General features: G+C 39.2%; 1 protein-coding gene and 1 long non-coding RNA gene across 3 annotated transcripts; both read right to left on the reverse strand.

The window, feature by feature from the left end:
- Positions 1-33,983: 33,983 nt before the first annotated feature.
- On the reverse strand, positions 33,984-39,977 carry LOC114276568 (uncharacterized). Of its 2 annotated transcripts, XM_082887734.1 has the most exons (6): positions 39,752-39,977; positions 37,240-37,377; positions 35,735-35,813; positions 35,574-35,620; positions 35,404-35,451; positions 33,984-34,266 (listed from the first exon to the last, which is right to left on the reverse strand). In XM_082887734.1, exons 2-6 carry the CDS (start codon positions 37,240-37,242, stop codon positions 34,201-34,203), a joined length of 243 nt encoding a protein of 80 aa, XP_082743860.1. In that variant the 5' UTR covers positions 37,243-37,377; positions 39,752-39,977; the 3' UTR covers positions 33,984-34,200. The 2 variants fall into 2 exon arrangements, with proteins under 2 accessions (XP_082743860.1, XP_082743861.1); XM_082887735.1 differs by lacking the exon at positions 39,752-39,977 and having other exon boundaries at positions 37,240-37,725.
- Positions 39,978-40,048: 71 nt separating this feature from the next.
- On the reverse strand, positions 40,049-43,147 carry LOC114321107 (uncharacterized). The gene is made up of 7 exons (XR_014341212.1): positions 42,889-43,147; positions 42,524-42,560; positions 42,182-42,419; positions 41,069-41,136; positions 40,906-40,985; positions 40,641-40,720; positions 40,049-40,549 (listed from the first exon to the last, which is right to left on the reverse strand). It is a non-coding gene; the product is annotated as an uncharacterized LOC114321107 (long non-coding RNA).
- Positions 43,148-72,089: the final 28,942 nt, after the last annotated feature.

The following is a 72,089-nucleotide window of genomic DNA, read 5'->3' on the forward strand; positions in this document are numbered from 1 at the left end:
AACTAAAAGAAATTTAGTCGCCAAATATCTAGTATAATTTTATTTTTAATCTTTGGTGACTACCTCATTTGGTCGGCAAATATACATTTTTGGTGACTAAAACACATTTAGTCAGCAATAAAACTCAATGTTTTGTTTGGGAACACATACTGCCCAATTTGAATTCATGTTTAATTTTATTATTATCATTATTATTTATTATTATAATTTTATTTTTTATTTCTTTTCATTTTGGAGGGATTTTTAAATTAATTTGGTGAGGAACTCTGGAGGGATTTCAAATACACTAAAATGAGTTAGGGCTTAAACACGTTTCTCTCTCTCTCTCTCTCTCTCTCTCTCTCTCTCTCGCATCTGCCCTCTTCCGATTCTCTCATGCCTCTGTCTCTCTCATTTCATTACTCTCTCTCTTTCTCTCTCTCACTCTCTCTCTCACGCCGATTGCCCTCCTCTTGATATTGAATCTATGTCGCTTTGTTTCCATCGCCGTCGGGTAAGGAGCATCACTTCCATCGAGCACCACCGTCGATCTACTATTGGAGCATTACCCCAGTATGTCCTCTCCATTTTGCCTTCTCTCTATCTCTCTCTCTCTGTCTCTCTTCTCCTAATATCTATCTCTCTCACTCTGTGACTCTCTCTGTCTTTGTTTTCTCTTTGACTAAAGTAATTTTGTTTTACAATGTCTCACCCACCAGGGCCTTCACCATCCCCATTTTCTAGAGCATCTTCAACTCTTCCTAAAAACAATTTGAGGTATAAATATCTCTCTCTTTCTATAAAATAATTCAAGGAACATGTAATTTCTTGTTTTTCTTTTTTTGGGTTGTGAAAGCCTGAAATTCGTCACACTTTAGGATGATTGGGGATCATTGGTTAGGTATGGCTAAGAAGAAGGGTTTGCCGAGAGGTTGATCTCCTCTTCGAGGGGTTTCCTCATCCTCGGAGAGGTCACCTCCTCGGATAAGGTGGTTAGAGAGAATATTCCCTATGTGCCTTGTACATGGGCTCCATCCTACATCATGAGATGCTTATAAATAACACCCACCCATAGCTTTACAAGGGATGAATTTTGGAGAGATAACTCTTGGGAAAGAACTAATTTCATTTCTCCATTATCAACCTTGAAGGTGAAAGTGGAAGATCCATGGGAGAGCCTTGTTATTATTCTCTCTCTAGCTACTTTGCCTTCTTCTTCACCCAATCTCTTATCTCCACTATCCTTTATTTTTGTGTTCTTAGTTAAGACTATTGAAGAATCTAAGTCTCTCATCATCTTCTAGAGAATTCAAATTTTTCTTCAAGAATCTTCGAAGATTTTTGAATTTTCCAACGATGTTCTTGAACCCTCTTATACAACCATATTAAATAATTACAGGAGTACTTTTTTTTTTAAAACTATAATTTATATAATATTTATATTTATCAATTTTTAGAAAGAAATTTGAACAAGTTTTTAGTAAAATAGGGGAAAAACCTCTCTCTCTCTCTCTCTCTCTCTCTCTCTCTCTCTCTCTCCCTCTCCATTTTCCCTCATTTTTCAAAACATAGTCTAAAAGGGAGTCGAACCATTTCGAAGTGAAAATTTTCTGTTTCCCTCTTCTTTCATCTTCTTCATCCCTCAAAAATCAAAACACAAAGCTTTAATTTTCAAATTTCTTCTCTTTTCCCTCCGCCCACATTCCCAAACACAAAAAACTTCCCAAAATCGAACCTTCAAAACCCTAATTTCGTTTTCCTTTCCCTAACTCCACATTCCCAAACTTTCCCCCCTCTTTCTCTGCATTTCAATGGATACCCATCTCATAGAAACACTCCAATTTGAATACCCACCTCCCAATTCTGTTGATTCGAAGCAAACCTTAGATGGGTCTTCACACAATTCACCTCCGCCGCAAACCCTAGACTGTTTGCTCAACTCGTCAGCAGCTCGGCCCGACTCGAATCCCGATGATCACTCTGATTCGGCTTTGTTTGGTGGTGTTGATTCTCAAAAGAATGAAGAAAATGATGCATTCAATTCTTCGCATTGGTCGTCCATGGGGTGGGACTCCCAGGGAGGCACCAAGACCTCGGCCTCGGCCTTGAGTTGGTCCGATTGGCCGTTGGTAGAAGACACCAAGCCCTCTAGCTTGGATTGATCTGATTCACTGCTTTTGTAGGAAGAAACTGTTGCCAAGGTTTCTGATTCAGTCTCTCCAGATTGGTCAAGTGAAGCTAAGCCGGCTATGGTGGTGTGTTGTTATGCTAAATCTTCATGCCACACTCAATTTTTAGTTTACTTCTACTTATTTTTGTTTTTAGGAATTTGGGTATTTGAATTTTCTTTATTTTGTGAATTTGTAGGGTGCAAGGCTTGCAAATCTAGGCAACACTTGTTTTCTTAATGCAATCTTACAATGTTTTACGCACATAGTGCCACTAGTTCATGGTCTTAGGTCATACAATCACCCGAGGCCTTGTGACTGTAAGATTCTATACCTCGATTATGCGTACTTCGTCTCATTTCGCTTTACTTTACATTATTGATTTGTTCATATATTTCATTTGTTATATTTATGTGTTGAGTTTTGATTTGGAATTGGATTTTGCAGGTGATAATGAAGGGTTTTGTGTAATTTGCACTCTTCATGACCACATTGAATACTCCATAGCTTCGATGGACAGGGTTGTCTCCCCTTGGAAGCTTGTTGACAATTTGAATTGTATCCTCTTCTATAGTGATATTTATTGATACGACACTATGATTTTAATAAAATCGGGTTTAATTGATTGGTGTTGATTTATCTACATTTTTTTAGGATGTATTAATAATATAGTTTTTGTCACTACATCAAAGAAAATTGAACTAATCAGCATTTCTGATTGATTTATTTATGTGTTTGTGGTCTCGTGTTATCTCGTTTAGCTAACTATTGCTTCTTCAAATATTAGCTTCTTAGAAGTTTATGTCATTGTGATTCTTGACCTAGGAAATTCCAGATATTTCATCAAACTTTCGGAGATTCCAGCAGGAAGCTGCACATGAGTTCTTGCAATGCTTGTTGGATAGACTTGACAGCTGTTGTATTTATTCATAGACAAAGGATACTTCCTTGCCTTCAGCTGATGAGAGCTTGGTCAAGCAAGTTTTTGGTGGCCGTCTGATTAGCAGAGTATGAATTTTAAATTTATTTCTGATTCACCTTTTATATTGATTATTTTGATAACAAGGTTAGCTATTATTTATTAGAAAAAAGTTTGCTATTAAAGCTAACATCATACACACACAGACATACATATATGGATATGATTTAGGATTTGGGATTGTTTCTTAATTGTTGAATGCTTTTGTGTTTGAATTCCAACTTCAATGCTGCAATTGTGGTCACTCTTCTGACACCTATGAGCCCTTGATTGACCGGAGTTTGGAGATTGAGAATGTGGGTACTCTTCCTAGTGCATTAGAATCTTTCACCAAGATGGAAAAGATTGAAGATCCAGAGACAAAGTTCACTTGTGAACAATGTAAAGAAAAAGTGTCAGTAGAAAAGAAGCTTATATTGAACCAGGCTCCTTCTGTTGCTGCGTTCGACTTGAAAAGATTCAAGAATGATGGCTCATATGTTGAGAATAATGACAAGCACGTGGAGTTCCCACTAGAGCTAGACTTGCTGCCATACACTAGTGTCGATGTGTCGATCAGAATAATGATGTGAGTATATGGGCTCCAGTTTTGCTAGAGAATTTCTATCAACAAATAATCAAATAGTAAGTTTGTTATTGATGTCAGAGCCGTTGGTTGAAAGATCTGTTAGGAAAATGAACTTCATAAATAGAAGTCCTAACACAACTGTCTCATGATCTAATCTGAAAAATTATGATGGTTGAGTAATTTTCATTTTCTGTTGGGTGCTGATGGTGAATGGCTTTAGAAAACTTAGCTGGTTCAAATATTTTTACTAATTGAGTGATCATACCTTTGCATGAGTTTTTAGTAAATTTTCTTTTGGTAATCCAGTGGTAAAGATACTTTTCGGGTGGGATTAGTGGGGTTTAAGTATTACTTTAAACTTGAAAAGAAAATTCATATTTCAATTATCTTTGTTTGGGTTTTTGTTATATGGACAGGTACTAAACTCTGTTTTGTTATACCATATAGGTGGAATTGAAGTACAATCTGTATGCAGTTGTTGTGCATATCAGATTCTCATCCACTTCGGGTCATTACTATTACTTCATTAGTTCTGCCCCAGATGCATGGTACAAGTTGGATGACTCAAAGGTAATACTTGTTATAGTTACATTTATTTTTTGGATTAGTAATATTAGTATTTTATGGACATCATATGTTGGCAATTGAGATTCACCTTCTTACAATTAGGTTTTGTTTGGATGATAGGAGGAATCAAAGAGTGAGAATGAGAATCTTTTTACCAGTGATTCCATTACTAGTAATAATATATTTCTATGTCAATGTAATTTAAGTGTTTGGTTTGGTTAGGAATCCACTATAAATCCTCTAAAGGAATATGATTTAATTTTAAATTTTATGGGACCATCAATTTATTTGAAATGAGTTATGTACCTCCAGGAATGTGAGATTTCGATGGGGAATGTGGGAATGGGATTCTTACTAGTGTGGTAATTTCATTTTTCTTTGGGTACTATTGTAAGAATCACATTCTTATTCTTAGATGCATCCAAACAAAGGAATGAAAGAGACATGGAATGAGATTCTCATTTTCCTTGCCACTCCTACCAGCCAAACATGGCCTTCAGGTTGCATTATGTTTGTTGGATATGACCTACTTTCCTAGTTTTGGCATTTGCAAAATATGATGATGGACAACAATTTGATTATTCTAGATCATAGTTAAGTAGTGATAGTTAAGCCACAAAGTGCAATGGCTGAATTTTTTGAGAATGTCCATAGCGTTGCTGAAGTAAAATAAATTAAATTTTCTCTACATACTGAACCTGTAGGTTATTATCCGAATGGGACTGAATAGGTGTACTTGTTGCAGTCCATCATTGATTTTTTTCAACTTGTGACATTGATATTTAAAGATGAGCCCTGTTATGGTGCAGCCAATTGATTTGGTTTTGTTTTAGTATGGAGATGCTCCAGAATATTGTATTGTTTCAATGTGTAAACTAATTATAAGATACATGGTCTTGTCATTCTGTTTGTGATTTAACAACATAAGAAACAGTAGCATCATAATTTTTTCTTCCTTTACCAAATTGACATGAGCATAAATAGAATAATGCTATCTACACAGAACACACACATACATTAGTCTCGTATGGAATTGTAAACTTCTTAACTACATAAGTTTTGAATAATGTGCACTTCAGTGTGTGACTAATGAAAAAACCTTTTACTGAGGGAATTGATTTTCAAATTCTACATCTGCATATTAAAGCATAAGTTTTATTATATGCCCTCTTTCCAAGCTACAAAGGCATGTTTGCACCCTTTCATGCAGTAGCCCAAAGTGAAAACAGTAGTTATAAAGATGGCTAGAGACAAAAACATATAGACTATTCAAAAGTATCTTCCACTACGCTCTCACAAAAACACATACATTAGTCTGGTAACATATAGACAAAAACATATAGACTATTCAGATGAAAACACATACATTAGTCTGGTAATATGCTTCTGATAGAGAGATGGGTTTGTTGTTTTGTTGGAGCTTGTGTTGATAATCCCAACCTCGTATCTTCCACTCCACTCTCACACTTGCCCTCCTCTAAGTAAAAGTTCAACCAAAGCATATAGACTATTCAGAAGCAGAAAAACTATTTTAACTTAGTTTTTATTGTTGAAACATAGGTCACTATTGGCATATTATGGAACAATAGTTGGAATAGATATATACATATGAATGATGTTTTATTTACAAAATGGTATTGATAGTTAAGAGGGTAATTTATGTAGAAATTGGGCTGAGCTAGGTGATGGGCCGTTCTATGGGCTACAGTGAGAAGGACTGAGTAAAAGGGCCTGACAGTTAGCCCGGTCCCAGAGAGCCTTGCAGTTAGCCCGGTCCCAGAGAACCTTGCAGTTAGCTCGGTCACCACGGTCGGCACGTTGACAGTTAGCTCAGTCAAACCATCTTGAGCCGAGGTATTGTTGGCTTCTGCTTAGGACCTTGCTGTTAGATAGCTCCATCCAAGCTCATTGTGGATAGCACGGTTTCAGACAACCCAGTTGGAATATGTCAACCGCGTTACACGCGCAGTGAAAGGAAGAACCGTGCTAATTGGAGCTCGGTCTAGTCTGCGGCTTTAGCATGGCCATGTTATCTCGGTCGTATTGACATCCAACCGTGGTAGAACCATCTCACTTGGTTTACGCAGTGAGGGGGGTGTTGAAGGATAGGCATTATCTTTCAGGAGTGTGATTCCTAGGAGGACTCTGCAAGGAGGAATAAGAGTCCTACTAGGATTGTGTCACACGAAACCTATAAAAACTCATGCCATCACTTATAGAGAGGTAACACAACTTTGATTCCCGAATACATAGAGCTTTTGTCTATTTGTCTATTTTGTTGACTTAGGCATCGGAGAGGTATCCAGCACACACCCGCCAGCTAGCTCACGTTTGTGTTTTCAGGGAGTAAAGTGACGACGTTTGGAGGAGCGCAAACTTGATCAACAGGATTATACGAGAAGATTATTTCTTGCTCGTACAATTGGCGCCGTCTGTGGGAATCACAGAAAGAACAAAACCTCTTGATCAAAGTGTTCCTCGCTAGATTAGACGCAATGGCACACAATGAAGATTTACCGCAGTCTGCCATTGACGGGCAAACCCCAGAGGGAGGTGGGAGGCGCGAAGGTTTGCCTTCCATCCCTCCCATGGAAGATCTAGAGCCCTAGCGACAGAATCCAAGGAGGGATGCAAGGGGAAGATGGGGTAACAGCCCCCGTCACTCATCAAGTCTTGATAGACAGAGACGGAGGATCGATCCTCAAGTTTTGGAGGATCGAGTAAAGGAGCAGGACGAGTTAATCAGGAAGATGGCAGCGAACATGGAATTGATGAAGCGCCAGATAAAAGGGAAAGCGGTGGCGATAGGAGAGGGGCGCAAGAACGATACGCCTCCTCCCCACTCAGAAGATCGTGGTAGGCATACCACGATATCGCAAGCAGAGAGTAGGAGCCTCAGAACAGGCGACACTCAATCAAGGACTTCCAGAACTCGTTACTCCAGGTCTGAGAGAATGAGATCATTGAGGTCTTATACAGAGGGAAGCGCCTATCGGCCCTCACATACACACCAGACATCATCCAGGAAAACGGAGTTGCCTAGATCGTCCGACTTACGGACTGTGCTTGAAGAAAGGGCACGACAAAAGGAAGATGCCAGAGCACGCGACCCACACAGAGTTTCAGCGCTTTAGCGGTTGGCTCCTTAGACGCATGGAAGCGTCGAGGTTGGAATGCCAATACTGCACCTTGCCTACGAGCCAACAGATAAAGCATTGGCAAGGCTACATAGCTCACTGTTCGTTCCGGCGATTGAGAACACATCCTTACCTTTAGGCTTCATCCAGCCTAAATTTACGACTTACGAGGGAAAGATAGACCCTTACATGCACCTAAGCCACTTTCACCAGGTCATGGCAGTATACTGGAGAAACGAGGCTTTGATGTGCATCCTATTCCCATCCAGCCTTGGCGACCTAGGTTTAACCTGGTTCAAAAGGCTACCAGAAGGCAGCATAGCCTCCTGGGTGCAATTAGCGGAGGCGTTCGTGACAAGGTTCAGAACGAACACCAAGACACCAGTAGAGATCGATTAGCTACTCTCCATTGACATGGGCGACAAGGATATGTTGAGATCCTACAACAGCTGTTACTGGGAGACCTTCAACCAGATAGGAGATTGCCCCACAAATCTCGCCATCGTGCAATACAAAAGAGGTCTTCCAGTCGGAAACAAGCAGAGGGACTTAATTACCATGACACCTTCCCTCACCATGGAAGCCTTAATGGAGAGGGTACACCAGCACATTCGGGTGGAGGAGGATGGTGCCCGAGCTAAAACAAAGTCTGGAACAGCCGTAATACCAGATAAAAAGACTTCGGCAAAAGTCAAAGCGGTAGAACGTCCAAGCAAGAACGGGTGAGGCAAGCGAGACAACGGAGAAGACCAAGATAAAAGATAGTTGAGAGTCCGCACTGCCATTACCACGGTATTCAAGAAACCAATCTACCGAATTCTCAGTGAGATATGCGATGAACCTTTCGTTAAATGACCAGCTAAATTGGGAGACGCACAGAAGGACTACGACGAAAGATCTCGGTGTACCTTCCATAAGGAAAAAGGGCACCGCATTGAAAATTGCACGCCGTTGAGACAACATCTAGAGGAGTTAGTGGCAGCTGGTCACCTGGGCCGGTTCATAGAAGGAGGGACGCAGCCAGCCCCCCAAAACCACGATCATCCAGACAGAACACCAATTGACACCCCACTGTAGACACCCCATTTTTGACCGTCCTCAAGACTTGGACGTCACCGTTTGAACACTCGGTGATCATCCATGTTTGTGTTCGTTTGGAGTTCCCGGAGGTCTCGGCTACGTGCCTTGCCTCAGGATCTCCAAACTCGACCGTTTAGTGTCCGGTTTTGCACCAAACACTTGCATTTTGCTTTGGAGGGGCAGGGAATGCCCTGTGAGGCATCCCCACACACCACCGGCTATGGCCAGAGGCCACCGGCTGGTTTTTGCTTCCACCGGCAATGTATATTGCCGGTCGGCACTCCCTTCTGCCAAAATGGCATCTTTGGCCGGCCGACTACTGTGCATCTACTTTTGCAGATATTTTATCACAGCTGTCTTGCATTTGGCTCCCCTCTATACACGTGTATGGAGGGATCTCCCTCTTTAGAAGCTTGTCTTGTAAGCTTTACAAGACAAGAAGCTCTATAAGAGGAGCCCTTCTCTCCCTTGCTTAGGGTTAGAAATTTTAGACATTTTAGAGATAGAAAACACAGAGGAAAGCTCTGGTTTTAGGGTTAGGGTTTGATACATATCCTATCTCTATTTCCCTCTCTTGAGTGTTCTAGGTGTTTTAGTCCATACTATTGCACACAAACACCTAGTGTTTCACCTTCCTTTGGCTACTAAGGTTCTAAGGGGTTGGTTTTGGTGTTTTGGAGTTGGATTCAAGCCAAGGAGGGCTGTTGGAGCACCATTGTTGAAGGGGTCTTCAAGGGTAAGAAGCTAGTCCCTTTATTCCCCATTTTTGCATTGTATTTTTACCCACCTTTGAACTGTTTTTGTGCTTAGTGTATAACATAAAAAAGTTCTGTTTTTTAGCCCTCTTGATTGTTTATTAAGAGTGTTTTGTGGTTTGAGGTTGTTTGACCCCTCTTAAGCCTTGTAAGGCCTCATTTTGGGCTATTTTGAGTGAGTTTCGAGACTTTGGTGTTTGGGCCTCTCCACCACTGAAATCTTGAGGGATTTCAGTGGCGGAGATGGTGCCTTGAAGTCTCCAAAAGGGAGGGCCACCCCCTCCCCTTGTTGTCCTCGAAAAGGACCCTTTTTGGACTCATGAGGGAGCATCATGTTAGAGTGTGTATTGGTCATGTCTTGGCTGTTTTCCATGCTTATTATGCCATGATATAACCTTGTTGTGTGTTGGTTTTGGTACACCATGCATGCTTAGCATATCTACCATGTAATGCCTTGTTATTGCCTTTATATGCCTTAGGTTGTTAGCCTTTGTTCTAGCATGTTTTAGGCTTAGTCTTGTGAAGCTTTTGTGCGTATTTTGCCATGTTTAAGGTCTGTCCTAGGTTGTTTGGGTCGGATTTGGCATGCTTAACATAGCCCCTTTGCATTCCGGCTTGTTGGCCTTAAGTATGTGAATGTATAGCATGACATTTTTGCATTGATTTGGTGATTTGGAACCATCCATCATGTCATTTCAGTCCCCTTTGCATGCCTATATGTTTGCCTTGGATGCCTCTTTAATGCTTTGAAAGCTTGTGTAGTATGCTCCATGTTTTGGCATTTGTGCATGCCTTTGAATTTGAGCCACTTAGATGCCATCTAAGAGTCCCCTTTGCATGGTCTAGGTCTGTCTTGAACCTATTTTAAGTCCTCTTAGCCTTGTGAGGCTTGGTCGGCTTAGCCATGGTTCAAGTCCCTTTGACTTGCTTCAAGTACTTGAGCCATTCATTGCATGCTTGGTCTATTTTGTTTGCTTGGTTTGACACCATCCTAACATGATTTTCAATGCTTACCTTGCACGCCATATGTCCATGATTGCCTTATTCAAATGTGCTTGAGAGTTGCCTCATTTGTGCCTAAGCATTTAGGCCTTAACATGTGCATGTGTGTATGTGTATTTGGTCCTTTATTTTGGTCACTTTGGCTACTGTTTTGGGCCTATTTAGAGTTGCCTAAATCATGTATAAGTCCATCTTTTCATCCGTTTGCATTGCCTCATGTTTGCTTGTATGCTTGCATAAGTACCTTGCCATGCCATGTTGCATCCTTAGCTTGCATGCCTAGGTTGCATTGCATCTTGCATGCATGCCTTGTTCCTTGACTTGGTGATAGGAATTGGGCCTTGGTTCGTTTGTTTGGTTTGCATCTCATTTGACATGAAAGTTGCACACTTGATTCTTTGGGCCATCATGCATGGAAATGCGTGATTGGTGGTCCGAGAATCGAGACACATGCCCTTTTGAGTCACAAACATGATAGGGGACATGATTGGTGCATACATTGCTTGAATTGTATTGCCATCCAAGTTCTGTCCTCTTCTGCTGTGAGTTGCAGGTTCTGCAGGCATTCTTTGCCGACCGGCAGTAAATCACCAGCCGATGGCTTCATTTTGTGCCGGTGACCACAATTCACTGGCGGTGGTGATTCTACTCAGCCGGTGGTGATTCCCAGTATCCAGAGAGGCATCCTTGAGACTTTGACAGTCTTCAGAGAGGCAGAGTAGGGAAAACAGAGGCAGACTATGCATGGCGGTGCACTTCCGAGCAGGACCCGAACATGCGCTGCATCTAGCTCTCCTCCCGAGGCGGTTTACTGCTTTTCCTAGTTTAAATTAGTTTGTTAACTGATTAGGAAATTTGTAATATTTAATTAGCTTGCGTAGTTAATTAATTTGTATTATTTATTTGGTCCCTTCGAGTGAGGGCAAATCTGTAATAAGTGTGCGTGAGTGGTGTGTATGTCTTCCAATCCCCACTTCTTTCTTCCCTTTTATTTACCAGCTTTGATGGTTAGTATTAGGGCACGTTTAAAATTAGCATACCTTATGCTATGCATGCGTGCATCCATACATTTGTATTACACGCATCAGGCTCAGTACATCACGCTAACTGCATTTGTACTTCAATTCCAAATTGAATACGTGTATCAATTGATTGACTGCATTTCACACGTCATGCTTAGGTTAGCCGAGCCTACTCTGATTGCATTTTTGCATGCGATGCATTAGCCATTTTTAACATGAACTAGGGCATGCATGTTTGCTAACTAGTTTTATTGTCTTGGCACGGAGTACTATGTAAGTATTTTCCTGCTTTAGCATCTCGCATGAGTGTGAATGCTATCATGACAGCATGCTTACCATGTGGCTAGATACTTATGTGAGATAAACTGTTTGAAATGCCTGTGGGTGAAGGTTGGATTGTTTGAGTTGGGAAAACTCGTTGAAATCCGTATTTAGCCTACTTGCGAGTAGCAAATTCCAAAGCGCTTTTCAAAACAAACGGATGTGCAATGCTTGTTTCCAAATTAGGCAATCTAGTCTATACTTGTTTGTTGTGGGCATAACATAGTAATTCTAGGCTAATAATCGGAATAAGAACACATAACATTTTCAAAATCAAATATCACGGTTAGTAGAGGCCAGTCTTCGGACCGGGCGAAAGGGGGTGCTCATAGCTGACCTTCCTCGATCGTACCCAAGCTCCCGAGACGAGAGAACTCCGGTGATGACGGACATGTGGCCTTCGGCACCGAGTCAGGGTTTCCTAAATTTCCCCATTTTAAAAAATATTTAGGTGGCGACTCTGTATCTGGAAAAGTAGTTCATGTTTGGCACTTCTTTTCAAAAAATCTGTTTCTCAAAATGATTTGCCGGATTTGGACTCTGTGGTTCAGATTAAGAACCGTGAAACAAAATCGAGAGTCCGAACTGTAGCAAGGTCCCCGCGGGCGTGTTACACCCACCTCAAGGCGTGATAAACGTAATACATGGGGTATTCGAGCCTGAGCGAGTATGTGAACTCAGGGGAATGATAAAGAAGGTTGAGCACTTAAGGGAAGTATTAAGTGCGCAGCCCACCATCAAAAAGAAGAAAACAGAGGCCACGAATGTCATGTCTTCTTCAGACAAAGACTTGGCAAGGATATATTGCCCTCACAATGATGCACTGGTCGTCACTCTCCGCGTCAAGGATTACGACGTCAAGTGATTTTTGATCGACCAAGGGAGCTCATGTGAGATAATGTACTATGAAACTTTCAAACAGTTGAAACTGGAGGACAAAGACTTGGCACCTGCTGTATCTCCCCTGATCGGATTTAACTCAATGCCAGAGTGGCCAGTTGGCAAGATTATCCTCCCAGTCAGAGCAGGAAGCATGACGAAACAAGTGGAATCTTGGGTATTGAAAGTCCCTTCCACTTACAACATAATCCTGGGGAGGACATGGCTGCACGCCATGCGATCGGTAGCATCAACCTACCATAAAGTAATGTGGTTCCCCAACGAAGCCGGAGTAATTGAAGAGGTCTATGGAGACCAAATTATGTCCAAACAATGCTTCGTCACAGCAAATGGCAGCCGAGCTGCCAAAGGGTTTGGTTAGATGGTGGAAAAACCTACGAGCAATGAATTGTTTGCAGATATTGGCAAAGCCGCTGAACAGAAGGCAGTGGAAGACTTGGTACAGGTAAGAATAGATGAAAAGGACCCAGAAAAGTTCTTTTTTGCTTGGCTCATCTATGTCCAGCACCGAGAGAATAGAGGTCATGGAATTCTTAACCTCTAACATCGAAGTGTTTGCCTGGATGCTCTATGACATGCCTGGCATCGACCCAAACTTCATCTGTCACCAATTGAATGTCCACCTAACTGCAAGACCAATCATACAACGCACTCGCAGATCAGCACTCCACCACGCCGAGATAGTGGCAGAAGAAGTGGGAAACCTTCTAGAGGCAAGAGCTATCAGAGAGGTACACTATCCCAAGTGGATATCCAACACAGTAGTGGTGCCAAAGAAGAATGGAAAATGGCGTGTCTGTGTGGACTACAAAACAGTCAACAAGGCGTGCTCAAAAGACAGCTTTCCCCTACCACAGATAGACCAACTGGTAGACCTCACGGCAAGACACAACCGACTTAGCTTTTTTGATGCATACATAGGTTATCATCAGATCGCTATGTATGAACCAAACCAGGAGGTCACATCTTTTACAACCCCAAGAGGTTTGTATTGCTACAAGGTCATGCCCTTTGGTCTAAAGAACGCAGGGGCAACATTCCGGCGGATGATCACCAAGATATTCGAACCATTGTTAGGCAGAACAATGGAGGCTTACATCGACGATATGGTAGTCAAAAGCAAGGATGAGAATGACCATCTGAGGGACCTAGGTGAGATGTTTTAGATCCTAAAGAAGCACAAGTTACACCTTAATGCATCTAAGTGTGCGTTCGGCATAGGATCAGGCAAATTCCTAGACTTCCTGGTGACCAACCGAGGTATAGAGGCAAACCCTTCTCAGATCAAAGCAATTTAGGATCTAGAGAGGCCCAACTCAGTAAAAGAAGTACAACATCTCACCGGTATGACAGCCGCGCTAAACTAGTTCGTAAGTCGGTCGTCAGACAGATGTCGACCATTCTTTCAAGCATTAAAGGCCAAGTTTGAGTGGAATGAAGAATGCGACCGCACCCTAGAAAGTTTGAAAGAATACATGTCTTCTCCACCGCTGCTAGTGACCCCAATACCTGGAGAAGAACTATTCTTGTACCTGGCAGTCTCACAGCACGCAATTAGCGCAGTATTGGTCTGAGCAAAAGGAATCCAACATCTGCCCATCTTTTATGTCAGCAAGACATTACTGGGCTCAGAAACCAGGTACTTACCACTGGAGAAACTGGCCTTAGCCTTGATGATGGCCTCAAGGAAGTTGTCGCACTACTTTCATGCCCACACCATAATCGTCCTCACAGCTTTTCCATTAAAAGCTTTGTTTGAGAGGGCGAACTTTTCTGGGTGAATCTTGAAGTAGGCAGTAGAGTTGGGATAGTTTGACATCAAGTTTCAGCCCAGAACCACGATAAAAGCCCAAGTTTTGGCAGACTTTGTTGCAGAATTCACACCAGGAAGTCATCACGTCTGCCCAATTGACTTAACAGGTACAACCGAAATAGGGATGGAAAGTGGCGCTGTAATAGCGCAACCCTAATACAGGATACCCAACCACATCCCAGGACAGACCAGTATGAACAAAAGAAGGGGGAAACAAAGCATGCTGCACCAAACAAAGACTCATCAATAAATAAAGACTTGGTACAATCAGATAGCAAGGGGCAAATAGTAAGTGTGGACTTTGAAGAAAACACCAGCAACATTCAGGACCCCAAGGCATCATCCGATCCCTCTACCTGCTGGAAGCTATTCGTAGGAGAGATGTGGAAGCTCTTTGTGGACGGAGCATCCAACAGGTACGGAGCAGGACTTGACATAGTCCTTATCTTACCAGATGGCCTAGTAGTGGAACTGGCAGTCAACCTTGGCTTCCCAGCATCAAACAACGAAGCGGAGTATAAAGCACTTCTGGCAGGACTAAAATCAGCACTCTACATGAAGGCCACCGAGCTAATGGTTTACAGTGACTCACAGCTGGTGGTAAACCAAATTTCAGGCGATTACGAAGCAAAGGATGAAAGGATGGCTAAGTACCAAGAGTTAGTCAGAAAAGAGGTCATGAAGTTCGAAGCAGTACGGATAGAGTAGATTGGCAGGGAAGAAAACAGCAGAGCAGATGAACTAGCAGGCTTTGCTTCAATGCCTGATACAACCATCCCACATCCACTACTGATCGACTTCTTACCCAGACCAAGCATTGAAGAACCTGAAGTAGAAGAAGTATGTTGCGCCGAACTAGGCCCTTCATGGATGGATCCCATTATAACGTTCCTAAAAGACGACACTTTGCCCGAAGAGAAGAAGGAGGCCAACAAGATTAGAGCAATGTCACAACGATTTTGGCTCTCCCCATCAATGGCCTTGTACAAGAAATCCTTCACAGGACATTACTTGAAGTGCTTCCATCCCAGTAAGGTCGAAGCATTCCTGTTCGAGATTCACGAAGGTGTATGCGGAAGCCACCAAGGGGGGAGATCATTGGCTTACAAACCAATTTCGCAGGGATATTGGTGGCCTTACATGCAAGCAGATTCGGAGAAGTATGTCAAGAAGTGCGAGAAATGCCCAAAGTTCGCACACCAAATTCATCAGCCAGCCAGAGAGCTTTTACCTTTAACTAGCCCATGGCCTTTCGCAATGTGGGGCTTGGACATAATAGGACTACTTCCAATAGCACCCGGCAACAAAAAGTTCTTCCTTGCAGCAACAGACTACTTCACAAAGTGGGTGGAAGCAGAAACACTGGCATCAATAAAAGAGAAAGATGTAAAGAATTTCGTCTGGCAGAATATCATCACTCGGTTCGGTATACCAAAGGTGCTAATATCAAACAATGGCACCCAGTTCGATGGCAAAATTTTTAGAGGCTTTTGTGAGGAGTACAAGATAGAATTCTACAACTCTACACCGGCATACCCCTAAGCAAATGGCCAGGCAGAAGCATCCAACAAGGTTGTCTTGGATGGATTAAAGAAAAGGTTAGAGAAAGCAAAAGAAAAATGGGCTGAGAAGCTTCCTCATGTTTTATGGGCTTACCGTACCACACCTCGATGATCAATGGGAGAAACACCATTCTCCTTAGCCTACGGCATGGAAGCAATAATCCCATTGGAAGTTGGCCTCCCCACCATTCGAAGTGAAAATTTTGATCCAGACTTAAATGGAGAAGCCATCACATTAGAGCTCGACCTTGCAGAAGAAAGAAGAGAAAGAGCACTGGTTGACATCGCCTCATACCAACAGGAGTTGTCCAGAAAGTATAACAAAACAGTACATCCAAGACAATTCAAAATCAGAGATTGGGTCCTGCGCAAAGTGATGGGCAACACCTTGGTACCCGGAGAGAGCAAGTTAGGGCCCAATTGGGAAGGACCTTACAAAGTGGTTGGATTAGCTGGTAAAGGGGCATACCACTTGGAAGACGAGGACGGCAAAGCCATTCCGAGGCCATGGAACATTGCCAATCTCAAACTATTTTATTTTTAGCTTTTCTTTCAAGTATTTGTAATTTTTTTCTTTCTCAATAAAACAAGTAGTTTCTTTGCAGTATAGTTGTTTCCTTCTTTAAAAGATTGTTTTAGTGAGTTAGGTGCATTGTAAGCATAGTTGGTCGGAATAACCAACTTTGCACTCTCTTCAGCTAAGATTAGGATTAGTGCTGAAGATGTTGGTTGGAATAACCAACACCCCTCCTAAGCCCAGGATAAGGATCCAGGCTGCAGGACGTTTGGTCAAAATAACCAAACACTTTACTCTAGGTTGGCAGGAATAACCAACTTAGTGGTTGGCTGGAAAAACCAACACCCCTCCTAAGCCTAGGATAAGGATCTAGGCTGCAGGACGTTTGGTCGGAATAACCAAATACTTTACTCTAGGTTGGCAGGAATAACCAACTTAGAGGTTGACTGGAAAACCCAACACCCCTCCCAAGCCCAGGATAAGGACCCAGGCTGCAGGACGTTTGGTCGAAATAACCAAACACTTTACTCTAGGTTGGCAGGAATAACCAACTTAGAGGTTGGCTGGAAAAACCAACACCCCTCCTAAGCCCAGGATAAGGATCCAGGCTGCAAGACGTTTAGCCGGAATAACCAAACACTTCACTTAGAGTTGGCAGGAAAAACCAACTTTGAGTTCTCTTCAGCTAAGATTAGGATCTAGCTGAAGAGGTTGGCTAGAAAAACCAACACTTATTGTTCTTCAACCGAGATAAGGATCTAGGCTGAAGAGGTTGGCTGGAAAAACCAACACTTATTGTTCTTCAACCGAGATAAGGATCTAGGCTGAAGAGGTTGGCTGAAAAAACCAACACTTATTGTTCTTCAGCCGAGATAAGGATCTAGGCTGAAGAGGTTGGCAGGAATGACTAGTTAAATTGCAAAGTTATGACCACGATAAGGTATCTCGGCCTGAGAATATTATACTTCATTCAGATTATAGTTAGAAAGTTACATGCATGGCAGTTAACCGAAATAATAGTTGGAACAAAAGAGATTTCATTGATCATACAAAGTCAAAGTACAAAAGGGGGGACTTCAGCCCGGTTACAGTCTCTCTTTCCAAAAGGCAAAAAAGAAGAAAAGTACGTAGTCAAGCAAACAGGTCATCTAAGTCAGCATCTAAAACCACCCGGTCTTCGCCCAGAGGTAGCTCGGTTGTGGCAACCACACTCTGGTTAAGCTCGGTTGGAAGCACAGCATCGGACACAGTTGGCAACGGTGGGATGGAGACCTCTGGAGTTGGGGAGGTAGACTGGCGATCAGATTGAGTGTTGTCTTCTGCAGCTTCATCTTCATCCTCCTCCTCCAGAAATTGTTACTGAATGGTAGCAGCATACTCTGCTAGTGAGCTTGGTATGAAATATGGAGAAGGATTGAAGACCTCGGTCTCAGGTCCATGACCGAGCTGCGCCACAGCCCCCCTCCACCTGCATTTAAAGAACAGGTCCTTCGCAGCTTCACACTGCTTGATGTACAGGGCTTCGCCTTCTTTGAAACCGCGGTTCTTCGCATCCTCTAGCTTCTTCTCAAGCTTTGTTATTTCGTCATTCTTTTTTCCTTCAAGCTTGGCCAGCTTGCGCAGATATTTATCTTTTATCACGGTTGCAGCCTTTTGCTTGTCTGCTTCAGCCGAGTTAACAAGACCGGTCAGACGACCATTCTCAGTTTGTAGCTCGACTATCTGCTTCCTGGCCTGTTCTAGCTCGACGGTTTTTTCATTTACCTCTGCCATTGCCTGCCTTGTTATTTTGCGAAGTTCCAATAGACGCTTGTGAGCGATGTAGTTCTTCTGCATGGCCTGCAAAAAAATGGAAAGAGACTTGTAGTAAAATCGAGCAGAAAGTTGTGCAAATTAGAAAGATAAGCAAAGGAGGTTACTTACCAGCACCATTGACTTTGTGGCCGAGCGAATGGCCTTCAGCTCGGTGAGATGGTTGTGGTGCTCCATATCGGTTGGAAGGCAAACGCTCTTGGCCAGATTGAATGCCATTAGGTGGTCTTCTTCAGCGACCACTGAATCAGTATCCTGTATGGCACGGTTTTGAAAAGTGATCATTGGAGCCCACTTGGAAGAGCTAGCTCGGTCATAGCGCTCCGGTTGTGGGCTCGGTGGAGGGCTTGGTGAAAGGATGGTATCTTCTTCATCAACAAGGCGTGGCTTGGTTGTGGAAGTCCGAGCACGCTTGTTTATACGAGATGATGAGGGTTGATGGGATGGAAGGGCCTCCACGGTCTCCTGAGTCTGACCAGCTGGTGGTACCTCGGGCTGGTTTGTTTCGGTCAGGAGGGCCCTTACAGCTCGTTTCTTGGCCATCTCTTGCTCAGTGGTTAGAGGGATCAAATTGATTTGGGGCAAGGTTGGGTCCGGTTCAGGAGAGGCTTCCAACAAAAAGTCAGCTACCTTGGTCTTTTGTTTACCGCTATATCGGTAGGTTGGCTCAAAATTCAGTAGCTCGGTCCAACTTCGGTTTGGATATCGCAGTGCGGCGCAAAGAACATTCAAGTTGGGGTAGCTGTATTTGGACTTGACAAAGTTCAAATCTGCATAAAGGAAGACAACAATTAGTTCGGTTCAGGAAGTGAAAACCGAAGTAAAGAAAAGCATGCAATGAAGCCGAGGTAACCCTACCTGCTACACCCTTGTTCTAATTTATTCTGTGGTCAGGGATCTGGGCTTGTTGGTCCTCAAAGTTCCCAGATTCCCAGAAGAAATCATCATCATTCACGTCCTTATCTGGGTATTCTTTATTATTTTTTCACGTCGGTGCCTTACTCTTAAATACTAAATCCAGCCATCTTCGGCCGATCCTATGGAGTATTGATGGAAGAGCTTGGCTAGACCGAGATTAAGGCCAGCCCGGCGGTTTAGCTCGGCAATACCGTTTATTAAGCAATAAGAATTGGTGGAAAGTTGGGTAGGGTAGAGCTTGGTTTGTCTAAGGAATTCACAAAGAAGGGGTTGTACAGGGAATCACAGACCGCACTCTACGATGGAAATAACGTTAAAAGGGACAAAGCCTTGTTTTCCCCAAAGGACGGTGTCTAGTTCGGCTAGCGAAAGGTGGACATCATCCGAAATTTGGTAGTCCTTACGGAATTCGGCTATGGCCCCTGGTGAGTTTACTAAAAACCTATATTTACCCATTGATTATTAAATTATTAATAAATTAGATGAGGGATTAGCTTGGTCAAGAAAAGGCGCCTAATAGCTCGGTTGAGCAATCAGAGGAGTGCCTGGCCAACCTAAGTCTACAAAGTAAAAAAGAAAGGTGTTAAGCACTGATCATTGGACCATGCTACAAAAAATAAGGGCAAGATAAATTAAGTCCTAGCTCGGCTACACAAGATGCTATCAGTTTTTAGCTCGATTTGAGCAAGGGGATTTTTAGTCCGGTTGAGCCTTTGGGGCAGCATTCTTAGTTCGGTTTGTACTAAGGAAGTTGGTTTAGCCCCAAGTTGTAGCTCGGTCGGAGGTTAAGGCTTCTAAGTACGGTATTGCGCAAACCTAGTACGGTTCGATTGCTCTGTTAGATGAAGCTAAAGGTACCTAACCTATGGAAACTACAAGTATAGTGTGGAGTTATAGTTCGGTTGTTAGGTGCAGCTAGGCATACAACCAAGGCAAACAAATTTTTAGTTCGGTTGAAATGTAATTTTGGATCAAAATCAGTGTTTCTCAGATTATTCGAGGTTCTACTACATGGATTTTTCCCAGAAAAATGGAAGCAAAGATGGAATATGTGTTTTGCAAAAAACATACAAATACGCATATTATGTGTTGCAAACAAGTGTGAAATCAACAAAAAGGAAATTAGTTTGAGCAAACATACCAGTTCAAGGCGAGGGTATTAAAGATGAAAGTAATGGTAGCAGAAAACATGAACTCAGCAAAATGCAGGGTCAAGTAGGAATGGAGACTCAGAGAGAGAGAGAAGAAGGTGAATAGTACGAGTAAATGATTCAAAAAGTAGGGTTTTGGTGAAAAGCTCAAGTTTTGGGCGGGACTGTTCAAATATCGCGAGGTATGAGGGCGGCGTGACAGTTACACTGGGCTAATAAGGGTGTGCCACGTGTCGTTGGAATAAGAAGCAGTTCAGTTACAAAGATTGAAGAGATGTTTTTTGACCGGGCATATTAAAGTAGCTCGGTGTGAGTTTAGCTTGGTTGGAAGGCTGAAGTTTCTAGATCGGTTGGAAAGCTAAGGTTTTTTAGCTTGGCTGGTGACAGGTAATCCCTATCATGCTGCGCAGATGGAATTAAGGGGCAATTGAGAGGGTAATTTATGTGGAAATTGGGCCAAGCTAGGTGATGGGCCGTTCTATGGGCTATAATGAGAAGGACTGAGTAAAAGGGCCTGATAGTTAGCCCGGTCCCAGAGAGCCTTGCAGTTAGCCCGGTCCCAGAGAACCTTGCAGTTAGCTCGGTCACCACGGTCGGCACGTTGACAGTTAGCTCGGTCAAACCATGCTGAGCCGAGGTATTGTTGGCTTCTGCTTAGGACCTTGCTGTTAGATAGCTCAGTCCAAGCTCATTGTGGATAGCACGGTTTCAGACAACCCAGTTGGAATATGTCAACCGAGTTACACGCGCCGTGAAAGGAAGAATCGTGCTAATTGGAGCTCGGTATAGTCTGCGGCTTTAGCGTGGCCATGTTATCTCGATCGTATTGACATCCAACCATGGTAGAACCATCTCACTTGGTTTACGCAGTGAGGGGGGTGTTGAAGGATAGACATTATCTTTGAGGAGTATGATTCCTAGGAGGACTCTGCATGGAGGAATAAGAGTCCTACTAGGATTGTGCCACGCGAAACCTATAAAAACTCATGCCATCACCTATGGAGAGGTAACACAACTTTGATTCCCGAATACACAGAGCTTTTGTCTATTTGTCTATTTTGCTGACTTAGGCATCGGAGAGGTATCCGGCACACACCCGCCGGCTAGCTCACGTTTGTGTTTTCAGGGAATAAAGTGACGACGTTTGGAGGAGCGCAGACTTGATCAACAGGATTATACGAGAAGATTATTTCTTGCTCGTACAATAGTCATTTAATTTGTTAATGTTTCCTTTACTTTCCATGTAGAATTTACATTTTTTGTCTAATTTTACAATAAAGTGATTTGTAAATATTTTCAACAAAAATTTACGTGACATTATTTCTCATTTTCTTTAGTACAGATGGATTATCTCGTGCACAAAGCTAAATTGTATATGACTGATTGGCACTATAAGCATTTTTGGAAGGAATATATATTTTTGGATAGATGTGTATGGAAAAGATTTGGGTGGACTAGTAGTTATATTTTTGTAAAGACAACTAATTTTTATGTTTTAAATTATTATGCTAGATGGATGTGACTTGGATGATTATATAGATTACAAGTGGATTTTTAATTGAAGGAATATGTAGTTTGAAATTACTTGTGGATGAAAACTTATAATCGTCGATGATTTTCATTAAACAGGTTTAGTTTGGATGATTTATATTTTGTCAAATGTTCATGATTCAGTTGATTTGAATGATGCTTGTAAATTACATATTATATTGAATGGATTGGATGAATTATTATGAATTGCAGGTTTATTTAGTTGGATGTTGGCGACCAAATGTTGATCTTGTTTTTTCTATTTTGGCGACCAATTGATTTGTTGGGAAAGATAACTAATACTTTTGCCGACTAAATAATTAGTTGTTAAAGTCATTAATTTTGGTGACCAAAAAGGAATTCGTCGCTAATAGGTCAATTACCGACTAAAGTTTTAGTTGCGCAAACATTTTTTTTCACGACTAACATGTTTGGTGGTTGAATGTGACAATTGCCAACCAATCTTTTTGGTCGTGGAATGTGCCATTTGCTGACCAAACTTGTTGGTCGTGGAATGTATTGCTGACCAAACGTTTTGGTCGCGGAATGTGACAATTGGCGACCAAATTTGTTGGTCGTGGAAATGGGCTACAATTGCCGACCAAACTATTTGGTTGTTGAATGTGCGAATTGGCGACTAACATGTTTGGTCGGGAAAATATGACTTTTTGCGACTAAAGTGTTTTAGCTACTAAATGGATTAGTCGCAGTAATTATATATTTAGCGACCAAAAATTTAGTCGGCAAACATAACTTTTTCGCGACTAAAAAATTTTTTAGTCGCTAATTACTTTCCGCGACCCTCAATTGGCGACTAATGTGGCGACCAAAAAAATTAGTCGCGGATAACTTTTGCCAACTAAAAATGGACTTTTGCCGACCAATTTTTTAGTCGGCAAAAGTGCAAATTCTTGTTGTGATATTTGGCTAGGACTGTTTTGTATTTAATTATGACTTCTTCTTTTCTTTCTTTCTTTCTTTCTTTCTTTCCTTTTTTTTTTTTTTTTTTTTTAAGTTATGACTAAAAAAAGATGAAATTATGTCATTTTCTTCTATAGTTATAAGGTGCATATGGTGTCTACCATAGTCTTTCCCGGTTTTTTAAGCTCAAACTACCACAATTCAACACAGGGGAGAATTTGAAGTTCATTCTAGGCGTTGTTGAAGCTTGGGCTAGGTGCACCCATCTTTCAATCTACACGAATTAAATGTTCTGCTGATCCCTCTATCCTCAAACTTCTTGAAGGAGTACAACTACATTTTAATCGCTACATTATCAAGTTGGACCAGGAAAAGAATGATCTGATTGCTTCGGTGGTTGGAGATAATGTTTTGGGGCATAGTTATAGTCGAATGGCCAACTGAGATGATGTATTTCTCATTATAGAGCTTTCACATCTCGACATACTGGATAAGGACATCCTGTCCTACTCCACAAGGCTTAAAGACAAGTATGGTTGTCATTTTCAGGAATTTGGAATTATAATAAGGACAATTATGTCTATGCCTCTGCGATAACAAGGTTTAAAGAGGACAAATCCCGTATCACATTTTAGACAGACTATTAAATCGATAACGAGGAGCAGAAAGAAATTGACTTATAAGAAATCCATAGGACATGATTTTCTTGCAGTTGAGTTAGGGAAATGAGGAAATAAGACTAGGAAGTGTCTCCTAAGAGAGAGAAACCCTGAGATATTAGTGTTGAAGTTTTGGAGAGTTTTGATAGCACACTGCATTTGCTTATATATATAGTATATATAGATAGATAGATAGATAATCTATGGGTCAGAGTGATAATGATTAGGTTAGTGATAATGATAATCCATTTGTGACTTTGGTCTTGGTTAGTTTAAATTTAGAGGCCCTACTTTTCTTAGAGTGTTGTCACGGCCTTGGCTTTTCCAAACCAACCGTGCGACCATAGATACTTATCAACCCACCTAGTTGCACCTAAGTTAGCCTTCCCTACTCAACTACACTAACTTGCACACAAAGTATAGGTGAAAGAATGTATTCACTATACAAGTATAGTAGCGTACAAAACTTTACAAGGCTCTCACCCTCACAAGTATTCACTCTTAGTTCTCACTCTAGATATGGATGACTAGGATTTTTTTGATCCAAGGGCTACAAACTCTCTTCTAGAGCATTGCATAGAAATATCTAGAATAACTACCCTTCTTCTACATTCTAAAATTTTCTACGCTAGAGTAGTATATGGTAGGCTTCTCTACAATATTCTAGGATGTTCCAGACTCCTCCAAATCTTTCAAGGTTCGTCTATCGTGTTTCAATGTAACGACCCCAAAATGCGTATAAGTATCTATCTTTATTTACCTATGGGTTAATGTGCTTTAATGTGACTATATCTTTTGAATTGAAGCATTATCTGTTGAGTTACGACTTTAAAATTGAAATTGCCAACCTTTATGGGTTCATAAATCAAAATTTAGTACTTGAATATGTTAATAGGAATTTTTAGAGCTATTTGGAGAAATTAATTGGAAATTTATTTCGTCTGATTTGTTAAGGCATGTTTGGGTGGTTAATTTTGTCTTGCAAATTGAAGGCCTTAGAGGCTTCAGAAACCAGAATAGAGGACATATTTATGATCAACATAATTTTTAGAGTCAACTGGGAAGTTTAATTGAAATTTGATTTTGTGCGATCTGTAAGGGCGTGTTTGACCCTCCCTACTTGTGGAGAGCTTTTATATATATATATATGTGTGTGTGTGTGTGTGTGTGTGTGTGTGTGTGTGTGTGTCATATGAGTTGTGAACTCATCAAGTGGAGTCCAAAAATATCTAAGGGAGGGGGAAGAGAACCGTGAAAGAGAGAGAAGGGAGACAAAGCTTCTCTAAGAGAGAGCTCACCATTCATGAGGGTTTGAAGCTAAATGGAAGAGATCAAAGAGAAAGGAGGAAGATCATCCATGGAAGCTTGGGAAATTGAAGAGAGCTAAGAGAAAGACAAAGATTGGACAAAGGTATGGAAGTCTACCTTGAATTCTTATGTTTAATGCATTAATTTCATAAAGTTATAGTGATATTGGAAGATTTGAAACCCATTTGAGTTAGGGTTCTAAGTATGTATTTAATTGAACTCAATTTAAGAAGTGAGACCTTGGGTTCTATGATTTTGGTTATGATGGGAACTCAACTTTATAAATACCATGTGAATGAACCCTAGATTGTCCATAGAATAAAGTTATGTAAGGATCAAGTGTGTTGTGAGTTATGATTTGAGAACTTGCAAATTATGAAAGATAAAGCATTGATCTTGAACTTGAGGCAAAGATGATTTGTTTAAAATGGAATTACACTTGATTGATGTTAGTTTATCATGTTGTGTGACAATTTTACATGTTTTTGGGTGATTTGAATTGGAAACCAAGCTTAGAAATGGAAAGAACAAGAGTTAGAGCAAAAAACATTTTCGGACTGCAAAATTGGCCCAGAGCCACATGTTCGGCGGGTCTTCCCTCACGTGCAGCAATCCATTTCTAGATTATGCTAAAAAAGCACATGGTCCCACACGTGCGGCCCAATTCCCGTACGTGCGGCCAAGTTTCCTGCTTGTGCGGGGACAACCCTGTTCAGCCAATTTCAAATAAGCATATCTTTTGCATCCGGACTCCGTTTTGGGTGCTTCTTGAGCCTAAATTCAAGCCCCGGAAGTCTAGTTTCCAATGGTGGTGGTATCACTCCTAAATTCTAAGTACACAAATAGATATTCCTAAATTAGTGAAGATCATTCACTCTCTATCTACCGGTTTACTACCATTTCTTCTTCTAAACCATTTTCCTTTTGATTCTTTCTTTTTTCCTATGGATTATAACCTATTGAGGACTAATGAGTTTAGAACCACCACGGATGATTGATTAAAGAGAACAAGAAAGAGATTGATTATATCCTCATATTATGCTATGTGCATTGTGTTTGCCAGCCAAGACGAGGACATCGTCTCATCGCTACCGGCAGCCCATCACTGTGAGTAATAGTAGTGTAATGTTTTGTTTCATTTACTGCTAATAGTTATCAGTGGCATTTTGTTATGCATAAGTAAGCTATGTTTCCTTATGGTGAATAACTGGAATTGAGCACTGATATCCTTAAGGACCAGAGGTTGTTCTACTATGCTAGTGATGGGCCCGAGGCCATACAGTTATAAGCCACAGAGTGTGGACAACTCTAAGATTGAAGGAGGTGAGGACATGCTGATGTCTCACCGACCCTAATATGATTCGAATCGATTATGATTCATGGCCAGAGACCAAGGGAGGTAGTGTAAATGTCGATGTTCTACCTACCCTCCAATGTGTGGACAACCGTTGAGATGTGGACCTAAGGCCGTTCTGTATAATATGTTGGGCCTGAGGCCGTTTTGTACATATGTGGGCCCAAGGCTGTTCTGTATAATATGTTGGGCTTGAGGCCGTTTTGTACATATCTGGGCCCGAGGCCATTCTGTATTACATGTGGGCCTGAGGTCGTTCTAAAATATGATTATGATTAAGATCTGTGTATGGTTTGAGATGCATATTTACATTCTCTAAGACTATGCTCGTTTAACTAACCTCCTTACATTGTTATTATTCACTGAGCATTACTCACTCCATTTTTATGTATATTTATGTAGGTGAGCCATTGGAGATTGACACTAGAATTGTATTGAGATCTACCTGTCTGCGAAGCCGCCTGGGGTACGCCTCCGTGTTGAGGCCTTAATTTTGATTAGTGGGAATTATGTAATTTTTGTAGTCTTATATAAGTGTGTGTGTGAGATCTATATAAGTTCTGTGATTGTATATGTAAATATGGAAGTGTGTTTAGATGCTTTAATTTATTTAAGTCATCATGTATGTACAAGCTCAATGGGCGTTATCTTTATATTGGTATTTGCTTCCGCTTAAGGCCCCATATGTGAATAAATATTCGTAAAATTTTGTTTTGAGGCCTATGTATAGGCTGGTCATGGACCAAACTTTTAGGGGCAGGTTTGGGTCATGACATTCAAAATCTTCTAGGGCACTCCGAACCCTTCTATCACATTTTAGAGTCCTCTAGCATACTTTGGCATGTTCTTACACCTTTTGAAACCTTTCAGAGCCTTCCATAAACTTCAAACGTTGTGTCACATAAATTCTTGAAGCGTGATAGTGTGCTCTATTCCACTTGATCGGTGCTTGTTTGGGGAATAGAGGCATGGGATTCACTATGAAATCTAACAGAATTATAACCCTGTTTGGTTTGAATTTCAGAAATAATTTTTAAGAGCCCAACATTGAAAGTTCATTTGTTTAGAATTTTTTTCAAAATTATTCTAAATTTATCTCTATTCCCAAAACTATTTCAAATCAATTTCACATTTATCTCTGTTTTCAAAATTGTTTCAAATTTATCTCTATTCCAAAAACTATTTCAAATCAAATTATCTCTATTACTGAAGTTAAATTAATTGAACCAATATCTATGTTGAAATATGCGGTACATCATATTTTCAAGTTAATCGAATTTTTTTGGATGAAATTTTGTAAATAAGTTATTTGCCAGTTCATATAAAAATTCAAAACAAAATGAATTTGTATTTTGAATTAATAAAAAAATATTTTTGAAAATAGCGATTTTTTTTTCTTAAATTTAAATTTGGATGACCAATGTGGAATGAGTAAATCATTTTTAATGCTTTATTTGGTTTTAAAGTATTTTTTTTTAAAAAAAATGTGTTTTTAATTTGTATATTTATTTATAATATATATTGGCCAATTTTTATTTTTATTTTTTAGATACATCTAATCTAGATATACATAAAATGTAATAAATATATAAAAAAGGAGAAGAAATCCTTAAAAAAATTAATAAATAAAAAATGTATTAAAATTTGAATATGTTTTTATATACTTGTTAGTATGTAGTGATTTAAAAAATAAAAATCATAAATTTTATACGTTTTAAGTGCATTTAGATTAAGTGAATCTAAAAACTGAAAAATATTGATTAAAACATTTAAAAAGTTCATGAAAAAGAAAGTACATTTAGATTAGATACATCTAAAAATTATATTTAGATTAAGTACATCTAAAAAGCATAAAATAAAAAATAAAAAAATAAATGACTAGAACAATAAAAAAAAAAATTCACTAAAAATATCAAAATATGAAAAATAAAAAACTCAAAAATTAATTTTAAAAATTCAAAATCAAACAAGTTTTAAATTTTTAGATTTATAAAATAATTTTTCAAAATATACAAACAAACAAATTTTTTCATTTCATTTGGTTTTAGTCAACTTGTTTGGTTTACGGACAACTCAAAATCACTTTTGAAAACATACCAACTCAGAATCCACTTGTTTAAGTTGTCTTGTGAACTGCAAAAAAAAAAAAAAAAGAAAAAGAAAAAGCTTTTTCATGGAAAGGCGTGTAAAATGTAGAGAAATATGTGATCTAAATTTGCCAATAAATCAATCAATTGACTCTTTTTTTTTTGACATTTCCTAAGAGAGGCCTCGATACAATTAGAAGTGAGATTTTCTGACTTTTGATTAGATATAGCTGACAACACATCTCCTCGACTCTTCAAAGCTCTCACCGCCTGTATTGGGGGGAAGTTATTGGTGGGCCTTGAGGTATCGTTAGGTGGTGTTCCGATAGTATTGTAATAATTGAAAGAGACGAGATTTACGATTTTGTATTGAGTAATTAATAAATATGAAAAAGTATGATAGTTTACACTAAGTGAAGAGTAGAGTATCGCCATGTGACATTCTTGAACCAATCAATAATTTATAATTTCTTTTTGTATTGGGGGGCAGTTACCCATCTCCTTTAACAACTCTTACTAAATTTTTGTGTGTCTATATAAATATATATTTGTATTTGTTAGTATTTAGTAATTTTTTAAAAGATTTTATTCATAAATGTTGTAATTTTTAAGTGTATTTAAATTGAGTAAATCTAAAAATTAAAAAATATTGATTACAATATTAAAAAAGTTCATTAAAAATAATAAAATATAGATTGAAAACTCCAAAACCAAAAAAAGTTAAAAATTATTTCAGAATCTAAAAACCGAATGAGTTTTGGATTTTTAAATTTGTAAAACTATTTTCAAAATATACAATTAATTTTTTTTTTGTTTAATTAGAAAAGTCAAAATCAGACTATATATAGTTCTTCATATTTGGAATTACTTAATCTTAAAGGGGTGTAAGATAGAAATTGCCGAACTAATCCATTTCTCAGATTAATTATTTAAAAAATGAAATTAGCCCATGTATATAATATATTTTTTCTTATTTATTTTTGTCTTCGATTTTTAGTTTATGTTGTGAATAGATTGATCATTCAAGTATGATATATTAATTTATTTATTTTTATTATTATTATAAGTTTTGAAGTGGATTATATTTTGCAAAACATGTGTAATATATATTTTTTTAAACATAATTTTTTTAATATGTAAATTAATCTCAAGATATATAATAGTATTCTTTCACACTTTTTTTTTCCCCCCTTTTGTATTAGCAAAATAATAATAGAAACATGTCCCTAGCCTGAGTCAAAAAATAAAATAAAATTAAAATGTCAATTTAGCATTGTCATTGCATAGTAAACAATTTTAAAAAACATGTTCTCTTGAGCAATTATTCTTCCTCATAATTTTGCAACCAAACATGGATTCACTAGAATAGTTATTTTAAGGGCCTACACTTGTCTCCGGTCCTAATCGGATTGGGTCATGTTGTTGGGCTTCCATAGGTCCACCATAGAGTCCAAATTAATGATCCGAATCGTTTAATGGGTAAAACTCGTCGAGTACTTCATTCTTGAAAAAGAATCACATTGATCGGATATCGATAGCTACTTGATCAGTTAGCATTTCTATCAAAGGTAAATATGATTTTTAAAAAATATCATTCATAGAAATGTGAACAGATCAAGTAGCTATCGATATCTGATCAATGTGATTTTTTGCTTGGATAAAGTATTCGATTAGTTCTATTTATTGAACAGTTTGTATCATCGATACACACCCGAAATGGGTAATAAATGGGCCGAACTACACGGTCCAATTGAGCTGCCCGACTAGAGACAATCCAATCCCTATTTTAAGACATCTAATCCAATGATGATAAAATAACTATGAGATATATATCATTTCTAGTCCAATGATTTATACACTAATTATTTCAACATAAACAATACATTGCATTACAATCGTATTTATTTGAGTCTTGCGAACAAATAAGGCTATATATGCACGGGTCCCTTTTCGGTTAGGAATTTTTTGTGATATAAAATAATGGTTTTAGGGTGGCCCAAAGTTGTTTGAGGCTCAAGGTGAACTTTTTTTTGATTAAATAATTAAATGCTTATAATTTTGTAATTTGTAACACTCAAACAAAGTCTGCTTATATATATATATATATAATTATTAAAATTATTTAATAAAATTTAGTTATATACCAAGATATGAAAAATTTTATTACAAAAATTCTAAAAGATGAAAGTATGGTTTTGTGGCTTTATAACCAAGTAAATCCAGTTTACAACCAAAACAAAAAATGAAAATCTAAAGTTATAATAACAGATAAAAGTGGAACCAACTACATTAGTTAATTTTTTTTTATCGCATTTTTAAATATGAAATTACTAATTAAGTTTGTATAATCTACCTTGTCTATTATATCCATTTCAAGGAAAAATATAGCTAATTCGTTAATTTTTTTTAATGACATAATTGACCCAAATAAGATTTAATTAATTTTAATTTAAAAAAAATTCTGATATTTCATCTATTATTTTCAAATAGTTGACTGCTTCAATTCGTGTTTGGTGCTTAGTTAGCCACCTGTATAGACGTCAAGGGTCAATTCTAACAAAAAAGTAATTATTGATAGTTTGTCTTCCAATATGGGGATTCTTTTGTTAGGGGTTGTTAGAATGTGGGGTGGCTGTAAATGCACCCCACATTTGATTAAACACCACAATTTTCGAATATATATATATTATTATATTTATAAATTAAATTATTAGAAAGTCCAAAATCCTAACCTATCTCTAACAATTGTTTTACACTTTGGTCATTCAATCGTCGCTGCTCCCTCTTCTCTCTCCTCCTTCATCTTCCTTTCTCTACTCTTATCCGTCGATATTGTCTATTCTTTTTCTTGTTTGCTTGCAAAACTCTAACCTAGTCTACTCCACCACCGCCACTACCATCCTTGGTTGCAAAACCCCTTCCCCATTGTGACTCTCTTCCTCTGCTCTCCCCTTTCTTGCCACATAACCTTCTCGTTGCGTCACCATCGCCATCTTTCCTTCCCTCATCCGCCTCTTCATATTTTTTCTTCTTCTCTACCACTACATATGGCACCCCAAAATATATTTACTTAATCTTTAAAAAATAAAATAAATAAATAAATAAAGAAACTATATCATTTTTTTTGGGGGGGGGGATAGTAGAAATCTGGAGAAATTGTGCAAGTTTTTGGTTCAAGCTTGCAAAACCATGTGCGATGTGTGGTGTGCCATGTGGTGAGCTAATTGTTTGGGAAACATGGTAAACCACATGGTGGAATAGTGGTGAATAATGAGGGCTTTAACACCTATAAATAGGTGAGTTTTCATGGTAGTAAAATCACAGGAAAAAAAAAAAGAAAAAACAAAAAACAAAACAAACGAGGTGTATATGAAATAGTGAGTCGGAATCAGAAGTGAAAGTAAAGGATCAAATTTGAGGTGAGTTTTATTATATTTTGAGTTACCATAAATTGTTTTTGTAAAATCTATTTTGCAAATTATATTAGTTTTTAAAGTATGTTATTTATTAAAAGAACCCTATTTACTTAAAAGGAGAAACTCATGGAAAATTCTGTTGATTAATTTTATTTTTGAATAACTGTTTTGTAAGTACCACCATAGAAGCCCTAGGTCGTGGAAGACTTAAATAATCATTGGCACTCTGATTAGTCAATTTTAGTGACCCTTTGATTAGTCATTTTGCGACCCTCTATTTGTCATGGATCCGTTGACTCTCTGTTCTGTTCTATTGTCACTACCCCTTTGAAGGTCCCATGCCTGGGGACTTACATATTTGGCCATTTGAAGGTCCCATGTCTAGGGGACTTAAATATCCATTGACCCTCTACTCCATTCTGTACGGTGGTTATGATCATTTAGTTTATATGATTTTCGTATTATATGTCTGTTATTCAAAATGATTTTCGTATTATGCACTCTGTTATTTTAATAGTTTATTTGTACCAAACGATTCTCTGTTCAGCCTGAATAAATATCCATGACGATTTTTATACCCTTATGCTCTCAATATAATATTTCTCATTCTGTCATGTACTTATAATTATTAACCATTTTCAGGTGATGAAACTTAAGATGGGGCTTGTCCCGTTGTCCATATGTTGGTGTAGCTAGACCAGGGCTTTGGGTAGACACAGGCACTTTGTAACCATAATTTTAGCGTTGCCATTGTAAATAAATAAAAGCTCCAAGGCATGTTTTTAGCGCTGGCATTGTAAATAAATAAAAACTCCAAGGCATATTTTTTATTATATAAATATTTGGGTACCCTTTTATTTTATTTCGCTGTGTTTTTAATCTAATACTTTTTTGGTATTGGCTTATGCTTTTTCCTTGTTGCAATGCCCAGCCTCTGGATACCGGGTTTGGGTCGTGACAAAAGTGGTATTAGAGCAATAGTTTTCTACATTAAAAAAAAAAAAACCTCATTGGAGCATAGGACACACCCATAATTAAGAAATAAATAAGGAGTATTTTGTAAGGATTCTCCTTGTGTAAAAATTTTCATGTTTGCCCCTCTTCAATCACTACTCTGTTAGAGGCAAAGAACAATTGAGAGAATATGTTTTGTCCTCCTTCAATCACTACTTTGCCAAAAACAAAGAAAAGCTGAGGGGACATTTCTGTGAATAATGTGTGCATTCTATTTCTGTAAATTAAGTGTAATGATTATAATTAGTATGAACGAATAGGAATTGTGGGCTTGGTTCATTAAAATTTTTATTCTGTAGTTATGGCTAATGATTGAAATGATACTGGATCAATGTCTGTTGGAGCCGAATCAGTAGAAAGAATAGCAGAAAGAACTGTTGTTAGCTTCTTGCAAGTCTTGCAAAATAACGTAACCAATGGCATATTAGAAAATCGAGAACGACCTAGTACAATAAAGCAATTTTAGGATCTGAAACCTTTAACATTCGCAGGAGATTCAAACCCATTGTTGGTAGAAGCTTGGGTTAAGGACATGAAAAATATTTTTCGTGCACTGCCCTATACTGAAATGCAGAAGGTGTCTTTCGCCACCTTCACCCTAAAGAAAATACCCAAGAGTGGTGGCTTCTTAACTTGGAAAGAGATGAGATTACACTACAAGAAATTGCATTTTTCGCAACGCAACAAAATATGTTGCTAAAAGGGAAAATTCGTTGGCAAAGAGTTTTGCCGACACACAAAGCTACGTTGGCAACCCGTAGGCAAAAGTGAGTTGGCAAAAGTTTTTGCCGACGAAATTATGATTGCGTTGGTAAAAGTAATGCCTTTAGCGACGAACATAATCGTCGCTAAAAGCCTCCATCCATCGTCGGCAATTTACCTTGCGTTGGTAAAAGTCATTCAAATAGGATGATTGTGTGGCACTTTTCGCGACACAAATTTACATGAGCAAAAAATATACTTTTAGCAACAACATATGCGTTGGCAAAAGTAAACTTTTGGCGACACATTTACGTCCATTTGCCGACGATTTGTTTGTCGCTAAAGCTTTACTTTTGGCAACGACAAATTGGCATTGGCAAAAAAAACATTTCTACCAACACAATATGAGTGGGGAAAAGTAACTTTTAGCGACACATTTACATCGGTAAATGTTGCCATTTGCCAACGATTTGGTTGTCGATAAAGCTTTAGTTTTGGCAACGACAAATTGACATTGGCAAAAAATACACTTTTAGCAACACAATATGAGTCGGCAAAAATAAACTTTTAGCTACACATTTACCGACTAATTATTTGTCGAGAAAGCTTCACTTTTTAACAACGACAAATTTGCAACGGCAAAAATAATTGAAACTCATTTATAATTTTTTAAAAAATTTACAGATTTACAAGGGGCATCCCTCAGGCACCACTATAACAAACTAATAACATGAATATGAAATCACACAAAATACCCCCTCCATACCCTTCTAGCCAAAACACCAGCAGTTGCCCGAACTTACACCTAATGACAACCCCCATTAATGAAAACCTGATCTATTACAGATTGGACAAAAAGTCATGCACCCTTCCAAACATCAACAACACCAGCAACACCAGCAAACATCCAACAACAACACAGCAGCACCTTATCGTAACAAACACCATCACAGCAGCATCACCACAGCATCTCAACAACAGCAGCAACATCACAGCAGAACCAGAAGAATAGCAGATCAGCAAACTGATTCAACACAGATCATCACCAGTTCAGAAAACCATTTCAACTTGGCAACCCAAACAAAATCATATAACCAAATCAGAATTGACGCAGCAATTTACCTCATTTACTAAAACAGTCAGAAAACAAATCAAACAAAACCAGCAACAAAACAACTCAACCAAATCAGAAATCAGGACAAACAGATCGCATCAATCAAAAGCTGCATCAGAGGCAGAGCACACAGAACAGAGCCAATCAGCACCAGATTCAACGCAACACAGTATGATGCCACAAAAGTATCCACCAAACAAGCTGCATCAATTGTTCAAACAACCCTCAAAACTATACAATTCATAGTAACTTTTAAGCCATCAGGTTAACAGAAGTTAAGTTAAGTAAAAATTCAAACTAATTCACTGGCTGTCATGTTTACACTAGGAGAGTAAGTTATATAAAAACACTCAATTCAAGTACACCACAATGGGTTAATTGAAATCGATTTGGTTGTGTGTTTGTGAAACTATTTCAATTTCTGAATTGTACTTCATTTTTCATTCATAATAAATGATGATCTAGTTGAAGCCACCTTTTTTTTTTTTTTTTTTTTTTTTTTTTTTTTTTTTTTTTTTTACTATAAAAAAGGTTATAAAAAAAAATAACTTATAGATTTGGGTAAATCTTATATGTTTTTACTAAACTTATAGATTGAAAACGACATATAGATTTGGGTAAATTTTACTAAACATAAGTTTTCTATTTATTCTATAACTGATATATAGTTATCTGTAGTCAGGAAACAACTCCCACTTCTAAGAGAAAATGGACCAGCATAATCTAGAGATGCAATTTATTGATGAGCAATACAAGTCGTATCCAGACTTCGGCAGCAAATTTTCAACATATCTGAAACAATTATCAAAGCAACAAGCAACTTATTACACTACATCTATAATAGATATACGACAATGGCATTATTACCTTAACTACAAAGAAATAAAAGACCACCAGTAGAATGCCTTTTAGTCAGCACAAACTTTAGGAGAGACAACAGATGCTGTTCTGCAGTGTAATATATGATACCTAATTGACCATCTGATGCAGCAGACTTGACTCGGAATGACATTTTATTAATATTTTTTTTCATAAATAAGTTTGTACCATATTGACAGCATTGGTAATGTTCACCCCATATACTTTCTCCCAAGCCTGTGCAAGAACAGGTGTGTCTACTTAGCAAATGGCATGTTAATATTTACATAACCTCAAAGCAAGTAAAAAAGCCACATAATATAACTTTTATATAAAAGAAATTAGTTCATGAGAACAACCTTGATCAATGTGTCATCACCATCATTTCCATGACCATGAGAGGAGCCTGTGAAAGGACAATTGGAAATTAACAAAGTGAGTATCAGGTTGCTCCAAAACATTAATAGCTGCCACCTACAGATTATGGTTGTGAGAAACTGTAAATCATGCAGATACATACCTGCTATTAGATGTTGAAAAGCAACTGCCAGAAGTGGAAGAGGAAATGTACATGATTTGGCCATATCCAAAACAATACCCTTCAAGTTGGACAAAAACCCATCACGCATAATTGACTCATCCAACCCTTGATAGAGCGAAATAGAGGAAAATGATTCATGTAACTGACGCCACTTGATTGGGGACACAAGGCTTAGTTTGGTTTGGTTTAGTTTTAGCTTTGCAGTTCACAAAGAGATCTCTATTGAATAAGAGTTCAAAGATTTGAACAAGAATTTGTTTAGATTAGAATGACAAAGCTGTCCACTTAAGGTCTTTCCAATAAAGTGATTAAGCTGAATAGGATTCTAGTATTTAAGATAACTAGCTTATTTTTTTTCTCACATTAGCACTTCTACACTTCAATGCCTAGCCAAATAAGTCTTTTCTATTTTCTGCTTCATAAAACATAAGTTTTCTTAATGTGAACTTATTTCGTACATTACTTTATTTTATCAATAATGAGTTCTTAAAAAAATAAGTGGATAAGAGACCCATTTAAGAATGTGATTCTGAATTGAGGTCTACCTTACAGTATCAATATCTCAAAAATCATTATTGAAAGTCTCAATGTGTCCAAATTCATTGATGAAGAAATGATTACCGAGTGGTGTTCAAGTCTAAAATTTTAGTATGCATTTAGCAGATGGTCCTCAAGTAAATATCCTAAATGCTAAATCCATCACAAGAAAGGAAGCATAATTTGAATGGAATTATAAAACTACAGTTAACATTTAATTCACCCAAAATCCCCATTGAACTTAACTTCAAAGTCAAGAAGTAAAGAAATTACTCATAAGACACTTGAACAACACTAAGAAACTTACAACATGAGAAGACTTACCAAATTTTGAACAAAGTATTCTTGAAAACCCTGTAAAATTGAAAACCATGTTTGGTTTGATTATCCCTTAGCAACTGGGGAACATGATTCTTGAAAACCCTGTAAAATTGAATCCAATGGAAGGATGTCTAGTAGCAAGGTAACACAGTATCTGCTTAAGAAAACGCTAGCAAATTCCAGGAATGTCATGAAAAAAAAAACTAACTACGGCATTTACATATACCAACACCAACCACCAAAGCCTTGAATACCTATTGAGTTAGTATAAAAATGCACAGATCTTTGAAAGTAAACAGATGTTCCCATGTATGTGTATACATGTAAGCACATAACAAGAAGGGCTTTCAGTGTTCAATAAATTTTGCAGCTAATTTCTTTAAAGGCATGGGTTCTACAAAATCAGTTCATTGTCAGAAACAGAAAGTGCCAATCAGTGCCATGGTCTCAACTGGTGCCCATGGTGCAAATCAGATTATTAGCAGTCTCATCTATCAAGGTTGTGCCTGATCTAGAATTGGCAATTTCAGATCAGAATCCTTATAAGGAATGCTTCAGGACTAGAAATATTTAAATTTTAAACACACAACATAATCCTCAGTAAAGAATTGTGAACAATAATTTACCATGAATTTCCAGCAGCATTAGAAATAATGTCATAAATTATCCATGGATGAATACCAGCTTGGGCACCAAGAGAAATGGCCTCCACAGAAGAAACAAAATGAATGCCCTCAAGCAGCTCTATTACCATTTTAATTTTGCTGCAATTTAAAAAAGAAAAGTAGACATTAACAATAACATCATCTAATATGATATTAGAACACCTAACATAAATAAACAAAGAAAAAGGGCCATTCCCCTGTGCCAATCCCTGTTAAATTGGGTTAAACACCTAGCACAAACAAATTTACTATCAAGTGGCACAACCAAGACACAATTAAATTATCATTTGAAAAGCATTGTTCAAAGATATGAAATTACTTAAATTTGTATTGGAATATTCAAGAATCATTTAGTTGTAAGTTTATAGTAAATTAGATTTGACTTGGTTTACACAATCACTAGTGTAATATTAGGTCAGGTGTTGTTTTCTGCGCAAAGCCATTAGTTTTTTTTTTTAGCCAAATTTTAATTCCACTTTTTGTTTCCAATATTTACATGTTATCAAAGCCATATCACTACCAAGAAGCAGCCTATCAGTTCTTGTATTCCTGTCAAGTAAAAAAAATCTCCTATGGTTTCCTAGTGCTGTCTTGTGAATTTTCTAGTCTCCAATGGTTCAATAGCTACATGTTGAATATTGTTATAATTTAGCAATAAAAAGAGACAAAATGCTATATATTAGCAATGTTGCTCCAATGATGACTTTGCTCCCTCCATTTATTCTCACATTTCAACTATCATTTCAAAATAACAAGTACATGCTACTTAATCAAACTTTATTAACTTAATTTAGAGTTACATCCTACAAAATAAAATAACATAATACATAATCATGGAAGAGGAAGAACATAATAATCTGAGTTGCTTGATCATGCCAAAATTTTTGTGCCTGATCGTTCATTTAGAGGTATCTCAAGTCAGCTCTTGTGAAATGGATCCTGTGCTCTAACCATGATCACTTAAAATTGAAAGCATTTAGTGATATTATTATCAAGAAGACTAAGAAACTGCAGCTTAGGGAGTGATGCAAGAGGATCAATCTCAACCAAATTCGTTAGTTGATTGTTAGTGAGAACCAAAGTATGCAACTTGGGCAAGAACTCTGCAACCACAAACTACCAACCCATTAAGATGCTATTACTTTAGAACAAACCAAAGCCCTCCACTCTCTTAAATGAGGAAGAAATTGTGTGTTATGTGTTTGGGGGTGTAATCAATTATCATTTTATGAAAACACTTGACAAAAGTTAAGATTTCAGATTTTCAAGTTTTATCTTTGACCAAAATATTTATCAAGAGGCTGCTAATTTGCATCTCAGCCAGCCATGCCTAATGCTAAACCAACAAGAGGAGAGTGCAATCCAGACAAAAAAGGTTATACCCAGTGCACAAGGCTCACACTTACAGCAGGGCCTTGGAATGAAGCCTGGTGTCCAAGTTCCTCAAGTAGTACCACAACCTCAATATAGAATCTATAGATTTAGTGTATAGGGTTGGGTCTTCTTTTTATTTATTTGCTTACAATATATATATATATATATATATATATATATATTTGTTGTCCCTCCTTGTTGAAGCTGTGTCAATAATTCTTATGGCAAGAGCAGACTAAGGAAATAGTCACTTTGCTTTACTTGAGTTTTATATTCAAGTAGGCAACTGCTTTAGTTTTTTATTCTTCAACCTCTCTCATCTGCTTTAGTTTTAGATCGTAAACAATTACGCATAAGACTGTGCATATCACCCTCTTGTTGTCTATGTTTATTCTTCTTCTTTTATATATACATGTGTGTGTGTGTGTGTGTGTGTGTGTGTGTGTGCAATTCGTAAACCTTGTTTAGTGTAGCCATGTTCAATTATCCATTAAGGTAGGTTTTGGTTTTTGTTTACAAACATTTTTTTATGCTTTCCTCATGTTTCTATTTCCAAGCTAACTAAAATAATGTATTGAAATGAAATTCTGACCCTTATATATAATATATAAGCAAAATCCCATCAATTTTTAAGAATTAAAACACTAGTTTAGTGATTGTTCATCAGCAGCAAAGTGGCAACTGAAAAACATACACAATAAATAATAGAAATACTAAGATCAAGTTGTAGGCTCAACCCTGGATAAGTTAAGGAATGTAAAGCAAACAAAACTATCACTCCTGAGATATATAGATATAGTTGGAGACAACTGCTACTCAAACTATGGTGTGAAGAACAACAAATAGCACATAGTCACAATATACTTCGTCCAGCACGACATATAGTCATGATTTCTTAAGACAACAATAGCACATCCCTAGGTGAGCAACTGGATAGAAACACAGTACAATTATTCAGCTCATAATTAAGAACATTATATCACGTTAGGGATAACGAAGAAAAACAACAACAACCAAAAAAAAAAAAAAAATCAGAAACTCAAGCAAATCATGAAACAAATACTAGTATTCTTCGCATAAACTAATGAATACATCAAACCTTTGTCTTCTCTGTCTTTCCAGAACCAGTGTTGATTTTCAAAGAAGAAATATCACTAGAACTGCAATCTTGTGCAGTCTTTTCACTAGGAAATGCTACCCCACCATCTGCATTTAGAATTACACAATAGCAGTGATCTGTATCTATCAAGACCTGCAAAACAAAAAATTCCCAGATGATAAATGAAACAATGCAAGAAACAATACTTAATTCAAACATGTAAGTAATAGATTTCAATTTTTACCTCATTTCTCCGAATCTTCAGTGGATACACTTGAAAATAACTGGGGAGTCATGTATTTATAATGATATAAAACCTTTGTTGTGAGTAAAAATGAACTAAATAAATATGTGATGCACTCTCCTCACCAATTTTGAAAAGGAAAAAGCCTTAAAGCATGACAGATCATTCAAAATCAGAAAAGCATATATGTAAACAACATATTTGTCCGATATCTACTAATTTAAGTTTTACAATGGTATAAATCATTTTTATCCTTTTATTTAACATCATTATTTTTCAATTTGCATATCAATGACAAAATTGCAGATTTTTCAGCAGAAAGATAAAACAAAAGGATATAGCATATATCCATAGCATACCTCGGAAAGGGTTCAAATTGAAAGGAAATAAAAGATAGTATGGCTCAACCCAACTGTTTCATGCTGAGCTCAAACTGCCAAATGTTTGGTTCAACTCAGGTCAATTGCAACCCTAGCTCAATCTTGGCAAGAGCTAGACTTCTTATGCTCCAAGCATGCATGAATAGTATGACAAAAATGTAGTTCTTTGTCCACCTATGAATATCATCAAAAATAGCTCAACCAAAAGATTTCAACTAACTTACGATTTGTAAAAGATTATTGAAAGACGAGGAGAGAAGCATACCGTGCTTGTAGTTATATCACCTTTGGATACCAAGGCACCAACTATAAACTCCAGAGCTGCAAGATCACCAATGTTTGAATCTATAGCAAAATGTAAAAGGTTTTTAGCAGTTTCTACTGGAATCTTCCTTACATATATTGTGATGAATGCATTCTCCACAGCTTCATAAATGGATTTGTCCTGTGAAAATACCTGTATGCAGCCAGCAAATATGCACAATTCACTATTTACACGAAACATCTACTGAAAGGTATGAGCAAAAAACCTGATAGAAATCCAATATCATTTTCAAGCTGGAAATTTGCGTTCTCCCCAACAGTGAAGAGAAGCTGGAGATTTGCATCACTGGAAACCAATTGAAATTAGATGTCATTTTCTGTTACACACAAACACAAAGAGATGGGGGGAGGGAGGGAGAGAAATCTTACCAAAAATCTGCATCAATAATCATAAATCAACATAAAGCAAGCATTGCAGATGCCAGTAGTTCAGGATACTAAAAAAAAACAGCAATCAAATTAGTTCTTAGATTATTATTATTATTATTATTATTATTATTATTATTATTATTATTATTATTATTATTATTATTATTATTATTATTATTATTATTATTATTATTATTATTATTATTATTTTGCTGTTGGGAGATAACTTCACTTAGTAGACATCTAATTCAAGATACTTAAGAATACAATTAGCCAAGATGAAAGGCATTGTTGTTCATATTGGCTATTGGGGATGCAAATATTCAAACAAATCCTCAAGCTCCAATACTGACAAGAGAACAATCACTTTACTAATACTGACAATATTAGCCACTAACATCTCTGTCCTAACCAATCCTTACAAGGTCAGAGTAACAACTTTGAGGAGCATAATCAAACCAACAATTCCTAAAACTTCACCCTTAAAGTAGTGCCAACCATCACATAAATAACCTTATTATAGGATATAGTATTGCTTAGAGAATATCTTCATCATCAATATGTTCTTCTAAGAAGGCAGATTTGAAATAACATTTTCTTTTTTTTTAACCCCTTTAGTTCAACAATAGCTCCTGCCAGGAGCTAAACATCATATAGGAAGGTATTAACCAAAAGTTGTATGGTTGGTTGGAAGCTTCTAAGAAGAAAAAGAAGAAAAAAACTTGCTAGATTAGCCATACAGCAGCCAAAAGGATGCCTCATCAAGCTACCTTCAGTTTAGCCATAATCACACATCTTTATTGATCCTAAACATCTCACATGATCCTGAATCTGTGCAAGAATGAATTGGTCTCTACTTAATGATCATTGTATTGACAATCAAAATTGTAATGCTTGTAGAATTGCATGTCTGTGTGTAACATGGATGGACATTTATATACTTAGGCGTATGCACATACGCAAATATGTATTGTTAACAAAATTCTAGTAGTAACTCCAGGTTGATAATTTTTTTGGCTATTTGCCAAATCTGGTATGCATCATTTTCACACTCATTTCCCAGCTCAAAGCATAGAGAGAGAGAGAGAGAGAGAGAGAGAGAGAGAGAGTTACCTGCAAGGTATTGTGCTTGAGTTATGGTAATAGTGTCTGTAGTTACTCCATTAACGAGGGGTCCCCCATATTGCAGAACATGACGACCTGGTGTCACATAGCCCTGAATGGTTGGATACCCATGGTTGCCAGAGAGAGGATGACCCATTTGTCCATATGGGACAATATTTGTGTTAACTGTGCTTGGTACGCCATATATTTGAAGGTAATGCTGACCCATGTGAGGATTGTAGACACCCTGAAAAAATAGACAGAACACATCACGATTGTGCACATATTCCTTTCCAGAACTAACTGGAGTACCAAAATACCCATTAGCAGTTGAGATTTGAATTTACTGACCTGTGGGTAGGCATATTCGGGTCCAAAAGATGCGTACCTGCCAAAGGAAAGATTAATGCCTTGATGTCAAAGAGCACATCAATCAGTTTAGGTTGTAATGCAAGTGGACGTCAGATGATCATGTAAGTGAACACATGAAGCTCTGACATCACAAGAACAAGGCTTTTCTATCATACATAAATTACCATGACAATCATCTTGTGCTGATGCATATACCTTCGGTTTTTTGAATTAATAATAAAAACATAAAAAGCGGACGAGTTCAAAAAAATATCACGAACAAACAAACTTTAATTCACAAAAGTTAACTTGATTTTCACAAGTGTATGAATAAACTTTGCTAGTAAACATCAACTTCTACAAACCTCTGGTTGATAATCAACAATGACTTCAACAAAGAAAACGGACGCACAAGAATTTGCTCAATTAGCTATTTGTCTGGATAGGGGCAATTTAACTCTCCTATAGGCTCATTTTGCCCACGAAAGTGCAAAATCATGCGAGTTTGTAGAGATTGAGAACACCAACAGGTGGAAGTAGATTTTCACATAAGTCTTAGTTCATACTCGCCGGCCATGGTTATGTATCTCACACATGGAAGAGCCTGGTAGCCGTTTTTCTCGATAATCTTTAGGTAACGAACCTACAAAACACAACATTTACATAAATAAAGGATATTATTTTATTATGGTTATTACGTTACGTTCAGAACCAAACTGAGCATCCAGAAGAACCAAACAGCAAGAATACATCATCATGAAGAGTCACCAAAGCAGTTTCCCCAACCAACTTGAATAAAATAAAATAAATTTCAAAGTTAAAACCAGTGGCACTGTTCACTCCTCAGAACAAGAACAAGACCAGAACTAGGGCAAGTAGGCATCAACCCCTTCGCTTAAGGTTTAGAAGTTTCACATCCCAGCAGTAGAAAGCAGCAAGCAAGAATCAGAATAATTATAATACATAGGTTCAATCATGCTCAATCACTAACATCTGTGGAAAACCACATCTCTAAGAAGTTCAACATGCTATTCTATTCTAAAAGGAAATACAGTGCAGGAGCAGGAATACCACTTCAACAAGCACAGCTTCTGTCAATGGCTAATGACAAATTACAGTGCCAAAATGGCTGAGACAGACAGAGAGTAGTTTGGCCTTTTTTTGTATCCACATCTGTGAATTTAAAAAGCAGGTTGGCCCTTTTAATGCAGAGTCAAAAGAAAGTAATATTGGAATAGGTAGTTACAGAGGAGCAGTCGTTTAGAGTCATTCATGACCTCTGTTGGGAGGACAAGCATTTCAGGGCATAATGAAACCCAAATAAGAGTTATACAAAATGCAGATTTATGTATCATGCAATCCTGGGAAGTGAGTGAAATAGTATTCTCAGTCCAACAACCAACCTTTTTTTATTATTATTTATTTTTTTTTATATTTGTTGATTTGATCAAGGAGAGCATGGCAGTAATGGTAGGTGCATGGCTACATGCACGTAACAGGGAGTGATATCCTGCATCAGATTTGAGTGTTCAACCACATCAAGTATAAATCCTCCCACTTGATTGGAACACAAAGTTTGGTTTGGTTTTGGTTTATCATTCCTGATTGGAACACAAGGTTTGGTTTTATCCATTCCACCTTTGTCTAGATAGATTAAAAAAAATGAAAAAAAAGACGCAAACACAGCAGACACAGAAAGAATGAAGCATTGCCGATATACATGCAACAATATCTGAATTTTCTATTCAATAAAAAATTAAAATAAAAAAAAAATTGTATTTGAGAGGGGAAACCTGGATTCCTGAAACAACAAAATATGGTATCTCAAACTTCACACGTATAGAAGCTTTTCTCTCAGGAGCTGCGTCTTCAGATGTTATACTAGGAAGAGTATACTCCGCTCTAAGCATATATTCCTAAATTGAATTTGCAAAGAGTGTCAAAATTCCATGTCAAAATTGCAAGTGGAAAAGATACTGTAGCCCCACATAACCAATAGCCATGAACAAGAAATTACTAGTAAACAATACACTGAGAAAAAATTGAGGTAAACTCTCACCTTACCACCAAGAAAAGATTTAATTTTCCAGATCAAAGCATCATTTTCTGGTGCATAAGAAGCAGATCCCAATGATGTCCAAACATTTGGGTTGGTAGCATCGGCTGGAACAAGCAACTCAATCTCAACATTTGTAGCAGTGCTGTAAAATTGATTCAATGCATGAATTAGTTAAGAAAAATCTAATGATCAGGCATTTCAAATAGCCCAAGCAATTGACCCATAAGTCCTTAGCCATACCTGCGAATGAACAACGGCAGGGCTCGACGCCACTTCTCCCCCAAAACAAAGCTTTTGTTGCTGAGCAAGGTCTTGGATCTCGAAACAGAGACCACCCATAGCTTCGACAAAGGAACTAGGAGTAGGGACCTCGGATTGAACCGCAATCGAAGCCCTAGGGCTCATACCCAAAACGATCTCGGAGGCAGAAGACTGATTTTTACCCCCATTTTGCTTCACGATGTCTATCAATGTTAACAAATCCCTCTCCAACAGTAAATCTTTCACGATGTGCGAACTCCCCTTAGGCGAAGGAGAACCTTCAGTCACTAACCCATCAGCCATCGTAGCCAAATTGCGTAAATCAGATGTGAGATCAGCCATTATCAACGAAATATTGAATGAGAAAACCCTAGAAATTTAGGCAATTTCTAGAGAGAAGGCAGACTCTCTCTCTCTCTCTAACCCATCTTTTCCCGAACCCTCAATCTCTCCTTTCACACCCACTTTCTTGTCGATACCCTCCAGCGATAGTGTTGCTAAGATTTTGGAGAAGTTTGGAGAGGATGCCAGGGGTGAGAGACACCATTGTTGTGGTTGAAAATTATATTTTTAAAATTTTAAAAAGTATTTATGACCTAAAAGATAAAAATATACAAAAATAATAAGTATTTTTTTGTTCACCCAATTTGCTTTAGTTTTTTAGGAAAAAAAAATTTGAAACTAGTTCCTGAAAATAAAAACAAACATATTGAAATTGATAATCTAACCATATTCTTTGAAAAAATTTAAATTATCTCAAATTAGTCATCTCAACTTAAAACTGTGTTCAATGGGTTCATTTTGTGATCTAATTCAATGATCATTTTAATTTTACAATTAAGTAACTAAAATATTTAAAACTCTTTCAAAAATTATAATAAAAAACACAAATCACTAAATCACATCATTCCACTAGCAAAACTTTTACCGACGAATAGTGTCATCGTCGCTAAATGATTAACTCTTTACCTATGCCAACTTGTCGTCGCCAAAAGTAAGCACACTAATAGCAACGCTCATTGTGTTGCTAAAACATAAGCCTCGTAGATAAAAGTTTTGAAATTTTGGCGCCAACAAAAAAAATTGGCGCTAAAATAATGTTATGCCTTTTTAGCGACGACAACAAGTTGCGTCGGTAAAGGTATACTTTTACCAACGAAATTGATCACTGTGTCGCCAAAAATATACTTTTAGCGATGAAAAATTGACGTCGTCGCCAAAAGTAGTCGCCAAAAGTGCAATTTCTTGTAGTGTTACGACTTGGGCAAGGTTTCTAGAAGTCTTCTATGAAAAGTATTTTCTAGACTCGCTATGAGAGCAAAAGGCATCGGAATTCTTACACTTAAAGAAAGAAACAACGTTAGTAGTCGAGTACGAAAGTAAGTTCACATCGCTGCACGATTTGCAGCGTACAATATTTCAACAGAGGCCTGAAAGGCGAGCAAATTTGAAGTAGGCTTAGATGAAGAAATCAAAGGCAAGATCAAGGTTTTGAAATTACCAACCTATTTGGAGGTGGTAGATTGAACATACATCGTGGAGAAAGGAGTCAACATCTCACATTCTGGCGGAATGGGTCAAAAAAAGCGATTCAAGGAGAAACAGTTGGAGGATCCAATTCTACACCCTTAAAAAGGACAAATACAGGACCTAGTGGCTCAACCAGTTCAGCCAACCAAGGCGTTATTATCACCAGAGGTAGCACCATCCTTAAGTATCTAACATGTGGAAATACGTATCGGGGATAGTGTCATTGAGTGACGGAGCGTGTTTCAGATTAGTCATGGGGTAAGTGATTGTCCAAACTTGATGAGTACCCCTGGATCAATCCAGAAAATCGGAATAAAGAAGAAAGAACAGAGAAGTCAAGGGAAAGCTTTTGCTTTGGTACCTGGAAACCCTAATGTTATGGAAAATGTTGTGTAAGGTACACTTTCTATATGTGGACATTCAGCTTATATTCTTATTGATTCTAGATCAACTCATTCTTCTGTTATTCTACACTTTACTCCCAATTTAACACCGACTCCTGATTCCCTAGGATATACTTTATCTGTGTCTTTGTCATCTCATAGTTCTACACTTTGTATGTTTATAAGTGATGTGCTATATCCCTAGAAGGTGAAATTTTATATGAGGATTTGATTCCACTCCGCATCAACAGTTTTGATGTAATCTTAGGAATGAATTGGCTAGTTGGCAACCATGTCTTTATTGATTGTACGATCAAAAAGGTCTTCCTTCGATTACCAAACCAACGTGAACTTGTTTTTGATGGAACTGGAGTTTCTATCCCTCCATGTTTAATATCCTCTATGCCAGCCCAATGACTTTTGAGAAAAGGTTGTTATAGGTATATCTATTATGTAGTCGATACTCAGCAAGTGGACCCAATACTCAATTCAATACTTATAGTACAAGGATTTCCTAATATTTTTCTTGAAGATTTACCTGGTACCTTGGTTGATCGAGACGTTGAGTTCATTATTGAAATTCAACCCAGTACGCAACCGATATCGAAAACTTCTTATCGTATGTCGATTGTGGAATTGAAAGAGTTGAAGATACAACTTCAGGAATTGCTTGACAAGGGTTTCATACGACCAAGTATCTCACCATGGGGAGCTTCGGTATTGTTCATGAAAAAAAAAGATGGTACAATGAGATTGTGTATCGATTATCAGGAATTGAACAAAGTCAGTATCATGAATCGGTACCCGTTACCACAAATTGATGACTTATTTGATTAATTTCAAGGTACTTAAGTATTTTCGAAGATCGACTTGCGGTCTGGTTATCATCAAGTGAAGGTTGAAGTAGGAAACATTGAGAAGACTGCATTCAGAACACGTTACAGACGCTCCAGCGGCTTTTATGGACCTCATGAATCGAGTGTTCAAACACCATCTCGATGAATTCACCATTGACATCCTCATATACTTTAAAACACTGGAGGACCATGAGCAACACTTGAGATCAGCTCTGTAGACGTTACATGATCACAAACTTTATGCCAAGTTGAAGAAATTTGAATTCTGGCTCACTAGTGTACACTTCCTCGACCACGCCATTGACAAGGACAACATTTCTATTGATTCGCAAAAGATTACAACAATCATGGATTGGCCGCAACCCACTAATGTATTTGACGTTCAGAGTTTCTTGGGATTGGCAAGATAGTACCGATGTTTCATTTGGGATTTGTCAAAGACTGCATCGCCATTAACTCAATTGCCTCAGAAAAATATTTCGTCCGAGTGGACCGACAAACGAGAACATTGCTTCCAGGAGTTAAAAAGTAGACTGGTGTCAGCTCCTATACTAGTACTCCCTACTAGAACGAATGGATTTGTAATTTACAGCGATGTCTCACATAATGGACTAGGTTACGTCTTTATGCAAGATCAAAAGGTTATTGGGTACACTTTACGACAATTGAAGGCTCATGAGCAAAGCTACCCAACTCATGATCTAGAATTGGCTGCAGTAATATTCGCTTTCAAAATTTGGCACCGTTACCTCTGTGAAGTAACGTGCAAAATTTACACCGACCATAAAAGTTTTAAGTATCCGTTTACACAGAAGGAACCAAACATGTGGCAACGACAATGGTTAGAATTTATGAAAGATTACGATGTGAAGATTCAATGCCACTCAGGCATGGCTAACGTGGTAGCAGATGTGTTGAGTCAGAAGACTACTAGAATTTTGGCGTGCATTCTTGCCGACAAGAAAATACTTATACGGGGAGCTGAAAAAATTGGATTTAGAGTTGGTTCCACACAAGCCAGATGGATTACTCGCTAATATAATCATGGAACCCACGATAATCAATGAGATTAAGGCACGTCAATGTGAGGACCCATTTTTGAAGAAAAGATACGATGAACAAGGAAGTACGCCTAATTCTGATTACACTATATGCCAATGAGATACTGAAGTTTCAAAATCGAATTTGTTTACCTGATATTCCAAAATTCAAAAAGAAGATATTAGTTGAAGCCCATAGCTCAAGATTCGCAGCTTATCCTGGGAATACGAAGATGTACCATGATCTGAAAGGGCATTATTGGTGGTCAGAAATGAAAAGGGACACAGAAAGCTATGTGTCCAAATGTGTTCAATGTGAAAGAGTTAAGGCAGAGTATCAGAGACTCGCAGGGTTGCTGCAACCACTCCCTATCCCTGAATAGAAATGGGAACACACCAGCATGGATTTTGTGATTGGATTACCACAATCAGCTTTAAAGTATGATGCAATATGGGTTATAGTAGATCGGTTAATGAAGTCGACGCAGTTTTTGCCTATTAGAGTCATGTATTCACTTAATAAATTTTCCACTTTATATATCAAGGAGATAATTTGATTGCATGGTGCCCCAGTGTCAATCATGTCGGATCGAGACCCTCGCTTCGTATCTCAATTCTGGAAGAGGTTACAAGCAGCCTTGGGAACAACACTAAACTTTAGCACTACTTATCATCCGCAAACTGATAGTCAATTCGAAAAAACGATTCAGACATTAGAAGACTTGTTGTGAGTATGCATGTTAGATCTTAAAGGTAATTGGGACGAGCATCTACCATTGGTGAAATTCACCTATAATAATAGTTACCAATCGAGCATTCGGATGGCACCGCATGAAGCGTTGTACGGAAGGAAATCTCGATCGCCTATATGCTGGATAAAGGTTAGAGATTGAAAGTTATTAGGTCTTGAAATTGTGCAGATGATAAGTGACAAAATCCAACTCATTCAATTGAAGACAAAAAGTTGTTAGGTCTTGAATTTTTGGCTGATCATCTAATTGAAAGAAAAGAAGATGTGGGGTATTCATTCCCAGATGAGGAGGTCATGTAGATGAAAGAAGACACCTGGAAGTTGTACTTTGATGAAGCATCCAATCGATTTGGCTACAGGATAAGCGTGTTGCTCATAGCGCTAGATGATTCCCATATCCCCTTAGCTTTCAAACTCCGATTCAGGATATACAACAACCAAGTAGAGTATGAGGTGTGCATTGCTGGATTGGAAGCACCCTAGAACTAGGGGCGATAAGGTTGGATGTGATCGGGGATTTGAACTTGGTTGTCTCTCACGCCAATGAAGATTAAAAAGTTAAAAAGGAAAAAATGAAAGTCTATCACCAGACCTTGGACATGTTGATCTTGAGGTTCGAAAGATTGACGTTTACACACTTGGTAAGAGAAAACAACCGATTTGTTAATGCGTCGGCTACCCTAGCCTCAATGATAGACATATCAGTCGGGGTTAAGATGCGTCCAATCTTGATAGAACAAAGATATATGCCCACATATGAAATGATAGCTATAACAGAAGAAGTTCAGGATGAAAACCCCTGGTACTTTGATATTTGGAACTTTTTTGCAAGCGGTACATACCCACAAGGGGAAAATACCAAAGATAAATGCGGAATATGATGCCTGGCTATTCAGTTCGTCATCTGCAGAAACAAGCTATACAAAAGAGGGCTTTTGAGAACGCACAAGTGATGTATAGGAAAGGAAGAGACGAAGCGCATCATAGAAGCCGCCTACAAGAGAGAATATAGGGCGCACATAAATGATATAATGCTAGCTAAGAAGATTCTTAGACAAGGATACTATTGGCTAACTATGGAAAGTGATTGTAAGTTTCGTTTAGCGATGCCACAAATGTCAGATTCACACTAACCGCATGAATATCCCCACCATCAAAACTGTACAATATGACCTCACCGTGGCCTTTCTCAATTTGGGGCATAGATGTTATAGGAGCAGTTGCACCAAAGGGTTTAAACGGACATGAATTCACTCTGGTCGCTATTGATTATTTCACCAAGTGGGTAGAAGCACAGTCATATTCAATGTTGAAAGCATTGCAGGTGGCCAAGTCCTCAGAAATAACATCATTTGCAGAATGGCATACCCAAAGAAATCATTTCAGACAATGGTTCACATTTCAAAGGAGAGTTGGCCGTTCTACTTGAAAAGTACAATGTGGCCTTTCACAAGTCATCAATATATAGGCCACAAGATAATGGAGCCGTGGAAGCTGCAAATAAGAATATCAAAATCATTCTATGTAAGAGGGTGGAAACATACAAAGATTGGCCAGACAGGTTGCATTTTGCACTTTGGGGATACAAAACTTCAATTAGGACATCAACAGGGGCAGCCCCTTATTCTCTAGTATATGGGATGGAGGTTGTTTTACTGATTGATATACTCATTAAGAGTTATGGATGAATACCAGATATCAGAAGCTGATTGGCAACAAAATCGATTGGGAGAGCTGATGCTATTTGATGAGCAGAGATTGAAAGCCTTATACTACATCTAGGGGTATCAACGCAGGATTGCCCGAGCATTTAATAAGAAAGTCAAATCCAGAAATTTGAAAGAAGGACATCGAGTGTTAAAAGATAATCGAGTTCTAATTCATGACCCTAGGGGCAAGTTTAGACCCAATTGGAAAGGTCCTTACATTATTAAGTCAACCTGGTTATGAGGAGCGGTTATTTTGATGGATTTTGATGGATTAGAGTTTTAGTAACCAATCAACATGGATAAATTGAAGAAGTACTACCCTTAAGAGGCTCGTTGAGCAAAAAATTTAAAAGGGCAACCTAGGCAAAAGTTAGAGTAGAAAAGAAAAATAGAAAAAAAAAAAAAACTCACAAGGTCGAAACCCGGAAGGGCGGCCTTAGCAAAAGTTAGAGCGCAAAAGGAGAGTATTAATACCCGAGTGAACCTTAACCATGAACTACGTAAGGCTTGATTCCTATCTTTAGGATATGTAGGCAACTTCATCTTGAAGTTAGGCTATAACCATAAATCACCTAATTGTTCCTGTCCATATTCGATTGGTTCATCTCCATCTAATCCAATTATCTTGTTCCTTATTCATGACGAGTTTAGTAGCAAGACCAATCAAGTGGTAATGTCGTATATCTTACTTGGGATCATTTGATTCAGAATTATACATCTCGTGGATTGATTTCATGTTTGTCAAGTAATGAATTTTAATGAAATTGACTGATTTCCTTAAAAATTACTCCTTTTTTTTTGGGGTGGAGGAAAACCCAGATCATTTGTTAGACCATAAATGAGAAATTTTCAGTACTCACAAACAGAGGATGGAATAAGCACACTAATCTACCTTTCATTTTGATTAAAATATTTTTTTAAGAAAACTAAAAAGAATTAAAGTAATGAACTAGGGGCAGAGTCGAGTCAGGTCTTCTATCTTTTATTTGCACTCCCAGAGGTCTCTTGTCTCTTCCTTACATTTTCGGAGGTCTTCGCTATTGGGACGACACCAGCTTGGGTCTCTTCCTTAAGCTAGAGTAGGTATTCATCAGACAGGGTATAAGTAAAGCTATCAACATGAGCTAAAAGTTCTCTCATCCTCCAAACGGGTGTGTATCGGGAGAGATGTGTGGCCTAAAATGGAAATGTAGCTGGGTACTTAACTTTACCAACAAGACGAGTTTGATCATGTTCGAATTGTCGTCTGAACCTGAATAGAAGGTAAAAGACATAGTAGGTCAGGCCGATTAGCTGTATACCCGGCCGAAGGAACATGCTATAAGTCATTTGGGGCAAGTTAAGCTAGGGCATCACCAAGCAATGTCAGCCGCAGACCTGTGATGCATCCAGTCATACAAAACTTCCTCTAAAGAAAAGTTCACTAGTTGGGAGCAAGAAGGGTAACCTCTGGTTGAATATTGGGCACAAGGAGCCGCTACTTTCAACTTATCCATCAACTATATCTGGAGAGGGATTACAAAAAGGAGAGATTAAAGAAAAAGGAGGAGTATGTTGAGGGAAAAGTGAGCCAAGGGTTATAGGAGTGTGAAAAAAGAGTGTTAAGTGTCAGAGTGATGTGAGCACCAGAAAATGGAAAAATGATGGGAAATAGTACCTGAAGAAGTAGTGGACTTCTTGCAAAGTGGAAAGTTTCTTGTTGATGGAATGTATCTAGGCTTATCAAAGTCTTGGCTATAGCTAAGCCAATACAACTTTGACCTTTCCAAATGCGTTGAGTTATGTCAACCAATTTGATGCTAGCTTCAAGGCCACCTGGAACAAGTAGGAAATTAGCCAGAAGACATAGGCACGCCCGTACACAAGAGAATCAATTTTATCTCAAACTTTTAAAAATTGGCAAATTAGGACCAAAACATCTACCTTGCCGTCATAAGCTAGAGACCAGGCTTCATTTAACGCAAGATTATACATTTGGGAAAGCGCTCGTGCGTTGCCAAAATTTGATCGGGGCATAATCTCCTCATCTCGAGAAAGCTTCATTAGTGCCTGGAATTCTTCAATAGTCGGACATAGCTCTTGTCCCAAAGAAAAATAGATGAGCGATCAGATTCTAACAATGAGCAACTGCATGGAGAAACGGAAGTTAAAGTGGGGCATGACTCAAGGAGAAAAGAGCATTTAGGCTAAATCTGACGAAATTCACTTTATCCGTGCCATCTAGGGTGGCCATTCAATCCTTGAGCCTAATGAAGGAATTCTCCATTTTCAAGAGAAAAGTATCTAGCTTCTTACTTCTGTGGTATAACAACATTGGAGGATCACCTTTTATAGAAGATAGTGGGCTTGGAAGTGCATGACAGTTGTTTTCCACTATATCACACTGTTTTTAGCCAGCCGGCCAACTTTTCTGCTGACCGACCAATTTCTCTGTCGACCAACCAACTGTCTTTTTAGTCATTCTTCACCATTTTGGCCGATTATCAAAAAAATTAGTTGTCCAGCAAATTAATTGGCCAGCCGGCCAAATTGTTATCTGTCTAGAATCAAAAGCTGTAGCAAAAGAGAAGGCTCAACGGTTTGTTTGTTAAGGTCTTGTTTTGGGTAACTTCTTTTCCAACAGGTGTAATTTGGCATGTTTAAGCTGTTTATGCTTTGTTTAGCTTCAGATGATCTTTTGTTGTTTTTGAAATTTTCTTGTTTTGAAAATTATAATTGGAAAGTTAGACCTTCAATTTGAACAAAAGGAATTTTCATTATTGACATCGTGGTGTGAATGTAATAGCATTTAAGCATAAAAACATTTTGTTTGTAATTTTGAAACTAAGAACGATTGAATTTCAGTAAGTTCTGGATTGGTCAGTAAGCTTTCAACTGTCCAAAATTCAAAATACAACTTGATAAAAGGCATTCCTTAAGCAAAAATAAATACAAAAATACAAAAAAGAGGAACATCTTTACTCTCGGGAGGTCCTTGAAAACCCTGCCTTATAATTTACAGATCCTCCAAAAAACATCATCCTCCGTTAGCCATCAAATAAGGAGCACTAAGGCACCCCAAATCTTTCCATGTTTGTTTCCTGGCGCTTGTTTTGCCTCTTCATCTGACCAATCTCTCGCTGAGTGTCTTGATACATACGCTGGAACAGAGAGGGTTGCGCAGTCAGCCACTGCACTTATTTGTTCTGCTCTGCATACAGCGTGACAAATTTGCTATCGCAGCTGTGATCTCCATACATGAGTTCAGAGTATGAGAGATGGCGTCGATGTTAGATTTTGCTGGCCATCATTTGTTCTATTGGCGTTGTAGGGAGATGAAAAACAGAAGCAGGGGTACCCTACAAAGGCTCAGAGGAACTGGTGCCAGTAATCTTTATCGGCGAATCATTAAGGTCAGGAAAGAGTATAAGAGGACAACGGAAAGAGGCCATATTAGAGGCATTTCTAGAGTAATGCCAGAGAGAGAGAGTTTGTAGAGTAATGGCAAAGAAAGATCTGTTTGTAGCTTTCTGTTCTGTCTCTCTCAAAAGCCTTAACTAAAAAGAGGACGAAGGAAAAGAAGAGGACATAGAGAGATCGAGGTGACCATTGAAGAATCAAGGTCGGCCCAGCTGTGTTGGTCAGGTGCCGCATTCGTTGAAATCGTCCGCTAGACACAACAATCGAAGAAGAAAGAGGAGAAAGAGAGAGACAAGAATTGGGGAGATTAGTGTATATGTGTATGTATACCATATGTATATAATTTGTATATGTATATAGTTTGTCTGTGTGTATATGTATAATATAATATGTATATGTATTCGTATTTCATATATCGTTCGTACGAATATATGTGCGGTATGTATATGGGTCATATGTATATATATGTATATAGTTATGTACATGTATAAATTCATGTATGGTATATATAACTAAATCATTGGTGTATGTTTGTGTAAGTGTAATCCATTTTTGTGTTGTCTCATGCATCGTGTATGTTTTATATTGTTCGTCTTACCATTTAGGATTTGTGATAAGTATATACATATGCATTATGTAATTTGCTCGTTCATATACATAAAAAAAAGGAGACAATATATATATATATCATTATGAGTTTTGAGGTCATCCTTTTACATCAAAAATAAAATAAAATAATAATAAATAAAATACATCATAAAAAGAAATAAAAATCAGTGTGAAGCCCTCTTCATCCTCTTCCGTGATGGGGATGCCTCGTCGTCACTGGCGGTCTCACTGTCCTCAAAAATCTTAATGTCAACACTAGTATCTCTGCTATTGCCACTCTCCTTGTTGCTCTCTCTAGTGTCCTCCTAAGAGTGCTCCTCAGATGCCTTTGGCTGAGGAGCCACAGGAGATGCTCTTCCTCCTTTTCTGCTACAACCATCTTTACTACGGTCACACTCATCCTGACCTCCTCTCCGTTGTACTGGAGCTCGCCTATCGCTCTTCCACATAGGTAGAGGGGGTGATGTCTGAAAAAGGTAGAGATGGTGATATCAAAAAAGATGATGTGAAATAAGTAGTTTATTAGAAGTGAATGAAACAAAAAACTTGTGTAGAAGACAAAGAAAGTAAAAAAAAAAGTTTACCTCAATCTTGGCAGAGATTGGAGCTACCTCCCTCCTTTGCACCATGAGCATCAGAAGGTCAATGAGCTCCAGGCACTGATCGGTATAACCCATCTCTGGGTACAGTAGACAAAAGCGAGATCAACACTGAATTGAAATAATAAGAAATAAATGGGAAAGTAGTAATAAAGGGTATAGTAGTCGGGTCTCTGGAACGAGAATGAGAGACCGTCATCCAAGAGGCTCTAAAGGCAGCTCGTCAAGAAGGCTATCCGGGCACTGAAATGTAATCGTTGTGGAAAGTGCCAGATATCTGAGAGGAAGGGTAGCATCACCAACAAAAGGTACGGGACCTTTAGCAGTAGGGGCAGCACCAGTAGAGCCAGCATCTCTAGCAACAGGGACATTAGCAACTACGATAGCGTGAGCTATGCCTCCGGTCAAAAGAGGCATGATGTGGGATTGCAGGAATGCTGTATAGTCTCTAGGAGCATGAAACACCTCAGCATCCTATCCCAACATCATATCATTGATGAGAGTCCCGTTGGTGATGTCATCAATAGTTCTCATGAGTGGAGGATAAGGAGATAGAATATGAAGGTTGACCTATCCCAAAGTATGGCAAGTGAATCGCTCCCCCAAGTACCAAGCCCTACAAAATGGGCCCTTTAGCAATATCCTCATGTTGGAACTCCTCCAAGAAACAACATATCTCACCCTCATCATGGGGGAATGGCTGCCTAAGGATGTCACTTGACTTACAAACAAAAATATGTTCAAATTAGTTGCCTAATTTAAAAGATGGTGAAGAGGAAATAGAGAGTTCTGTGAATGATTACCATGTCGGTAGTCACTATATCGAAGAAACGATGGTAAGTAGTAACGCTGCGGACATGTCGAATGCGAGGACAGAGCTTCTCGTTGTAATACATGGAGCGAGGCACTACCAGAGCTATGTCGAGCCTCAGAAAGGTAACAATGGAGGGAAAGTAAATGTAAATCCATAGCTGCACAGAAAAACATGTCAAAAAATCAACAGGTAAAGATAGAAATGAAATAGGTGATGAAATACAACTGAATTGAAAAAAAGTGTAAAATGTACCTCATATGCCCTCTAGCAGCTTCCAAGCAGCTCTGCCTTTCGGTGAGACACGAAGCTCATATATCCGCAGAGGGTGGCAAGGCTAGCACCACCCCAATCGTACTCCCTCACCCAAGGGAGCTTTACCATGCTGCCCAATAGATAGAGTTCTACGATATCTCCCTGTTTGCAAATAAGGTAGTATCGAGAACATAAAGAAGGAACTTCTAGGCATACTAGGCTGTCTTATCTGGAGTCAATGGTTCTGTCTCGTGGAAGTACTGCCAAAGCCAATTGTATCAAATCATCTCATAGCAAGCAAGGGGTGGGACAACCCTGAGAAGAAAGATTGAGCAGCATGCCACTAACTTAGGTGAAGGTTGAAAGGGATCGAATCAACCCTTATCAAGAGATCGATGATCATGGAGAACTCATAGGGGGTCATCATCATCTCCCCAGTGGGCGAGAAGTGGAAGGAGTTAGTGATATCATACCACCTCTCTACTAAGGTGTAGCTCGACTTTTTTGCAGCACCAATCGGAAGTTCAAAATAAGCCTAATAGTTTGGACTCCCGCTATTCTAAATCTAATCTCACAAGTGCAATGTGAAAGTGATAAACACTAAAGAGTCCATATCTGGCAAATCTTTTAGAAAATCGATTTTGAATCAAATTGCCAAAAACGGACTGCTTTGCCAGATACAGAGTTGCCACCTAAATATTTTATTTTAGGAAAATTTAGGAAACCCATGACTCATGCCAAAGGCCACGTGTCCGTCATCACCAAGATTGTCTCAGCTTGGGAACTTAGGTAGAAGAGAGGAAGGTCATGAATACATTTGAGCACCCGCGCTCGCCCGATCAAAGATCGACCTCTAGTAATCATGATATGAATCATATGTACATCATATGCTCTTATTCTGGTTATTAGGTTAGCATTACTACGTGATGCGCACACACACAAGTATAGACTAACTTGCAAAAATTGGAACACTTGGTTTATGTTAGTTTTGAAAATTGTTTCGAAACATGTACCACTTGAAAAAGTGATCGCATATAAACATTACTCAAATTATTCCAATTCAAGAAATTTAGCCTTCATCCACAGGCATTCAAGCAGTTTATCATTTAAGCAATTGGCCTCATAGCAAGCATGCTAAACTTGGTATCAATCGCATTCATGCAATTATGCTAAAGCGAGTAAGAGCTTACTTAGTACTCGAAGCCAAAAAAGAAATGAGTTAGAAAAATGCACGATCCTAACTCTGCAATATGATGAATACAACAGATGCGATATGCAATTAAATAGGCTCGGCTACTTAACATGGCATATGAAACATTTAAATAGCATGCGGTCTTAGCATGTATTCAAAGAAGTATTAAACTAATAATGCAGTTAGAATGATGAACCGAGCCTTGGCGCATGGAATACAAATGGATGCAAACATGGAGTATGCTAAACAAAACATGATGTCCCTAAACTAACAATCGTAAGCTGGTAAATAAAAGGGAGAAAGATGTGGGGTTGGAAGACATACACGTTATTACATTGCACTCTCACGGAGGAGAGTCCGAATGAATAAACTAAACTAATTAATGCTAAAGCTAATTAAGCTAATTATCACAAACCAAAATGATAAACTAGCAAAGCTACTAAACTAACTGTTACAACAAATGAATTAACTAACTAGGTAATTAACTAATTAAATAACTGCAACACAAGTGCAATTAAAAGAATTAAGTAATCTAAACAATCTAAAACTTAAGCTAACTATTCTGTCTCTGGAAATGAGGGATATTCATGCACATGCTCGGTTTCCACCCCAAAAGACCACCGTTTTGCTTCCGGAGAGCCTCTATTGCGCAATAGAACATACACACTGTTGCTCACTTCCAGAATAACTCTGCTCTGCCAAAGAAACACACTGCTAAAATTTGCACCAGTGGCCGGCCGGCCAGTGATGAAGGTTGCCGGCCACCAGTGATGGCCGGCCGGCCATCAAAGTTGGTCTATTGGCCACCTGTCAGCCATGGAAAGTGGTCTGCCCGCCACTGCTACCTAGTTCACCTTGCTGCAATAAAGGACAAACATAGCATATACAGGGTATTTCAAGGGTTTGTTTGCACAACTCACCCCTCATTTTCATGAGCAAATCAAAGGAGTAGCAAGTTTGGTTCACAAATCATCAATGGATGCAATTTCATTGCATGATGGCTTATGAAACCAAGTGTGCAAGTTCAATAAATGCAAAACATGACACAAAACCCCCTCCCTTTCATGAATCATCAAGGGAAGTGGTGACTTTGAAACATTGAATCATTTCATCACTAATGAGTATGAAATGATCCAAGTTCTATGTGTTCAATTAATGTCTGATTGTACACAACCAAATTATTATCTTGCTCAGTATTTTAATTTCAAGTTTTAGTTACTCCATTTCAGTTACCTTTCCATTCTTTAATTAATTGAGTCCAAAGGGTGAGATTAAGTTCTCTAATGGAAAGAGGGCTCAAACCAAAAGTTGTCTTAGGCATGAAAGAGATATCATACCGTTGGTAATGAAACCCTTAAGGGATTAAACCATTAAGCATGACACCTCAATCTCATGCTTTCAACAAACAAGTAGTTTAGCAAAACAAAAGCCAAGAAAGAAGGGAGGTTACAGAGATTATTAGTGCTGAAAATGACTGAGAAAAACATAAATAAATGCTATCAACTCAAAGGAGAAGGTGTCTAAGGCCAAAAACACCAAACTCATGAGGACTATTACACTACAAGCATACAAAACAAAGCTCAAATGTAACTAACAACCCAAAACAGTGCTAAAATAGTCTAAAACAAGTTCTAAAGCATGATGGAATTGAGCTAAAAATAGCTAGATTAATATGCTAAAACATGGCACAAACTAGGCTAGTAAACAAGACACAAGGAGGGGAGATTAACCCCTCCAAATTTGGACTTCAAAACATAATTTTAGCCACTAAAAAAGCTCTGAAAATTAGTGTCTAAAAGCTTGGAAAAAGATAGTAAAAGGGTGGGAAACACAAGGGCTAAGGCCTCCAAAACAAGGTATAAAGAAGGGTGAACCACCCCTCAACCTTTAATGGCCTTAGGACCCAAGTTTCTGCCGCAAAATACAGAAGTTTTACAGCCCAAAATCAGTTGGAAAACAACAAGAAAGATAGTAGAGAAAGCAAGTAAAGGGACAAAACTTTATACCTCTTGAAGAGAATAAGTAATTCAAGTAACAAAACCAAGAAAACAACACCCTTTAGAGCTCAAACGAAGCTCAATGACACCTCAGCTCAAAGATGAGAGGATTTGGTTAAGGGTGTATAGGCAAAGGTTAAGGAATTGTAGGCAAAAGTGTAGAGATTTGGTAGAGAGAGGAAATTTTTTTGATCTCAAAATTTTCTGACCATCAAACAAGAGAGAAGGGTCTCCTATATATAGAAAACATGAAATCTCTACAAGGATATCCAGCCTTACACATGTGGACAGATGGATGCATCTGTGCAAACTACACAGCTGACATAAAATATCTGCAAAATGCACTAGTGGCCGACAAGCCACAACAGTGGCCGACAGCTTAAAAGTGATGGCCAGTAGCCTCAAAAGGTGGCCGATAGGCCACCAGAAGCTGCAGGCTTGAAGGACCAAGGCTTGGTCTAAAAATGAGGCAACAGGGGTGTAGGCTTTGAAAGGCTCAAAGCTGTGGCGTTCCGCTGAGGACTTCGAGCATTCGGCTAGTATATAAACTCATCATCGAGTGTGCATGCAATGGTGTCCAAGTCATACGGGCCATCAAAAATGGAGTGTCTACAGTTGTCCCTCTTTAACAGAACTCGGAGTCACGAAATGACGTGAGTGAATGTTAAAGTACGAAGGCGACCCATTTTTAAAAGGCCGTAAGACTTGGACAAACAATCAAGACAGAAACAAATGGTTGCGCCCACAGGCTGCCTACATATCCCTTTGCAAGGAATCAAACCAGCATAGTTCTAGGGCAAGATTCAAATGATATGCACAATGCAACTTTGAAAGCTGGACTCACACGCAACGCAAAGACCAATATTTTGAAAACTTATGATCATGTGAGATGATGCAAATGCAGTAAGCAAGATAACAAGATAACAACACATGAATAAGCAACTTCAAGCTTAAAACCAACACAAGTTCGGTGCGAAAGATAAAACCACACTCTAACCACGCCAAAACAAGAGACGAGGAAAGAAAACACCGCTCAGGGTTGCGTTTCACGTATCTTGAGAAACTGAGAAAATCGCCTCGGGTCGTGTTTCACACGTCCCAAGAAACTAGAGAACAAAAACCGCTTGGGGTCACGTTTCACATGTCTCGAGATGCAACACGCCTAGGGCCACACGTCACGCGTCCTAAGATAAAACCACTCGAGCGCGTGCTTCGCATATCCCGAGATGAAACCCGCCCAGAGCTGCGCATCCTTGAGATAACAAGAAATTGCTTGGGCCCATGCTTCACACGTCCCGAGATAAAACCAGCCTAGAGCTACGCGTTACGCACCTTGGGATAAAAAGGAAACCTCTCGGGTCCATGCGTCGTACATTCCGAGATGAAACCCACCAAGAGTTGCATGTCACGCGCCCTAAGATAATAAGAAAATCGCTCGGGCCCGTGCTTCACACGTCCCAAGATGAAACCCGTCCAGAGCTACGCATCACATGCCTTGAGATAACAAGAGAGAGGTGTGTGATAAATGCACGAAGTGAACAAATGCAATGGATGCACAAAGTGAAGAAGTGCAATAGATGCACAAAGTGAACTAGTGTAGGTTCCCCTACCGGGACACAAGCGACCATATCCGGAACTCCTTTGATTGAACTGTACATACAATATCGTTTTCCTGTGTTGGCAAAGATGTGAAAGAAAGCATAGTTCATATGAACAACGTGCAGTGTAGTGACAATGCATAGTCTATGCAAGATAAACAACTAAGATATGAAGTTAAATGAATGCATGTTCTATGCGAGCAACAAAAGCACATTCTATGCATGATTGGAATGATGCGAGATATGCATATAGCGTACGCACATGTGAAATGCATATTCTATGCAACAATACATATATTCTATGCAACAATAGAGAAAAAAAGGACAACGAAGGTAAAACGAACAAAAGTGACATTCGATGGCACCTTCCGATTTACCTCTCGGAGGAATTGAAAAATGTTTAAAAAGGATACACCTTATTCATGTTGACAAGTGATAAACATCGTGCACCGAAAACACAGTTTTGAGCTTCCATAGAGACAATCTGAACCCAACAGTGAACTTTCCTTGCACTTCTTGGGAAACAAAGACACAAAATAGCATCAAGACTCAAATGGAGGCCACCGGCCACCTGCCGGCCACAATAGGAGGTTGCTAGCCATCTGTCGACCATGGAATAACCTTGCCGACCACCAATAAACCTTGCTGGCCATCTGCCGGCCATCGATGGCAATTTGGGGCAAATTTGTCTTTTCATGCACGAGTCTTTAAGTATACAACACAACACTTTATTTCCTCACTTCTCTAGGGCTGAAATTCTTCCCTCTCTCTCTATAGACACTTTGCCTCTCTAGATCTGAGCTTTTATGCATTTTCCAATGCCCCACGAAAACTTTATTTGCTAAACCCTTTTAGGTCTCTTCACTTTGTACCGATTGAAATTTGATTTCGACACACTTTTCTTCATTTTCACCCTTCTAGGCTTGTTCCCCTCGAGTTTCTCTCAGGTTTCACGAACTTTCCTAGGCTTTGACTTTTTCTTCCATTTTCTCTCTCATAGGGTTGACTTTTTCCAAGTTTACCCTCTTTTCTTCATTTTTCTTCATTTTCCACCTACTTTTCACCCATTTTCTAGATGGTGGATGATTCATCTCATGACAGGGCTCCTTCAGACATTCCACCCATATTTCTACTTGTTCCCGAGGTGGATGAGCCAGTTGTTGCTGAGGCTAGTGAGGGAGTTGAGGCCAACATTGAGGCAGAGTTTGAGCCCAAGGTTGAGCCAGAGCCACTACCGTTGAAGGTACGCCCTTTTGATCCAACGAGGTACCATCCTCGCACACACATCTTGCCAGCTGGTGGCATCAGGCGCTTTAGCAACTTCGTTCTCGGTGTACCGGAGGACCTTTTGTTGAGGGAGCTGGCTTCTCACCTTTCATCCATTGTCGTTGAGGTGTGAACTTTGTTCACATGCATTCCTGCCTTTCTTTCCTTGCATTTCTTGCACTGCCTTTTATCTGACTGTACTTTTATCATTGACTTATCTGATTATACTTTCATCTGTTCTTTGCCACAGGGTGAGTTTCGTGTCTTCAGAGGGTATGGAGCCACTACTGCGTGAGATTGGTACGACAAGCTCCCTACTAGAGTTCGTGACATTATGGACGAGGCTGGCTTCAGCCTCCTCTGCTCCAGCCTGACATGGGTCATCGAAAGCTATCTTCTTCTAGGAGCACTCGTTGAGAGGTGGTGGGACACCACTAACTCTTTCCACTTCTCCACTACAGGAGAGATGATGATAACTCCCTATGACTTTGCCATGATCACCGGCTTAGGAGTAAAGGGTGATCTGATCCCGGTTAACACCACCACAGGGAAGTGGAAGGCCACCTGGGTTGAGCTGCTAGGAGCACATCCACCCTTATACCGGACAGGCATGGTTAGGTATAGCTGGTTTGCTAAGTGGTTTCGATGGAGTGAGCCTGAGACAGTAGAGAAGACGGAGCAGTATGCTAGGGGCTTTCTGATGTTCGTCCTCGGTACCAACTTGTTTTCGAACAGGTGGAACACCATGGGCTTGTATCTGCTGAGTGCCCTGGTGACCCTTCCTCCAATGCGCTTCTATGATTGGGGAGGAGTTGGCCTTGCTAAGGGTATGGCTATATGAGCTCTACCTCCCGCCTGAGGGGAGAGCTGATCGGAGGCTATTGGCGAGCCTGAGAGGTACGCATTTTAGTTCCCACTTTGCACTTTATATTTTCTGCTTCATATTTGTTCAACAATTGTGCTTTTTGCTTTGCATTTACGCCATCTGTTTATACATTGTGCTTTTTGCTTTGCACTTTCTATATTTGTTCATGCATTATGTTCTCACACATCACTACATTTTCTACATAGCTATGGGTGTATGCTTATTTTTTGACTCTCGCTCTAGAGCCCATGGAGGAGCTCTCTCTAGCAGTCTCGTACTTGAGGCGGTATGATGGGAGGTGCTAGCACAGGACTCGCGAGACCTTCACATTCTTCCAGCACAATTTTGATATGGTGGCTGCTCACGAGGTAACCTAAAACACAGTCATTTTCGCTTTACCGCTGTTTTGATTCACATTTTGGCAACTGACAGCAATTAACAATCTGTACACTCTCTGTTTGCAGATCATGTGGCAGCCCTGAGCCATGATGCTGGCTGAGATTTGATACTAGCATGTCGGGGCCTAGGCTACTTCCCGTTTCTGTATTTGACTTGAGGGCCCAATCTGCCGGGGCTGGTTAAGCGATTCATCCGTCAGACCTTGGGTTTACCAGACCCGATCATTCCGATGGCACCGCCAGAGTCTATAAGTTCAGCAGACAACCTATCCTTTGATGAGGTCACTCAGTTTATGGTGCGCTTGGATGTTGACTACTTCAGGGCAAAGGGCGACTACGCGACCTTCATTTAGACACACCTCATGCCATCTCTGACAGGCGCTCATGGAGGCGAAGAGGCGAGAGAGATGCGTAGGGCAACCAGGGCCTGTGCTAGAGGAGCTCCCTACACCAATTGGCCAGAGCTTCCTACCACGCTTACATGCTGGCGGCATACGAGGGCGGCTTACTAGGTCCCAATTGAGCCTACAGCGGCTGATCATGAGCTTGTCAAGGTTCGAGGCCTAACTAAGGTATGGACCATGCTTTTCGATTTGCACCCCACATTTCATTTTACATATATTTATTGCGAATACTGATCATCCAAATGCATTTGCAGGCATCGATAGAGTACACAGGGGGTGCTCTCGAGCTGATAGCCTCATTGATGGGTATGGTACAGAGGAGGGAGACGCTGCTCGGTCTCCACGGCATCCTAGTAATTTCGTTAATTTACACTTCATGCTATCATCTTTCCACTAATACACCATCATTTCAAGTGTAGTCTTCCCAAACTGCATCTAGCACACTGCACGGGCACACTGGATTCTCCATTGTACTTACACACTGTATCTGATTTCTGCATGCCACTTATTCTGCATACCATGCTTGCATCTGATACACAGACTGTAACTAATATTTTAACACCTCATATACACTAAAATTGATATGTGACAACTGTCCTTTTTAGATCTCAGCTACACCGAGTGCACCGGCGGTGGTAGTAGCACCTGCACCCGTAATACCTCCTCTAGCAGCAGGGAGAAGAGAGAGGGGTAGAGGCACCTAAGGCTGAAGGAGTCCTCTAGAGCCCATCTTGAGCGATGATGATGCCAAGACCAGTTATTCCACGAAGGCAGCGAGTTAGCATTCTGAGTTGTCTGAGAGTACAGACGATGTCGGTTCCAGTTCCGAGAGCGGAGGTAATGATGTCTAGGTGGGTTCAGGGGCAGAGAGCGGAGATGATGCCGGCTCTGATTCTAGCTCAGAGATTGATTCAGACAGTAGTGCTGATGGAGATAGTGCTCTAGAGTCCTCTCTTTCGAGGAAGAGGACGAAGAGGGCCTCTCAGGCCTAAGGCGACCGACGCTATTTTTCTGATTGTTTGCTTAGTTTCTTTTTATTAGTAGCATTAGCAGATAGCTTCAGATAGGTTTGATTTTGCTCTAAAACTTGTACTCTTCTCTTGTAAAAAATCATGATCAGAACAAAACCTCGCAGTTTTTTTTGAAAAGTGTGTTGCCATTTTTTGCATCATGAACACCATATTTACATGAAAATAGACATGGAATTGAATTGGAAAATGAAAACTGAACACATGTATTGGCACGATGTTCTTAATCAGGTAATGAACTAACCAACAAACAAAATAAAAAAAAGCAGCATACAACTCGATAAGCAAAACAACTAAATAAACAAAACAATAACAACTCGATAAACAAAACAACAACGACTCAAATACAAATAAACAAACTTGCTAAAATGGAAAAGACTCAAAGCAAGATCGTAAAACAGAAAAAGATCAAAACAAAACACATGCTTCTAACACTACTCAGCACCATGGTGGACAACAGACCTGAAAGGAAGGCTGCGGACCAGGGATTGAGATTGCTGGCCACCAATGTGGCCTGCCAGCCACCTCCCGGCCATAAATGTGAAGAGCCTCCAGATTGTTGACAGTTTGCTTCCACTCACTGCCTTATCTTCTACAAAAAGGTTGAACTTTGTGAATTCTTCTCCAGAACTTCATTTTAGCCGTAATTTCTTCACAAATGGAGCCATTTTTCATCGAAAAACTCTCGGATTGGATTGCGACTTTAGACGGCTCGAAAAAGGTTAATTTCTGGAGTTTCGGCAAAAATGCACTTTTTCCATTAAGCCAAACTCCACTTTGAATTCCGTTCCTTCATGCGGTGGCACAATGCTGGAACCCCGATTACACATGTCTTTAGCTTCGAAGGACAAGAGATATGCCCAACAACTGAAGAATTTCAAGCATTAATGGAATCCCGGCGTGGCGAGGAAATCATGCCTCAGCTCCGTTTTGGCCACATCCAAGCTTTGGGATGGATATGTTGGCTTACTCTGCATGAGGCTCGATCTCTGGCCCACAACGGAGAGCTAGACATTTCCAGCCTGAGTCATCGTTTTTCTGACGTCGGTGATCGAGGCGATCTTTTCTGGTAAGGTTTTTAGCAACACGCCCTTTGCTTATGTATGCTTGCTCATTTCCTTTTTGCCCCTAGTTTCGGCGGGTCCAGCATTCGATTGGTCGAAGTGGCTCAAGGTCTGAAAGAAGGCCAGAGTTGCATTGGCTTGGTGTTGGCCGAGACTTTGATGGGCTTAGACGTCTTTCATTGATGGGAGACTACCAGATTCGCGGGGAGTCTGCTATTTCTTTAGGTAATGTTTCCCACCCTTGCTCATATGTGTTTTTCACATCGCACGACACTCATGCTCTGTTTTTCTCTCAAAGCCCTTTTCTCACTTTTCTCTCAACATATATCTCTCTATTCTTTAAAATCTCTTTTCTTTCATCGATTCCCAGGCGTGGTTTATGGATAAGCTAAAGGTAGTGAACTCTTGCCCTGAGTACTCAGCTTGAGGCTATTTCTTCTGCCACCGTCTAGTGGATTTATTGAATAAGAGATGGTGGTGCCACTGGCGGTGCAACAGGTCTGCTGTTGACATAGCTTGGTGTTGCCCCTGGTTTAATCTGACCGAGATGAGCTACAGTATGGCTTAGCAACCCAAGATACAGCTGATCGGCTTTATGCGTTGTGTGTTCTACTTCCCTTTCCGGTTCAGACGTCAGTTTGGGTACGATCAGACCTGCCTAGAGGAGGGGGTAGAGTACCCGATTTCATTCCCCATCCGAGGTTCACACTTGGCCAAGTACCTCACTGCTTGGAGGACAAGAGAGCTTCTGGCCCCTGCCACTAGTTTCAGTTGTGCCCTTTCTGGGGAATGTTTGGCTTGGCTCGAAGATGAGGCACAAACCAGGCCTACTTTGGCATCAGAAGCTTCCACAAGCACGAGCGGGGGACGCAGGGGCACCTAACTTATCTATGCCCCTACTTTATTGCTTTGACCTTTCTTTTCATGTTTTTTTGATGTAATAAAAGCAACATTGATTTGTATTAGAGAGTTGGAGAATTTTTACATAGAAATCAATGAAATTGAAGTTGTGAGCACTAAGAACTTTCTTTTTAGTCCAAAAATGGTCTAAGTTGTAAAAGGTAAAATTTTCAACAAAATCAACTTTTATTAAAACTTTCCAAAACCATTTTCAAAAAAGATCACCACTTGACACACATAGAATCAATCCTCAAGATGTACAACCCCGAATCAAAAAATCACAAATTGCCCCTTGCTTGAACAACACTACTCAGCATTGTAACTAGCTCTTCTCTTAGAGTAAAGATCACAACCGAACCCTCAGGTAAAGAACAAACAAAGATGACTTGATCAAACACATGGACAGGACAGTTGAGTTGGAGGTGTTTATAGTCGAATTCGGCATGAAGTTTCCTACGTATCCTGAAGATGAGAATCAGGCCTTACGTAGTTCGGTTCAGGTTCACTCGAGTATTAACACTCTCCTTTTGCGCTCTAATTTTTGCCAAGGCCACCCTTTAGGGTTTTCAACCATACGGGCTCAGTTTTTCTTTATTTCAAGTTTTTCATGCTCTAACTTTTGCTTAGGTTACCCTTCTGGGTTTTCAGCCTAGCGAGCCTCTCATGTATAGTATTTCTTCAACTTGTCCATGTTGATCGGTTGGGAAAATTCCAGGCCATCTAAGTCCATGAGAATGACAGCTCTACCCAACCAAATAGTTTTGATGATACAAAGACCAGTCCAATTGGGTCTGAACTTGCCCCTAGGGTCATGAATGGGAGCTCGGTTGTCTTTCAGCACCATATCTCCCTCTTTGAGATTCCGGGACTTAACATTCTTGTTAAAAGCCCTAGCAATTCTGCGTTGATAGCCTTGGACATGATAGAATGCTTTCAGTCTTCTCTTATCAAACAACATCAGCTCCTCGAACCTGCTCTGTTGCCAGTCCACCTCTATTATCTGACACTCAGCCATAACTCGTTGCGACAGGACTTCTATTTTAATTGGCAGAACAACTTCCATCCCATAGACAAGATAATAAGGAGTTGCCCCTCTAGACGTCCAGATTGAAGTTCTATAGCCCCAGAGTGCAAATGGAAATTTATCTGGCCAGTCCCTGTAGGTCTTGACCATCTTTTGCAAAATATTCTTGATGTTCCTGTTGGAGGCCTCAACAGCTCCGTTGGTTTGCGGCCTATATGTAGATGACTTATGAAAAGCCATATTATATTTCTCTAACAAGTCTATCACTTCTTTCTTGAAGTAGGAAACATTATCTGATATAATCTCGCTTGGGACTCCATATCGGCAAATGATATTGTTCCGGATGAACTTAGCCACATGCACTGTTTCCAACGCTACATAGGGCTGAGCTTCCACCCATTTTGTAAAGTAATCAGTTGCCACCAGAATGTATTCAACCCTTTTGGTGTGACCGCATCGATAACATCGATTTCCCAGATTGAGAAAGGCCATGGTGAAGTCATGTTGTACAGTTTTGACGGCGGGATGTTCATGCGATTCGTATGAATTTGGCATTTGTGGCATCACCGAACAAAACCAATACAATCCTCCTGCATAGTGGACCAGTAATAACCTTGCCTGAGAATCTTCTGGGCTAATATCACTCCGTTCATGTGCGCGCCGTACTCTCCTCTATGGATGGCCTCTATCAGGCACTTTGATTCCTCTTCTTTAACACACAACTTGTGCATTCCCAGATGACCTCTCTTGTACAGTTTACCTCCACAGATAATAAATTGAATGGCTATTTGTCGTATTTCCCTTTTGTTCTTGGCATTCGCCCTTGGTAGATAAATCTCATTTTCCAAGAAGTTCCAAATATCATAGTACCAAGGGTTTTTGTCTTGCACTTCATCTATTGCGGTGATAGTTTCATAGGTCGACATATATCTCTGCTCAATGATAATTGGAAGCATCCGGACTCCAAGTGGGATGTCTATTGTAGAAGATAAAGTTGATAAAGCATCAACGAACCTATTGTTCTCTCTTAGCAGATGCGTGAAAGTCAGTTTTTCAAACCTAGGAATCAGAATATCCAGGGTCTGGCAATAAATCTTCATTTTTCTTCTTTGACCTTCCAATCTGCATTTGCTTGAGAAACAACTAGGTTCAAGTCCTCGATGACGTCTAACCTTTTCGCCCCTAGTTCCAGGGCGGCTTCCAAACCAGCGATACACGCCTTATACTCAGTTTCATTATTGGATACCTTGAATTGGAGTTTGAAGGCTAATGGTATATGGGAGTCGTCGGGTACTATCAGCAACACACCTATCCCATAACCGTATTGGTTGGATGATCCGTCAAAGTACATTCTCCAAGTCTCCTCCTCGACTTGTAGAATGGCTTCGTCTGGGAACAAGTATTCTACCACTTCATCCCCTTCTACTGGGTGATCTATTAGGAACTCCGCTACTGCTCTCCCCTTGACCAACTTACGAGTGACATACTTAAGATCAAATTCGAAAAGGAGAAGCAACCAACAGGCTAGCCTACTCGTAAGCGCTGGTTTCTGAAAGAGATCTTTGATGGGATCTAATCTCGAAACCAAAATTACGGGGTGAGCTAACAAGTAGTACCTCAACTTCCTAGTAGCCCATACCAAGGCTAAGCAAGCTTTCTTCAATGGAGTGTAGCGGGTCTTGTATTCCAGCATTTTTTTGCTCAAATAATACATGGCTTTCTCCCCCTTATCTTCAGATTCCTGAGCAAGCATACATCCCATTATGGTGTCTATTACTGACAGATACAGAATCAAAGGCTTCTCCGGCTCTAGCTGCGACAACACAGGTAGATTCTGGAGATATTGCTTAATCTGCTCAAAAGTGAATTGACATAGATCATCCCATCAAAATTTCTTTCCTTTCTTTAGAAGACCAAATAGTGGTTCACAAGTCAAGGTTAATTTTGAAATAAACTATCTTATGAATTGCACTTTACTCAGAAAATCTCGCACCTCATTTTCAGTCCTTGGTGATAACATTTCTAGGATGACCTTGATTTTGGAATGATCTACCATGATGCCCCTTTGTGTGATCAAAAGGCCTAGCATTTTCCCTGCTGTCACGCCGAAAGTACATTTCTGTGGATTCAACCTCAATCTGTATTCTCTGATTTGTTGAAAGAATTTCTTTAAGGTGGTGTAGTGATCCTCTCTTTCTTTGGACTTGACAATCATGTCGTCCATATACACCTCAACCTCTTTTTGGATCATATCATTCATAATAGTGTTTGTATCTCTTTGATAGGTAGCCTCCGCATTCTTCAGCCCAAACGGCATGACCCGATAGCAGTAGGTACCCCAAGGCGTAGTAAATACAGTTTTCTCTCTGTCCTTGGGTGCCATCAGAATCTAGTTATACCCGGAAAAGCCATTCATGTGTAGTGAAGTCCAGTAATTCATCGATGTGCGGTAAAGGAAAGTCGTCCTTTAGACTGGCTATATTCAAATCTCTAAAGTCCACACACACTCGGATTCTACCATCTTTTTTCACCACTGGGACAATGTTGGCCAACCAAGTTGGATATTCAGATACTAACAAGAAACTCGCTTCAATCTGCATGGTGACCGCTTCTTTGATCTTCAATGCCCAATCTAGACGTATTCTTCACAACTTCTGCTTAATGGGTCGGGCCTCAGGGTCAAGAGGGATCCGATGCTGTACAATCTCAGGATCGATTCTAGGCATGTCTTGATAGGACCACGCGAAAACATCTTTGAAATCTTTTAATAAAGTGACTAAGGGCTCGCACTCCTCTGAAGACAACATAGACTCGATCTGAACCAGACGCGGATCCTTCTCGGTACCTACATTAATAGCAATGATTTCATTAGCATAGAGTTTTGCAAACCTCTCCTATTCTCGATTAATCAAAATTTTCAAAACCAGAGGAATTCTTTCCTCTTTGTTTTCATTAAAACTCTGAAAATCTTGGTTAATGCAATAAACAAGCGGCACAGAGAAATACTCAGAATCAGTAGCGTTCTCATTCATAAAGCCAGCTCATCCAGCTCTTCGGTTACAACTGACTCAATAGAAAAAGAAAAAGAGGACCTGGACAAGACCTTGGCATCCGGGTTATCACCTCCAGGAATACCAGAATCGGACTCAAAAAAACCGAAATCTGATTCCGACTCCATAGACTCTGTGGAATTAGATTCTGGTTCATCACACAACTCAGAACTAGACAGGTAACCCTCCTCCAGTTGCCAGACAAGAGATGGTGCTTCAGATGCATCCAAAATGCTGCTAGATGGGTTCACACTTGGTTTGTCTCCGATCATCAAAATGGTAAGGTTATCCCCTAAGCTCTTTGAGTTGACCAGAGGATCTGAAAGGAGGCATGCCAGTGCTGCTTCTACTCTAATCTCGTTGTTGTCCAAGTCATTTTCCATGCTCTTTTCAATTTCAGTAGTTGGCTCAGCCTTTTGCTCAGCATCACTGTCTTGCACTTAGAGGTCGAAGAAGATTTCAAAGCCAGGGACACGCTGCTTCAAAGAATTCATCCAAGGCTCGGGAAAGCCACAAA

This window comes from Camellia sinensis, chromosome 9, assembly GCF_055761805.1.
Source record: "Camellia sinensis isolate YWXY chromosome 9, ASM5576180v1, whole genome shotgun sequence".
NCBI lineage: Eukaryota > Viridiplantae > Streptophyta > Magnoliopsida > Ericales > Theaceae > Camellia > Camellia sinensis.

Excerpts from the sequence above, each read along its gene's own strand:
- LOC114276568 (XM_082887734.1), bottom strand. Across the intron at positions 35,621-35,734 it reads TTTTCAACATCTAATAGCAG|GCTCCTCTCATGGTCATGGA; the intron begins GTATGTATCTGC and ends GTCCTTTCACAG. Across the intron at positions 34,267-35,403 it reads TTACCAATGCTGTCAATATG|TTTGCTGATCTGCTATTCTT; the intron begins GTACAAACTTAT and ends GTGTTGAATCAG.